General features: G+C 35.5%; 2 protein-coding genes and 2 long non-coding RNA genes across 4 annotated transcripts; all 4 read right to left on the reverse strand.

Annotated features, from left to right (window-relative positions):
• Positions 1-28,850: 28,850 nt before the first annotated feature.
• LOC116403921 lies at positions 28,851-30,572 on the reverse strand. The gene is made up of 4 exons (XM_031885867.1): positions 30,501-30,572; positions 30,027-30,395; positions 29,693-29,813; positions 28,851-29,443 (listed from the first exon to the last, which is right to left on the reverse strand). Exons 1-4 carry the CDS (start codon positions 30,570-30,572, stop codon positions 28,851-28,853), a joined length of 1,155 nt encoding a protein of 384 aa, XP_031741727.1.
• A 6-nt stretch (positions 30,573-30,578) lies between these two features.
• Positions 30,579-31,301, reverse strand: LOC116403922. The gene has a single exon (XM_031885868.1). The coding sequence runs from the start codon at positions 31,299-31,301 to the stop codon at positions 30,579-30,581; it is 723 nt and encodes a 240-aa protein (XP_031741728.1).
• A 22,096-nt stretch (positions 31,302-53,397) lies between these two features.
• On the reverse strand, positions 53,398-54,161 carry LOC116403697. The gene is made up of 2 exons (XR_004216513.1): positions 53,834-54,161; positions 53,398-53,738 (listed from the first exon to the last, which is right to left on the reverse strand). It is a non-coding gene; the product is annotated as an uncharacterized LOC116403697 (long non-coding RNA).
• An 11,735-nt stretch (positions 54,162-65,896) lies between these two features.
• Positions 65,897-67,333, reverse strand: LOC116404116. Its single transcript, XR_004217038.1, has 3 exons — positions 67,284-67,333; positions 67,077-67,122; positions 65,897-66,312 (listed from the first exon to the last, which is right to left on the reverse strand). It is a non-coding gene; the product is annotated as an uncharacterized LOC116404116 (long non-coding RNA).
• Positions 67,334-72,089: the final 4,756 nt, after the last annotated feature.

Raw genomic sequence — 72,089 nt, forward strand, 5'->3', positions numbered from 1 at the left:
GATAACGAACAGGGAGATGACCAATGGAAAAATCCATGTTAGCAGCAAGCCAAGAAGCTTTCGAACTATTAACCCCCACAAGAAAATTTGAGCTTTTAGCAAGATTAGCAAACAGTCCTGAAAGCTCACCAAACCTCTTAATAGTCTCTTTTATGAAACTCATAGAATGATTATCAGCAGTACAAAAGATCATCAGGTCATCTACAAAAGTAAGATGAGTTAATCTGACCTTCTCACAAAACTGGTGGAATTGAAAATTCTGAGGTGGGCTGTTCAACATGCGAGAAAGCACCTCCATGACCATCACAAATAAGAACGGGGATAAAGGGTCACCTTGTCTAAGTCCTTTCCTCCCATGGAAAAAACCTTCCAACGATCCATTAATCATAATGGAGAACATCGGAGAGGTCACACACGCTCGAACCCAACTCACAAATCTTAAAGGCGTACCTATGGCAATCAGCAGGCCAAAGAGGAAATCCCAATTAACAGAATCATAAGCTTTTTGGAGGTCAACCTTCATAGTGCATCGAGGTTTACCTCTGTGCAAATGGTATGCCCCTACAAGCTCCTGACAAAGAAGAATATTGTAAATAATACTCCTCCCAGGGATGAAAGCTGGCTGATTTCCACTAACAAAAGAAGGAAGCCACACACGAAGCCTATCTGCCAATATTCTTGAAATGCACTTATAAATAACGCTGCAACAAGATATAGGGCTGAAATCCTCCAATCGATCAGCACAATTCCTTTTAGGAATAAGTGTAATAGCAGTCGTATTCACCCCTTGAGGGAAGTAATTGGTCTCAAAGAAGTGTAAGACGACATCACAGAAACCCTCTCCAACCACCGTCCAAGCTCCTTTGAAGAAGCCAACTGAATACCCATCAGGGCCTGGAGCCTTTCCACCATCCATGGAGAACAGAACACGTCTCACTTCCTCCCTGCCAATAGGCGACTGGAGGGCCTGGCAACACTCCTCAGTCCATCTAAACTGAACAATCTCCTCAATACAAGTAGAGAGCTCTCTGTAGCTAATATTCTGAGAACCCAGACTATCTTTGAAATAATTAACTACCACCTGAGTCACCTGATCATGGTTAGTCAATCGATTTCCATCTGGGTCAATAACTGATTTCAAAGCATTGCTGCTCTGCCTTGATCGAACAGATCGATGAAAAAAGGCAGTATTCTGGTCATCTAGCTTCAACCATCTGACTCGCGATTTCTGGCACATAGCGGCTTCCTCCACTCTAACCGCTTTCCAAAAGTTTACCCTGGCTAAGCTCGCGTGATTACTCGCCTCCTCCGACAGAGACTTCGTCTCCATCTCTCTTTGAGCTCAGTCCATGGTATCATTGGCAAGATGAGCATCCTCACTGATGGTCCGGATATGCCTACCAAAATGCCTGCGAAGAATCGACTTAAGATTTCTTAAGTTCCTCACAATATTCACAATTGGAGAAACTCTAGTATCTTTGGTCCAAGCAGAGGACACAACATCCATAAAGGACGCTTCTTCAACCCAATGGTTAAAGAAACGAAAAGAGACCACTTGTTTTTATATGTTTCAACCCAACAATCTTCATGGGACCATCTCCGCTCGATCAATTTCCTGTATTTCAGTTTTTATATGTTTCACGATTCACGTAAACCAGTTCGGGTCCACTCATGTCGGACCATTTCTTCCTCACAGAAATTAGGTCAGCCTTTGCAGTCGTCGCCCTTCGGTCGTTCGTCGCCATATCATGTACGCGTTGAAGGCTTGACATCACGCGTTTCTTCACCTCCTCAACGTCACTGGAGAATTTCTTCATCGTTTCATGCTTAGGACATCAACCCAACACCCGTGATGATCTTTTCGGCCCAATCTGGGAACACGAATGAACTCAAAAAGAATTGAAATTCAACCGAGGAGATTCATGTGAGATCCCTCCAGCGAGTGAATTAAATCACGGTCTTCAAACCCAAAACTGATAGCCAATAAATCGATTCGTACCACACGCAATACTTTCAAGATAGTTCAAATCAATTCAGCTTGGAAACCGATTTAAACAATTTCTGGACAGACGTTAATTCTCCCGAATCAAAACGAATATCATTCGTAATGGTTCAATTGATCAATTGTAATAAATTTCGAAATGGATACCAAATGACATTAGTTTTCACATTCAATCTGCCAAAACCGAACGAATTACCTTCGAATTTGATCCCTTGCTGACCGCAACACTCACCAGCCGTTCGCCTCCTTCACCAGCCGAGTGAGAGAACTTGGAAATCCTAGAGAGACACGTGTGAGGGACACGCACCCGAGATGAAATTTTTTCCTTTTTACTCTAATTGAGTTTGATTGAGGGCTTTGAAAAGAGGAGGAATCCTCTTTGATCCACAATAGGGGAAAACGAGGCTTGTTCTCACTTCGAAGGGAGCAGTTAAACTTAGCATTGAGTTTGATTGAGGGGTTTGAAAAGAGGAGGAATCCTCTCTGATCCACAATAGGGGAAAACGAGGCTTGTTGTCACTTCGAAGGGAGTAATCAAACTTTGAAACTAAGTGTAGAACCATAAGGAGATTACCCCACCGGTTCTAGCAAGGCCTATTACCATATTTCATACCAAAGAAAGAAAAAAAAAGGCTTGTAAATGCAAACCATAAAAATGTGAGACAATCAACAACTATAAAAAAAACATATGCAATATGCATTGAAAAAAGCACATAAAAATTAGAGAGTCAAGTCGATTAAGTCAAGTAGAATGTGTTGAGTTCCCTAACTATTAGTGCTTTTGGGGGAAATTTTCACTTTTGGCCTAACCAAAACTAGACCACCTATTCTTAGCGTTCTAAACATAGCATCAAGTTTGATTGAGGGCTTTAAAAAGAGGAGGAATCCTCCCCAAACCACGGAAGGGGGAAAATGAGGGTCGTCACTCTGAAGGAAGCAGTCAAACTTAGCATTGAGTTTGATTGGAGGCTTTGAAAAGAGGAGGAATCTGATAGACCCCCTATATTACATCTGTACAGCGGAAGAGGGACAAAGAAATTAAAAAAAAAATATCACGTGCACATGAATAGCATGTGCTTTCAAAGTGTTTTGGCATAATAGAAGTGAATAACAACTTTCAATTTAGAACTACAATATCAAATTTGAGGTCTCTTGAATTTAGATGCCTACTAGAAGAGTGCAAATGGTTTATTAGGACATCTCGTTATAAGAAGCGCGAGTTGTGGATGCTATGAAAATACATTTATGAACATGACTGTTCATTGAATACTAGTTTTTTGTTATAAGGGAATGTCCTTCAAATGCTTTCGCTTTATGTTTTTTTGTTTTTCCTTTGTACATGAGGTTGTTTAAAAATTTTGTGATGGAACTGAGTTTACGAACTGTTGTTTTGTAAATAGTACTTTTAAAGTTTTGGTTATTTGAAGTAGGGCCCGAACTTAAGTTTGTTTTCTTTGATCGTATGATTTCAAGTGAATTTTACTATATTTTGTGTCAATCACGGTCTCTTTGTCAAAACTAATGACTTCAACTTAGTTAGAAAAGTTGGGTCGTTACGACAAAATTTAAGTATTAATGTAAGAATTATGTACTTCATTATAAAGATCGATAGTTTAAAGTTTTTGACGATAATTTACATGGAATTACACGATCAGTTACCATTATCAATTACACGATAAGAAGAGCGAGTTGTGGATGCTATGAAAATACATTTATGAACATGACTGTTCATTGAATACTAGTTGTCACATGCAAGCTTCTTCAACAGTAATTGACAGTTGCTTGATAGATGAGTTCAGGTTCATGTCTACTGATCGTTTCATTCCAAAAGCAATTGTGCATAAGGCATGTACAAATCTTGGAGTTAATATAAGTTAGCAGAAAGCTTGGAGGGCAAAAGAACACATAGTAAAGATATTAAAAGGTGACACAGTTAAATCATACATGTTGATTCCAAGGTTCTTTGATAAATTGGTTGAATCTATCTCAGGTATAATGAGTTTCATATATAGAATGATGACATCAAATTGTGTAGACAGTGTAAATTTAGTTTTTAAAGATCTTAGAGAACTACCTGTAGCTACCATGCTTAGTTCAATTAGAGATGTATTGCAAAAGTGGTTTGATGAAAGAAGTAAAGCTACTTTTACAATGAAGAGTTGTTTGACTTCTTGGGCTGAGAACGTGTTGCATTTAGAATAACATGAAAAGTCAAGAATTTTATTGGTAAGGTTTTTTTTTTTTTTTTTAATGTTTGTATCTTAGGTAGATATAAATAGACTGCTATTTTTGTCCATCCGATAGAGAAATATAAAAATTTATGTGTGCTTGTTTCAGATAGATAGAGATAGATAGCTATCAATGTCTATTTGTCTCTATTTGTGCATGCTTTTTTTTTTTTAATTTTTCTATATTTGTTTTATGTATTAGGTTGATCCAATTAGTATGACTGAATACAAAATAATGGATGATACAAAATGGTAATGTGATATATTTATATTGGTTCTAATTTGAAATATTCAAATTTACTTTGGAAATTAGTTTAATTAGTATAATATATAGTGATACATTATAATATAAAGTTTATATGTTAATGAAACTTTATTATATAAATTTAATTTTAGATAAAGTTCAAAATTAATTTATGAGATAAAATATTTGAATGAGTTCAAATATTAATTTAATGTGAATTTGTTTCATATTAAAATTATTAATTATGAGATAAAGTTATATTTGAATATGATTCAAATTTAACTTAAGTTAAATATAAAATATTTAATTTAGTTATTAATTAATTGAAGAATTAATTAATAGTTTAGTTTAATATTATAATTAAATTAATATGAAACTATAAGGTATTGGAGAGATATTCATTCAATAAGATTTAAACGAAATATTAATTAAATATGATTTAATTAATTATTAACTAATTGATTAATGGTTAATTAGTTAGTTGATTGGAAACTTCTATTAATTTAATATTTTTTAAGTTAATAGAATCCTATGATTTTCTCCTACCCCGTCTCCTACTCAATGAAAGAAAGAGAGTTATAAATATGTAGAAGAAAAACAGCTTTTCTTAACCAAAATAAAATCGATGATTTTCTTTTCTGCAAAATAGATTGTAACGACCTAATTTTTTTAATTAAGCTGAAGTTATTACTTTAAGACTAGATTCATCCTTTAACCATAAGACTTTATAATTTTAAAAAAAATATATTTTTTAACAACATTAAAGAGTTTTTATTCGGGCTCTATTTCAAATAAAATTTTGAAAGTGTAAAAGTATCGATAATAAAAGTCGTTCAATCATGAAACCCAAAACAGTCTCAATTACTAAAGAAAACCAAAATAAAAAAAATTTAAAGTAGAAGCAATTTGAAGGACATTTCCCTATGGCAGTTTCGCGGAAAAAGATTAAACATAAAAGGGTGAGTATAAACATACCCAGTAAGAGACCCACTACTGATCTTGTTAGAAGAAAAATAAAATTGTTAACTTCCTATTGGAGGTGCCCTGCACTTTAAAAGTCTTGTGATCAATCGACAAAGCTATCAATTTTCCCTTAGTCCGTTATACACATTTAATCAATCCATTCCTAGTATAGTCAAACTACTCCATCATATCATCAATCCAACTTAACACACTTACGTTCAATCTATTCAATCTATCACAAAATTAGTTGATACTATAACAACACACCAGACAGTCAAGATATATATATATACATAACACCTTTCTCAGTTTACAAATACATTATCCATCGTATCTACTTCTATACCAGTCTGGCATAATATACATTTGTCATCATATCGACTTCTACATATATTGGTAAACCATACTAAGTCCAGAGATCCAAACAGTCAACACATTTCAAAACTTTCAAAGAGTCCAGTAATAGAAACCCCTTACTTTAATGTTACTCAAATTTCTCGAACGAAGGAAACCTAATAATAAGAATATGGAACTCAATTACTTTCACAATACTTTCTTTCATTTAATTTCCTCAATGTAAATTCTAGCTTACCAAAGTATTGGCGAATCGAACTCCAACAAATCTACAATTTAGTTGTGAATCCAACGAACTCAAACGCTACCTTCAAGAATCAATTAACAATTTAACTAATTATCCAAAACTACAACCCAAGGATAATTACAGTGTAAAACCACCACACTCACCAATACAACTTACCACAAAAATCCCAAAAATTAGAGTAAAATGGAGGCAACAACTTCGAATAACTGGAATCGACGCGTGTAATAGATCATATCTAATCAATAAATGAAAAGTAAACTTTAGCTTACAACCCATGGCTGGAAGGTGAAGAGTTGCGCGATGACACTTCGGCAGACGCGACGACACTTCGATATACGCGACGGCACTTCGACAGACGCGACGGGCTCAGGTTTGGTCGACGGCTTGGAAGGAGCTACGCGCGAATGAATCACAGCTTGGCTAGAAAACAGAGGTAAGACGCGATGCCGAGAGTTCGAACTCACGACGAATGGTGCTTCGGCTTCAACGGAGACGAAGAATTCGGTGACGGCGTGGCCGGCTGACATCCAAGAGTAATATAAAATGGCTAAGAGAGGCAGGCGGCGGTGGGCACGGGGAAGAGGAAGAGTGAAGGAGAAAGAGATGGAGTTGCACGTGAATCAATAAAGAATTGATATTTTAAATTAATAATAAGATTAATTCTATTATTATTATATATTATTATTATTTAACCTTTAGTATTAGTATATTTTTTCATAAAAGCCCCCTTCACTTCCTGCTAAATCCACACCACAACCAAATTCCTTAAAATCTTAATAAAATTTAAAAAATTTAGCTTAAGAGAAATACCTTGATATTGGGGGTGTTACATAGTTTCTCTCTAAATTTTTTTTCATTCCAATTGTTTTCCACAAACCAATCTCATCTTCGAAGATAGGAAGGTCTCCAACGGGTGGTGTCCCCAATTCGGTGGATTATAGATTCAGAGACGTCAACAAGAGTAAGTTCTATGAATCTTTTAATTTAATAGCATATTTAGTTCTTTATTTAGAACTTTGATTCTAAATATTGTCAATGTACTGATATTTTGGAATTTTCAAATTAAAACTGATGAATGGTTTTGTAAAGTCTTTCACTGCCAAGAGCTTTTATCCCTTTAGGGCACACATACCAATTAAACTAATGCAAGACCTTTGACAGTAGTTAATGGTAGCATCTCACAAAGTGTAAGTGGTTGGCTTACCAACGGAAGATTTTCAATCATTTCTAGCAGTCCCGTTTCTGTTTGAGTATGACCTTCCATATTTTCTGCTATATTACTTATAGTTAATATCAAATGTGCATCTCTGCCATCTATGCTAATATCACTGCCTAACTGCTCTTGATGTTGAGGCGTTGTTCATTTTTGTTCCCTACACATAAAAGAAAAAAATTATTGTTGTTTATTTATAATCTAAGCAATTTTAAACAATATAAAGCGGTAACTAATGAATTAAACACTAACTGTTGAGTTTCTACAGTAGATTCTTGAAGATGTGACTCTTGAACAGATGGATTCTCATGGATGATCACATGTTTGTTATTTTGATGGTCATCATTCTTGTCCAGATTGTGATGACTAGAATCATCACGAAGATCATCATACATGTTGTTAATATCATCAAACAATTGATTCTGATTCTAGTATAGAAAGAAAAAAGGATAATAAAAAAAAATAGTTACAAAATGATCGTGTATCCTTAAGCAAACAATCGTGTAGAATATCTAAACGGTTGTTTTACCAGGGGTGATCGATATTTCAGATGGGATATGCGATCGTTCATATGTGATATGCGATCGTGTAAAGATATATAAAACCTTTGTTCTGTCAGAAGTCGTGCTAAGAAGAGTTGAAAACTTGTAATAAGATCCATCAAAACTGAAAGATTTTACATCAACACGTTCCTGACACAGTAATGCAGTATCAATGAGCATCAAATTACGTGCGATACGTGATAGAAAATATCTAACTGCTCTGTTAATTTTTTATGGACATCAAATCACCTTTTTGTTGGCTTTTTGGCCCTTAATCTCAAATTAATTTATTTTAATTATTCAATTAATTTATGTTTTGATGATAACAAATCTGACTTTTTTTATTGACAATTTTATTAATTTGAATAGACCATATCGTAGAGCTTGGAAAAATGATTCTAACGCCTCTTCAATCACCCAAATCGAAGTTCAAATGAAGAAAATATTGCTAAAAGAAAGTTAACGAAAAAATACACGAGATGGTGACGTGACGACCAAGCATTCAATTTGAACCAATTAGAGAAAGCCACTTGAAGCAATGAAGTTAAAAGAAAATGTGGCTTTTTGTTATGTTTTATTGGCTTTTATAAAGAAAATGAATTTAAAAGAAAAATGATTTTAATATTATTATTTTTTCTTGTGTCTAACGGCTAGTTTTTTTAAAAGAGGGTGAAGTTGCTTTATTGATTTCTTTTTAAACAAAATATTTTGAAAAGACATATTATTATATTATTATTTGTATTGTGTCTAACGGCTAATTAAGTTTAAATCTCAACCATTCATTTTTCTTTTACTTATATCTAATGACCCAAATGATTTTGAATTTATCTTTCCTCTCTTTTTAAATACTTCACATTTACACAAGATCATAATATCTTTACAATCCTCAAGCAAAAAGCCAACATTGTTATTCTCTCTAAAGCTTCCAATTTTTATTCTTTTCATCTTATTCTTGAGAGTTTCTTATTGTATTGTGAGGATTAAATTTGTGAGCTTCAAATTGTATACTCACTCTTTTAGAGAGTTTTCTTTTGTGTGATTTAAAAATTTCAACATATTGTAACGGTTGGATCCTAACCCGTGGAAATGATCGGGTTTGCTCTTGAACCCGAAAAAGGAGCAAGAATCGGTTCGGCTCAAATCCGTGGAAAGAGTCTAAAGAAGATTTTCAATCAAAATCCCAAGAGGTGCTTGGGAAAGTGGATGTAGGTTGAGTTTAACCGAACCACTATAAAATTACGGTGTCTTCTTCTCTAACTCTTTTCTAATTATTTTTTAATTTAATTTTAGTTACATATTCTTATTGGTTAAGTTTGATTGCATATTTCCATTCATATCTTTTTATCAATCTTGTTATTTAACAAAGTTTACAAAGTTCTTTATTTAAATATGAAAAAATATCTAATTAGTTGATTTTACTTTTTATTTGTCTAAAAGTTTATTTAAACCCTATTCACCCCCCTCTAGGGTTGCCATACCGATCCAACACTTTTTTCAAGCTTAAGGAAGGAAATGTCGGCACTATATATGTTTGAGTTGTGCATTGCAATGGAAGTGCCAACACGAGGTGATACATGTGTGTCTTTCTGGGATGTAAATGCCACTCCCCGACTAGGACCAGCATAGTCTTAGAGAGAAAGCATGCTAGGAATTGGAGTTGTGTCCTCAATTTCTTCAAGGACTTGAGTATTTCTTCTTACACTAGAATGTCTCCTGTTTAGAGAGTTTATAGGATTTCTCAAGGCCATTTTTGCATACTTAACAGCTCTTGACAACGGTAGAGAGTCTAAATCTACACTTTCAAGGGGTTCCAACTCCACCACTCGATGAGCCAAAGATAGAGACAAATCATTAGTGATCCAGTAAGCAACATGAAACCTTGTAATTTTGGGGTCAACGGTAGTCCCTCCCAAAGCTCAACACTCAAACGGAGTCTCCTGTATAAAATATAAAATAATACAGACACAAATAGTGAATGAAATCTTATGACGTAACAAATGCAAATTTTATGTATACTGCAATTTGACTAAATATTGAACAAGAAAGGCCAAGGGAATACAAAAAAATCCAACATTTTTAGGGGTCAATTTGAAAAATGGCAAAATTACTTTTTCTTTTCAATTTTAGCAAACAACATTTTTTGCACGTGCATGGTATTTTATAAAATACCAAAATATTCACCTTCCCCAACTATAATTATTTTGTTTTTACGTTATAATTAATTTATGTTATGTATGTATCAACTTTTAATTAATTTTTACTTGAAATAGATACATCAACTCATATCATAACTTTTCTCTTAAAATCTCGGGACTCAACTAATTGATTCAACATTTTAATAACATTATTCAATCTTACTAATTTCAAAATAACCTAATTGAATTTGAATTTCAAAATAACCAAATTGAATTTCAAAATTACAAAATTATTATTTTTTAGAATTTGAGAATCTCAACGATAGATTTTATATTAAAATAACCTTATCTCAAAATAATTTTAATGAATTGAATATCAAGATAATTAAATTATTATTTTAAAATTGGAAGAAAAGCACAAAAAGCTCACACGCCCACTCACGTACACACGCACGCGTGCGTATACGCACACACACCCACACGCACACGCACAAACGCACACACGTGGACACTCACACCCACGCACACGTAGACACACACACCCACACACACGTGGACATGTGCATACGCACACACGTACGCACTCGCGCACACGCATGCACACACGCACATATGCACAAAGATGTATAAATGAATTAAAATTAAAAAATAACTACAATAATTGTGTTTAGAAAGACTTTTAAACCATGTTCATTCGACTTAATAAAATTATAATTTTCTATCAATATTGGTTTAAAAGTGTCGTTAGTGTAATTATTTCAATATAATGCAGTCTTATCCAATTTTACGAACAAAAAACAAGTCGAATATGTACCAGTAGATGCACACTCTTTGTCATAAGAGATATAGCAACATTTTTATGGGTCATTTTGAAAAATGGCAAAACTACTTTTTCTTTTAAATTTTAGCAAATAGAATTTTTTGCACGTGTGCATGATATTTTATAAAATACCAAAATATTCACCTTCTCAAACAGTAATTTTTTCGTTTCTACATTGTAATTAATTTATGTTATGCATTTATTAGCTTTTAATTATTTTTTACCTGAAAAAGATACATCAACCCATATCATAACTTTTTTCTTAATATCTCGGGACTCAACTAATTGATTCAAGATTTTAATTTTATTCAATCTTACTAATTTCAAAATAACCTACTTAAATTTCAATTTCAAAATAACAAAATTATTATTTTTCGAAATTTGAGAATCTCAATGATAGATTTTGTATCAAAATAACTTTAATTGAATTTGAAAATTAAAAAATATCAACTTGTACACTATCTTTATGTCAAAATAACATTAATGGCTTGAATATCAAGTTAATTGAATTATTATTTTAAAATTGGGAGAAATTTTACATTAACAAATATCAACTTGTTCGCACACGCGCACACGTGCACAACGCACGCACACGCACGCACACACACCCATCCACACACGCACACGCACGTGCACATATGCACACACGCACAAAGATGTGTAAATTAATTAACGTTAAAAATCAAATACATTAATTATGTTTAGAAAGAGTTTTAAACCATGTTCATTTGACTTAATAACATTGATTAAATTATAATTTCTATCAATATTGGCTAAAAAGTGTCATTCGTGTAATTATTTCAATATAATGCGGTCTTATCCAATTTTACCAACAAAAAACAAATCGAATATAGATCAATAGATCTACACTCTTTGTCATAAGTGACATAACAACGTTTTTTGGGGTCATTTTGAAAAATGACAAAACTACCTTTTCCTTTGAATTTTAGCAACTAGCATTTTTTGCACGTGCATGGTATTTTATAAAATACCAAAATATCAACATTCTTCAACTGTAGTTATTTCGTTTCTACATTGTAATTAATTTATGTTATGCATTTATCAGCTTTTAATTATCTTTTACTTGAAATAGATACATCAACTCATATCATAATATTTTTCTTAATATCTCGAGGCTCAACTAATTAATTCACATATTAATAACTTTATTCAATCATACTAATTTCAAAATAACCTAATTGAATTTGAATTTCAAAATAACAAAATTATTATTTTTCGGAATTTGAGAGTCTCAACGATAGATTTTGTATTAAAATAACCTTAATTGAATTTCAAAATTAAAAAATATCAACATGTTCACTATCTTTATCTCAAAATAACATTAATGCCTTGAATATCAAGATAACTAAATTATTATTTTAAAATTGGAAGAAACTCAACATTAAAAAATATTAACTTGTTCGCACACAAGCATAGAAGCACTGCGCACACACGTACACATGCACACTTACACACACGCGCACACACGCACATCTACACACAGACACCCACAGACACACGAACGCACGCACATACACATACACACGCGCACGCATGCACACACACACCTATCGACACGCGCACAAGCACACACACATGCACAAACGCACACACGCGTACGCACAAACGCACAGACGTAAACACATACGCACACGCGCACAAACACGCACGCGCGATCACACCCACACACCCAAGCACACACGCAATAGCCTGCGCACACACACACACGCACAAACACATACAAACATGCACACACCCACACATATATGCACACGGACACTCGCACAAACGCACGCACATACACATACGCACACCTACCTACACGCGCACACGTACACACACACATATGCATAAAGATGTATAAATGAGTTAAAATTAAAAAAAAAACTACATTAATTGTGTTTAGAAGGACTTTTAAACCATGTTCATTTGACTTAATAACATTAATTAAACTATAATTTCTATCAATATTGGCTTAAAAGTGTCATTCGTGTAATTATTTCAATATAATGCGATTTTATCCAATTCTATTTGCAACAAACAGGTCGAATATGAACCAGTAGATATACACTATGTCATAAGAGATATAGGAACATTTTTATGGGTCATTTTGAAAAATGGCAAAACTATTTTTTTTTTTAATTTTAGCAAATAACATTTTTTGCACGTGCATAATATTTTATAAAATACCAAAATATCCACATTCTCCAACTAAAATTATTTTGTTTCTATGTTGTAATTAATTTATATTATGCATTTATCAACTTTTAATTATTTTTTACCTGAAAAAGATACATAAACTCATATTATACTTTTTTCTTAATATCTCGGGACTCAAGTAATGGATTCAAGACTTTAACTTTATTTAATCTTACTAATTTCAAAATAACCTAATTGAATTTGAATTTCAAAATAACCAAATTGAATTTCAACATAACAAAATTATTATTTTTCAAAATTTGATAATCTCAGCAATAGATTTTGTATCAAAATAACTTTAATTGAATTTCAAAATTAAAAAATATCAACTTATTCACTATCTTTATCTCACAATAATATTAATGGCTTGAATATCAAGATAATTAAATTATTGTTTTAAAATTGGGAGCAACTCAACATTAAAAAATATCAACTTATTCACACACAATCACACGCGCACACACATACATACACTTGCACGCGCGTGCACCTATACACGCACACACACACACGAACGTAGGCACACACACACAAACGCACACATGCACACGCACACCAAACCGCACGCACACAAATGCACACGCAAACACGTACACATGTATGTGCGCATACACACACCCAAGCACACGTGGACATGCGCACACGCGAGCGCACACACACACGCACACTAATGGTTCAATTTCATCGATTGTACCTATTTTTGCTGACAGTTTTTTTTTTGCCATCGATAGAGGATCTTCCGACAGACCTGCGTGACGGTGTGTGTTGACAGCTTAATTTCGTTGGCAAAAGAAAAGTCGATTAGTTTTTGAAGATTTACTGACGATATTTGTCATCGACAAAGGGTAAATTTCTTGTAGTGCATGTACATCAAACATATCAAATTTGTTAAGTGTACCAATGAAGTATAACAAGTTTATTAGTGGTGTATCAAGTGTATCAAACTTATAAGTGAAGTCTTTAAGTGTATCAAACTAATCAAGTGTATCAAGGCCTCAGAGGTATCAAGTGTATCAAGAAGAATCAAGTGTAACGAGAAGTATTATGTGTATGAAGATGTTTCAGGTGTGTATCAAAAAGTATCGAGTGTATCAATGAGTACCGAGTGCATGAATTGTATCTATCAAATGTATCAAGTGTATCAGTAAGAAGTATCAAGTGTATCAAGGGGTATTAGGTGTATCATACGTGTATAAGGTGTATCAAATGTACTTCAATAACAAGGGCATTTGTGACATTTTACCTCTTGATGTGTGAGTTGGTCTTTGTTTTTGTCATTTTCTCAAATAATAAAGTATGTGTTCTATGGACTTAATTATTATAACTTATTTTGCCATTTTCGCAAGTGTCCCTTAATTGTAATACATGTATATGTGACATAATCTAATCAAACTAACTCATAAATGGACTTAATGTATCAAGAGGTATTAGGTGTATCAGACGTGTATAAGGTGTATCAAATGTACATCAATAACGAGGGCATTTGTGACATTTTACCTCTTGATGTGTGAGCTGGTCTTTGTTTTTGTCACTTTTTCAAATAATAAAGTATGTGTTCTATGGACTTAATTATTATAACTTATTTTGCCATTTTCGCAAGTGTCCCTTAATTGTAATACATGTATATGTGACATAATCTAATCAAACTAACTCATAAATGGACTTAATCGATCTCATGGACCACGAATTCTTCAATTACTTGCAAATTTGGTGAGTTCCTTCCAACGGTGGGTGGAGAGCTTAATTTTGAGAGAGAGGAAAAGTCGTGAAGAGTATTTGCGAGAGAGGGGGAACGTCGCCAGAGAGCATTTGCGAGAGAGCTAAAGACAACGACGATGTGGGATGAAGTAAGGTTTTTTTCGGTTGTTGTTCACAAGTGTGATGAAAGCTTCGAATTATTTGTTTTAAATCAAAAAGCGTATGATTGAAGGAAAACATTGATTTTTTATTAGGGTAATTTTTAATGACACATAATTTATGTCATTAATTAACAATGCGAAAATTTTGTCAAGAAAACTCAATTTGTGTCACGAAATGATAACTTTCGCCTTGTTCCAATAACCTTATTTTGCCTTGCTCCTCTATCTCTTGCAATGTACACATAAAGCTTTGGCAATTTTACCAAAGTGGGAAGCAGCTAAGGGGACGAAGGTATATTCGGAGAGAGATTGTTAAACAATTGTAAAAAGTAAGCCAAGAAGAGAGGTCCAATAAAATTCAGCCACCTCTCACATAGTAATTGAAATAGTCTAGCAACTTCAACCATTTCCCTCACAAAGAAGAAGAAGACCATAGCCACTCGAGGCTTTTGCACAGACAAACACCAAGAAGATGGTGTTCGGTTCCGTATCTGTGCTAAGCGCGTCGTTGTTGACGCCAGTCATCACACCTTGGAAAGGCTCTCTTCCATTATATATAGCCAAAGAACTTCCGAATTATTGAAAATAAATATTTTCAACAGTTTTATATTCTCCTTTAATTTATATTCACTTTTGTTAGAAGCTATTTCTTCTTCATTTTTCTCACGAAAATCACATAATTTATTTACTGTTCTTGTAAATGTGTAATGATTATTTTATCATTTCATGTGAACAATATGATTTTGTTACCATTTACTCTCTTTGCTTTTTACTATTGAAATCTCCCTAACTATAAACTAATTGCACAATTTTGCTCCTAATATACGATCATGTAGCAACCTATAAGCCAAGAGTAAAAACAAGAATCAATTGAAGAGGGAATATATTGATATATATCACCCTGGAAGATGAAATACACATGGAAGAGGGAATAAGTTGATACAAAAACTAATCACCATTCATCATATATGAACAAAATATGTAATGAAATGCTTGGAATGAAACATGATGAAATAATTTTCATTAGAATAAAATAAAGGGTAAGAAAATGTATCCATACCTTCGGATGGTATTCAGAAACAATCACCATAGGCAAATTCTGAGTAACGACACCAAAAAACTGAACTACTTTAGGATGACGGATCTTTTCCAATAATGTCAACTCATATTTGAATGCATTTATGTAGGAAATTCAATAAAATAATTAAGAAACCTTGCAATATGTGAGAGATATACGAACTTCAAACAAATTTTACAAGTTTCAGCAAAAATTTTCAAACAACTTTTAAAGTTTAAGCAAAAAGTAACCGTAGGTAGGAAGGGGAGAAAAAGTGGGGTCTCGAATTAATTCTGAAAAATTAGTAGGCTTTCAAAATTTAGGTTCTAGAAGTAGAATTATTGCAGAAAAATAAATAATTGCATCATTCAAATTGAATCAAACATATCAGGATGTTATATTCTCCACAACGTATAATGGAGTATAAACATAAAGTTTCTATATACAAAGCTATGTATCTCTACCCTTGACTTCTCTTTCTCTCTTTCTACCTTTTTTATCCTTTCTTTCTCCCATTCACTCAATACACTTGCAAGAACCTTCATTTTTTTTTTTATTTAAATTTTCTTGGCACCATCCTTTTTTACTTATCAAGGGTTTGTTATTGTCACATCTCTACCTTGTCAATTTTCGTTTTTCACTCAGCTTTCTTTCTTCTTTTGTCTTCACTACTTTCTTCGCTCCTTCTTCTCAAGCTCTAACTTTTGCTATTATCAACCAGTCTCAAATGACCATTGGAAAACCTATAGCCCACTGAGAGGCAGCCAATATAGTAATGCCTCTAATGATAAACTCCAATGAAATCAAAAGTTCTTCTTTAAGATTTGGAAAAATATATTAGATAAAGCATAATTAGTTGAAAAAGAACCTCAAAATTTTGTGTTAAACGACTACAATTTCATCGTATAATATGCCATATTGACATCATATTTTTCCTACAAAAACATATTAACTAAAATAAGCTCATAAACACAAAAATGCACTAAGTGTTGGTTAACATACACTACCTTGAAATATGACAAAGACTTTATTTCTCCTAACCAGACAGCATAGTCAGGAGGTAGTTTGGGAGCAAACATAATTGACTTAATTTCCACTAGCAATATCCTATAAAAATTTCAAATTCTTGAAATATGGAAACCAATGGAAGTTTTAGGGGAATGAAGTATAACCTCTAAATACAGAAGGATGACATAAAGGGGAATGAAGACTCAAAAGAAGGACGACGTTTTCGTAGAGAAGGACGACAATTTTGAGGGACAACGAATGAGTAATCATGAAGGATTTGGAAACGAATAGAGGTTTAGCGAAAGTGGAATGTGACAGAAGGACGGTGAACGTGTTTACTCGTTTTCGAACAGAGAATGTGTTTACGCATTTCGAACGGTGAACAGACGGACGCAAATCAACGAAGGTGAAGGGAACGCAAAGTAGACGAACGGTGACGGACGATGAACGCAAATGAATGAAGGTGAATGCTGATGAACGCGAAGGGAAGTCTTTTTCGGCAATGAACGCAGATGAATGCACAGATGAACGCGAAGGGAAGGTTAGGTGAACGACGCTTTTGATTTCGGGTGGAGAAGGGACAAAGTCGCGGCGAATTAGGTTTAATTAAGAAAAGGGGAAGTGATCTAATTGAAACGCTGTGTTTTGTAAAAGAATATTAAAACAATAATTTTTAGAAATTTCTTGACGTTTTTAAAACGTCAAAAACAAATTAAAATTTCTTGAAGTTTGTAAAAACATCAATGATCTTTTAGAATTATCTTGACGTTTTAAAAACGTCAAGAATTTTTTTATAAATTTCTTGATGTTTGTAAAAATGTCAAGAACTTTTTAGAATTATCTCGACATTTTAAAAACGTTAAGAATTTTTTATAAATTTCTTGACGTTTTTAAAACATCGAGGAAAACTATATATTATTGACGTTTAAAAAACGTCAAGAAAAAATACATCTTACTTGATGTTTAATTGCACAAAAAACGTCAAGAAAGTTGAAAATTGGCCTTTCATAAAAATTCTTGACGTTTTTTTATTTGAAATCACATCTTTCTTGACGTTTTTTCTCAAAAACGTCAAGAAAGGAAAACTACAACCATCAAGAGAGCCTGTTTTTGTAGTAGTGATTTTGGGGACAAGACTGAGTGTGGAGTTGGGATTATAATTGCACAAAATGGAATTCACTCATTTCCTACTTTAGGGTAAGTAGATGAATGTTAGCTTAAATGGTGTCTCCAAAACTTGAACAAAGGGCCCGTACCCTCTCGATGACATGAGAGGGGTTTTTGTTTATTAGTAGGACCATAAACAAGTTGTTCATTAGAGGAGCACTGGTTTTTAAGGATTAGAGGTAACATAGGGGTAAAGCGGTAAATTGATCCAACTGGTGATACAAACACTCGTGAAGGACTAACTTACTATTATTGGTCTATATCCGTGGACATAGAAATATATTTTTAGTGAGAAGAGTTCAGTTGTGAGTCTTTAGTGGAGTGTACACACAGCTAACGAATATTGATTAATGTGGTTAATGAGTTTAGCCAATTAATCTTAGATCGTTGTAGCTTCTGATCTGTAGGTCCATTAGGTCCTTTTCCTAGCTCGTAAAGGGTAATGAGATTTATTTGTATTGGTTGTAATTTAAAATGTTTAAATTTAACTTGGGAATTAGTATAATGTATAGTGATACATTATAATATAAAGTTTATCAAACTTTACTATATAAATTTAACTTTGGGGATGATTCAAAATTAATTTATGAGAGATAAAATATTTAAATGAGTTCAAATATTAATTTAATGTGAATTGGATTCATATTAAAATTATTGAGAGAAACTTATATTTGAATATGATTCAAATTTAATTTAAGTTAAATATAAGATAAATAATTTAGTGTTATTAGTTAATTGGAGAATTAATTAATAGTTTAGTTTAATATTATTTAATTAAATTCGATTTCATTAATTATTAACTAATTGATTAATGTTTAATTAATCAATAGATTTGAAATATATATTAATTTAATTATTTGTAAATTAATAGAATCTCATGGTTCTCTTCTACTTCATTTTCTATTCCTAGAAGGAAAGAGAGTTATAATATCTAGAACAAAACAATTTTCTTAAAAAAATGAATTAATAAAAAAAGAAAAAATAAGGCTAACGCTATTGCTCTTTGCAAAAAGAAAAGAGTTTCTCTCAAATATCTCTAAACTTTTTCCCATCCCAATTGGTTCCACAAACCAATCTCATCACAGAGGTACTCTTTGCAATTTAAGCTCTCTTTGCAATGGACAGTCTTCAAAGTTTTTTTTAACGATGTTTCCAATGCTTTCCTTTCTCTCTCATGTTTAATAAAACCAACTTCTCTTAAAACTTGTAGGGAGGCTACATCGTATCGAATTTCATACAACTGACGTGTTCATCGAGTTACAACAAGTGCCGCACAATAGTCTGTTCCGTGTTTGAAAAGTTGTGATTGTGACACGCTGCACATGAGGTTAGAACGAGACATGGCAAGGCAAGCCCTACGCGCGCCTGCCAACTTCTGCCACAATATTTTGTACGCAAGCTAATGTCTTTCGGCTGTTTTTGTGGGTTTTGGAAATTTTAAGCAAAGTTTTGATATTTTTATGATCAATGGGAATTAAATGGAATTATTTCCCATTATTTTTCATTATTTTAGATCTGAAGGAGATCGAACAAGTTTATAAGCCAAGGGTCCAAGCTACTCTCTATAAGTGACAAAAATGAGTTTAAAGTTGATTTCTAAACATGAATTTACTATCAAATGTTTCAAGCATGCTTTGATGTTTGAATATTTGAGGATACTGACTTATAAAGTATTTCCAAAGCATGCATTTAGAAACATTTTGGTAAACATGTTTTTATTGATGAATTTACTAATGAAAATTATAAGCAATCATGATTGTGCTAAGTTTTCAAAATGTTTAAGCTTGAAAATAATATTAGCATGTTTTAGTCTATACCTAAAATATTCTAAGATATATAGCAACCCTTCGGGAGAGATTTTCTTGTGCATAGAGGTCATTTGATTTGGATATTCAGTAAATACCTAGCTTTCCATCATTGGTATTAGATAAGAGATGAAGACTTTTAAAGATGCTTAGTTTCCCATCTCAAGGGACGAGACCCTGTACGAATGCCTAGTTTTCCATCTCATTGTAGTTATAACGAGATAGGGCACAATTGATGCCTAGAGTTTCATCTCGTAAGTATCGTATCACGGGATAGGGCTTCTATGCCTAGTTTATTGTTTTTCGTCTCGACGATTCTAGGTATAGCAACTGAAAGGGAAAGTTTGAGATAAGTTGTTTGAATTTGATTTCATTTATGTTAAGAGTTAATTGTTAAATACTTAATATTTCAAAACGATGTTTTATAAAACAATCACTCATTGGGCTATTTAGCTCACTCTTTGGATAAATTTCCCCATATGAATTACGTTGTTTGGAAAATTAAACCGTGCTTTAGTACTTCAAAGAAAACTTCTCTCCCATGTCCTCTCACCTCATGTCTGCCCCATTTGTGTTGATAACATGAAAAATATTTAGCACCTTTTAATTGACTATGTCTTTGTATCGAAATGTTGGTTCCGTCTTCTCCAAACATTCAATATTTGTTGGGATTTTTTGCTCAATCAAGGCTTATTCTTCTTTGTTCTCGACCTGCTACCTATGATTTATGATTTTGTTTTGGACATATTATTTTATCATTTTGTTTGGTTTTATATTTGTGGCTTTTGTTTTGTTTTTTTTTTTTTTTTTTTTTTTGAAAAGGAGACAACCTCTTTATTAATATTAAAATAATAATAATAATTAGACAAAAACTCAGAGTACAAGAGAGTTATACAATGAACATGTAACCATGGATCAGGGGGTGCACCTTGGCATCTCAACTAGGTTGACACCCCCATAGCACCCTCATCATATCCAACCAAGCTAAAACCCATAACAAAGGAGTAATGTCCAAAGGCAAAACAAACACAAAAAAAGCCTTCTATTTGTGGCTTTTGGTTTTGATCTTGTGTTGTCGCTTTTTGGATGTGATGAGGGCGCTAAGGGGGTGTCAACCTAATTGAGATGTCCAGGTGCGTCTGTTGATCCTCTGTCCTATTGCTCTTTGTATAATCCTCATTACATTGAGCTTTGTCTCTTCATTTTTCAATATTAATAATAGTGAGACTCATATCCTCTTTTTTTTTAAAAAAAAATATGGGTTAATTTGATAAAAGTGTTGCTAGCAGAGATTTGGTTTGAGCACAACCAACACATTTTCCATGATAACAAAAGGGATTTGTGTGGTGAAAATAGATCTATTAGATCTCTTGGAGCAATAAAAAAGAAATAAGATCTTTATGTGAAAGCCGAACTTTTTTTTATGGAGCAGTGTGAAGAAAGGCCTTTACTTTTGGGCAACATTGGAATTGGGGCATGGTTGTGCGCTTATTATCAAAAGTTGTCCCCTAACGATCAAACTGGTTCACTGTTGCGAAATGGTGGGTTAGTTGAGGACATGTCATTATTCTCGAACCTTCAGATAAATCTCCTTATCTTAGGGAATTAAAAGTTGTTCAACACAGGCTTGAAACAGACATGTATAGGGCTTCTGTATTTTCCCATAAGGAGCCAATGATTGATTATATATTGGTATGTTTTGCAAAGGGAAAGATTTCCCTAACACGTATTGTAAAAAAATATGTAGTTGGCTAGTAGTGAAAAGTTAGCAAGGCTATTCATGTTTCTCTTGGTGTTCCCTCTCACTCCTCTTGAAGCTTATTGTGGGCATTTTGTCAACTTACTTTGGGTTTCTTTTGTCTTCTGTTTTAATTAATTACTTCGTACTTATTTTACATTTTAGTTTTCATTAGTGCGTTCTGGATAGAGGATTTTGTTTAGCTCGTTGTTATTGTTGATAAAATTAAAATGCCAACGATTACAATTCTTGAGAACGGACTCATCTGTTTCCAATTCAGATGCCCAAAACTTGTTGAATGGATCCTATCTCGTTGATCGCGACATCTTGCTTGCAAAAGTATGCTCCTCCGTAAATGGACTCCAGGTATTGTCCCTAAATCCTTTGTTTTTTTATTATGTTCCTATATGGATTAAACTAGGTAGGATTCCAATGGAGTTATGGACAGATGTCAGATTGACTGTTGTGGCTAGTGCTATAGGAAAACCTCTATCTTTAGATCTAGCTACTAAGGAAAGACGAAGGTTGTCACATGCTTGAGTATGTGTTGAATCAAATGTGGACTCTCCTATGCTTGCTGAATTTACAATTCACCTTAGGGGAGAGGATTTCGTTATGACTGTGAATTATTAGTGGAAGCCTCGAAGGTGTAATTTATGCCGGTCTTTTGGGCATTCTAGTGGTAAGTGTCCTAAGATTGTGGAAAACAAAGTTCATCGAGAGGATGATGTGAGCAAGGTGGTTTCAAACAAAGAGGAGGAATGGACAATTGTGTCTTGTGGATGTGGTGTTAGACTTTAAATAGTTGGAGGAAAGTAAGACTAATAGCTCCCCCATTAGGCATATTAAGGAAAAGGAGGTAGGTAATCGGGATGCAATTACTCGTTATTAGGAAGAAAAGAGAGTTGGTTTATGTTCGAGAGAAGGGTAAATGTGTGGATGTGATTATGCCTAACTCTTTTGGCAGCCTTATGAAGTTAGGAAGACAAGTGGACCTTATCTATAGTGGATGACTCCCCTCCCACCCTACAAGTGGATGATACCGCTATGGTTCTTAGGCGTATGTTATTAATCACCTTAAGATCATTTCAAAATATAAATATATTTTTAGTATAAGTCCTCACGTTCGACTCTAGACTCACCAAGAAACCTTATTTGGATATTACGAATATGACAAAATTAGTGATATTAGATGACTATCAAACGATAATCATAGGGTTATCAACTTTTAAATTTACTACTTTTAAAATTTAGAAAATGTAGTGACATGAGTCATGTGATTATAAATGTTTTTGTTATTTTTGCAGGGTTCCAAAGAAAAAAGAAAAAAGTAAGATGTGATTGATAATATGTGAAAAAAGGAAAAAAATTAAAGAAACATAACTCGATATATCTAATTTGTTTAAAAACGACCCCATTTGTAATTTTTCTTTTCAAAAGTCACACAACATCTTTTTGGAAAGTTTTTTTAGAGAAGCATGCCAATACCTTCATCCTACGTATGTAGATGTATTTATGAATAATTTTTAAAAGTTCAAAACAATTTTTTTTAACATTTCAAAGTTTAAGGTTATTTTTTTACACAAACTACAAAATTCAAAAGAATTTTTTTTTGTAATTTAACTAAATACTGTTGTATGTATATATATATATATATATATAAATTAGTTATCTTTTTTAGTCCTATATTGTAAAAAAATATGATTATCGATTTATCGAAATCTAATTTGTAAATGGCTTAAAACATTTAGTTTGTTGAAAAAAAAATGACAAAACAATGGACCAATGGACAGCTAATACGAGTCAGTGAACCGAATACACAAAATTCTCTAAATCCAATTAAGCAAGATTTCAAAAAAAAAAAATCTAATAAAAACCCTACATGTACAGTCTCTCTCATTTAAAATTTCTTTATCCTCTTCTCTAACGGCCAAGTCTCCCTCTCCTCCCTCTCCTCCCCCATTCTCTCTTGCTCTCTTGTCTTCTTTGGCCTATCTCTCAATTTCCGTTTCTGTAAGGAAGAAACCCTATCATACCCATTTCGCGGATCCATCTCCATCTTCTTCTCTAAGTCGCGGATCCAATCTCCATCTTCTTCTCTTAGTGCGTCCTTTCCATTTCTTCGTACACTCCATTTTTCCTTTCTCTTTTCGAAACCCTAAGGCCTATCTCTCAATTTCCGTTTCTTTAAGGAAGAAACCCTATCATACCCATTTCGCCGATCCATCTCCATCTTCTTCTCTTAGCGCGTCCTTTCCATTTCTTCTTCTTCTTCTTTGTTCGTACACTCCATTTTCCCTTTCTCTTCTCAAACCCTAATTCTCTTTAATTAATTAATTCCCTCTCCTTTCTCTCTCACTTCCTCCCTCTTCCATTAATGGCAGGTTCTCCTTATCTTCCTCCTTTCTCCAGTGTTGATTCCTCCTCTACTTCGATCTGAGATGCTCTTTTCTTCTTCCCTCGCAATTTCGATTCCACCATCGTCACCGATTTTGGTTGCAATTTCTACTCTCTTCAACCTCAACCTTCTAAATTCCCTCACTCTCACCGGATTGACTTCAATGTCCTTGGAACCTCCACTACTACTATTAGTACTCCCCTCATCAAAGAATCCGCTGGATTATCAGACGCTCCTCTTCCTTTCCTTTCTAATCCTTGTGTCTCTTCCAACTCCAGTGGTGAGCCCCCGAACAAATCGCATTACTCCGTGAGTTCCCAATTAATTCCATCTTTATTTAATATTCAATTGTCCTCTTTCCATTTGTTTCAATTATTGAATAGAAAGTTAATTGAATGAACTATGTTCCAATAATTTCATGTGGTTCTAGTAAAGCACAGTGCATCCGGTCGAACTTCCCCCATTATGTAATTTTATGGAGGTAGTTTTGTAAATTGGATTGAAACAGGGGCTATTCAATGTGTATGCATTAAAATATAGGGATTGTTTTTCAATTAAATATAAATCGATTGAGCCTCTGATGTGCTAGTAAGCATCAGATCTCCTCTGTGTATATATAGTTAGGTACTCTTCTTTTTTTTATAGGTTCCGTCATATATATCACGGTCTGAAGTTGTAGCTAAACTTGCTTTCATCTTCAGTTTCTATCACTATTTAAAGGTCAGATTTTGTTCGATTAGAAGAATGTAAATTTGTCAAGGACAATAGCATGCTTAGTTTAATTGTACTCAAATATTGTTACTAAAACAATTGCTTTATTTGCGTTGATACCATTATTTGTGTGGTAGATCTCTTGATTCATTTTGATGTTTGTATTTTGAAGACATACAAAGGTCATAATACTAGTTGCTATTCTTTTTATCTTGGTACGTTTCATTTTTGTTTTAATATTTCACTGTCTCTATAACTGATTGTACAAACATATCTCATCATTCAATCACTTTTCAAGTTTTAGATTCTGAAATTTGTACATATTGGGGTTTTCCTTTTTCTTTATTTTGGATTATTTCAAATCTCCAAAGATCTTTCTTGTAACATTTGCATATTTTAGTTTGTTAAAATCTTCGAAAGTAGAGGAGAAGGCTCCAAAAGCATTCTGTCTCTCATTGCCTTGCCCTAACATTATCATCTGTGTAAGATGTGCCAATGAGTAGACCATTTTCTTTTACTTTTTTTTCCATAGCTTTTGAACCACTTTCCCTTTCTCTCATTCTCTTTCATTCTTCTTTTATGTTAATTGGAAGAAGCTTTGAGGCCTCTCTTGAAAATAATGAGGTTTTGAATGGGATAGAAAGAGAGTGATGGTGGGATCCATCAAAGGTTTGGGATTTCACACAATGTTTGCATCACTCTTTTAAATGTAATTAGAGGTTGAGGAGTTGATCGCCGATCATAGATAAGGAGGGGCTGGTTAGTGGCTTGGAAAAGAATTCAGACAACATTAATTTTTTCTAAAAAATAAAACCAACCTTCCGACGGTTGGTTAACACTCCTCGACAGTTGAGATAGGGTAAGACTTGTATTCTGGTTCTGTTGATACCTATATTTGTGCTTCATCACTTTATAATTGTACTTTTATTTATCCCCTTTGTATATTTCCATGTGTTTCATGTTTGTCTTTTATGTTTCTTCTATTTATATATTTCTTCATGTTCTTCTCCATTCGGGTTTGCTCTTGCGGAGGTTACACATTCATTGTTGTGCTGGTACTTTAGTTAATGATGTCTAATAATTTTTGTTTTGCAAATTTTCTTGTTAGTGCTCAAGTTTGATTTCATACTGCCTTTAGCATAGCTTTACGACTGCAGAATTCAATTGCACATTGCCCTTTTTTATTTTGTTATTACTGATGGACTTATTTGTGATACCTTTAAAGAAGAAAATTTATGGCTATTTGTGTTGAAGTTTATTTGTTGATTATTGGTTGGTTTTTTCCCTCCACTTTTCTTAATATTTTGAAGTGTGTAATAAGGTAAGCAATTTTTTAGTCCCCTAAATTTGTTTTGTTGATGAATTGTTTCCTTTTTTTTCTCGGTTTTGTTTTCAGGTTTTCATCATTATTCATTTGGTGGCTAAATATTACTCATGGGTATTTGTTCGATCTTATTTTGTTGTGATCAATTGATATACATAATATGCACTATAAATTTGTTAAATTGTTGGATTATTTGCTTTTTTAATAAGGTTGGAGGAACCTCAAGGTACGTTTTGTTAAAGCATATTTTATATTGATAAATTTGAAGTTGTCAAGTCTATAACAATGATAATGTTAATACGAGTAAATTTATAGCAAATTTAGTTGACTTAACTTATTTACATGCTGGTTGCTCGGACTCTTGGAAAAACCTTACGTGCATTTTAACCCACGGTAAGAGGACTTAAGGTTGTTATGACTTACATATCAGTTTTTGAGATTTTCCTTTGTAACTTTTTCATAGACCTTATTGTAGTTTTTTGTTCTTCATTTTTGTTTGTAGGACGTTTCTAGAGAATGCAAGACCATGTTTGAGTGAGAAATTGGTCTCGATGAAATTGAGAGTTCAATGAACAGCACATACAATGCAAGTAAATCTACCTACTCAAACCCATCTTCTATTTCTAAAGCAGAAGGGCTTTCGGTGGCTGAAACAAGTGAGTGATTAAGTTTTTTATCACCCGTATTATTTGTTATCACTAGGAAAAGAAAGCTGAGTAGAAAAAGTAGAATGCCAAATGGAAAAAAAAAAGATTAGTAAGCAGCGTTATTATTTTAAAATAGAAAACAAAAATTAACATTATTGTTAAACCGAGCCATTCTAGAGAACATGAAATAGAATTGGATAGCTGCCATGCATCGTGTCTATGAATGTTAAGAATGAAACTATCGGTAGGGTTATAGAATAATCATTCTATCAGCCTCAATTATGATACAGGGTTTATGAAATAGAATTTTCTTATGTATTGTAATAGTAGAAGATTCTTCGTCAGGAAGCAAAGCTTATAGCTTTGAAGAGTATCTAAAGGTTACAGAAGAGCAACCGAAAGCTTACGATCAGCTCCAAACCAATTTTCCAGCACAAAGCCAGAGTGGATCCCAAGTACAACGGGAAGGTTGTTAAAATCAAATCTCTTATGTCTTATTTCATAACTATTTAGTTTTGATCTTAACTACAACAATTTTCATTTTTTTCTAGGTGAACATTGTATGTGCTTAGAAATTAAGTGTTTTGAAAATTAGAGGTGAGCAATCACACTTAGAAACTAAGTGTAGAACCATAGAAATGTTACCCCATCGGTTCTAGCAATGCCTAGTTACCGCAGTTCATAACAAAGAAAGAAAAGAGGCTCGTAAATGCAGACCATAAAAAAGTGAGACAATCAACAATTATAAAAAAAAATATATGCAATATGCATTAAAAAAAGCTCATGAAAAATATAGAGTCAAGTCGGTTAGGTCAAGTAGAACATGTTGAGTTCCCTAGCTATTAGAGCTTTTGGGGGAAAACATCGCTTTTGGCCTAACCAAAACTAGACCATCTATTTTTAGTGTTTTAAACATAACGTCAAGTTTGATTGAGGGATTTGAAAAGAGGAGGAATCCTCCTCGATCCACAATAGGGCGAAAACGAGGCTTGTTGTCACTTCGAAGGGAGCAGTCAAACTTAGCATTGAGTTTGATTTTTTTTTTTTTGAAAAGGTAATGATAATATTATACAACAACAAGGTGGACCTCACAGCCTGTGGTCAAGACAAAAGAGCGAACAACACTCACAGAACAAGTAGTTAGACAAAATAACCCATAAGTACCCAAAACAACCCCACATCTCGGGAACAATAACTAAAACCAAAAGAAACATACTTGTGTTCCAAACATTAAAAGGACAAGAAGAAGAGAGAAAGACAACAAAGTTAATAAAGAGAAGAGAAACCCCACAACTCGGGAACAAGCAAACGAAAAGAACATTAAATAAGACCATGAACACCATCCAACCAAGAAGCAGCACGCGCTTTAATACACGACCGAATGAGCTTGAATACAACCATAGGCTCCCGAATAACACCTCTATGAAGACGATGATTTCTCCTCACACTCTTCCCAATACCCTGATTATAAATCCAAGATAACCCAACCCCCCAATAACCGATTCTATGAGAAGATGACATAAGCAAAAGGATCCTCGACCAAATCTCCCACCCAAAATGACAAGAAAAAAACAAATGATCACGAGACTCATAGTTCCCTCCACAAAGCTAACACGATAAAGGAATCGACCTATCCCACCGACTTAACCTATCTCTAGTACCCAACCTATCCCTGATGGCCAACCAAGCACAAAAGGAGTGCTTAGGAATATTTCCCCCACCCCATAGTAAACCCGACCAGCCAACCCTACTACTATGAGGACGAATAGTCTCCCACGCACTAGTGATCGAAAAACTATCATGACTCCCCGACACCCAAACCCACCTATCCTCAACACTCGGACTCGGCCTCACTCCCTAAACCCTATCCCAAATGTCCATCAAATCCAAAGAAACAAGCGGCCATCTCCAATCACCATCCCGACCCATGAAATCCACCAGCCTCGCATCCCACCGACAACCCACATCATAGATCACCCTCTTCCCAAACTGCCGGATAATCGGCCCACCCTGAATCCATGGAACCAACCATTCTCTACACTTCCTTCCATTGCCCACCTCCATCTTAACATGAGCTTTAAGGATATCCCACTTAGGCAAGATTTCCCTAAAGCACTAAGATCGACCCACCCCAGCATCGATCTCCCACAGCGACTCCCTTTAAGGATATAAGATTCCACCCAAGCAACTCACAAACTACCAGATTTAACAAGTAGCAACCATAATATCTTCAACGTGCTAGCTATATTCCAAGAAGATCCATCACGAATAGCAAGACCTCCTTCATCAAAAGGAAGACAAACCTCATCCCAGACAACTTTAGCGCCACCTCTTCCCTCCTCCTTACCTCTCCACAGATAAGCCCTCAAGATCTTATCAACGTCTCTATGGACTTTCATAGGAAGCATGAACACACTAGCCCAATAAACCTGAAGGCTCCTAAGGACTGAGCGAACAAGCTGAAGTCTACCTGCAAAAGATAACACTCTAGCAGACCAACACCGAATACGACTGGTAATACACTGAATAAGGGGATCACAATCAGAGCTCCGCAATCTTCCAGAGAGGAGAGGAAGCCCAAGATAACTAACAGGGAGATGACCAATGGAAAAACCCATGTTAGCAGCAAGCCGAGAAGCTTTCGAACTATTAACCCCCACAAGAAAAATTGAGCTTTTAGCAAGATTAGCAAACAGTCCTGAAAGCTCACCAAACCTCTTAATAGTTTCTTTTATGAAACTTATAGAATGATTATCAGCAGTACAAAAGATCATCAAGTCATCTATAAAAGTAAGATGAGTTAATCTGACCTTCTCACAAAACTAGTGGAATTGAAAATTCTCAGGTGGGCTGTTCAACATGCGAGAAAGCACCTCCATGACCATCACAAATAAGAACGGGGATAAAGGGTCACCTTGTCTAAGTCCTTTCCTCCCATGGAAAAAACCTTCCAACGATCCATTAATCATAATGGAGAACATCGGAGAGGTCACACACGCTCGAACCCAGCTCACAAATCTTAAAGGCGTACCTATGGCAATCAGCAGGCCAAAGAGGAAATCCCAATTAACAGAATCATAAGCTTTTTGGAGGTCAACCTTCATAGTGGACCGAGGTTTACCTCTGTGCAAATGGTATGCCCTTACAAGCTCCTGACAAAGAAGAATATTGTCAATAATACTTCTCCCAGGGATGAAAGCTGGCTGATTTCCACTAACAAAAGAAGGAAGCCACACACGAAGCCTATCTGCCAATATTCTTGAAATGCACTTATAAATAACGCTACAACAAGATATAGGGCTGAAATCCTCCAATCAATTAACACCATTCCTTTTAGGAATAAGTGTAATAGTAGTCGTATTCACCCCTTGAGGGAAGTAATTGGTCTCAAAGAAGTGTAAGACGACATCACAGAAGCCCTCTCCAACCACTGTCCAAGCTCCTTTGAAGAAGCCAACTGAATACCCATCACGGCCTGGAGCCTTTCCACCATCCATGGAGAACAGAACACGTCTCACTTCCTTCCTGCCAATAGGCGACTGGAGGGCCTGGCAACACTCCTCAGTCCATCTAAACTGAACAATCTCCTCAATACAAGTAGAGAGCTCTCTATAGCTAATATTTTGAGAACCCAGACTATCTTTGAAATAATTCACTACCACCTGAGTCACCTGATCATGGTTAGTCAACCAATTTCCATCTGGGTCAATAACTGATCTCAAAGCATTGCTGCTCTGCCTTGATCGAACATATCGATGAAAAAAGGCAGTATTCTAGTCATCTAGCTTCAACCATCTGATTTGCGACTTCTGGCGCATAGCGGCTTCCTCCACTCTAACCGCTTTCCAAAAGTTTATCGTGGCTAAGCTTGCGTGATTAGTCGCCTCCTCCGACAACGAGTTCGTCTCCATCTCTCTTTAAGCTCGGTCCATGGTATCATTGGCAAGACGAACATCCTCACTGATGGTTCGGATATGCCTACCAAAATGTCTGCGAAGAATCGACTTGAGATTTCTTAAGTTCCTTACACTATTCACAATTGGAGAAACTCTAGTATCTTTGGTCCAAGCAGAGGACACAACATCCATAAAGGACGCTTCTTCAACCCAATGGTTAAAGAAACGAAAAGAGACCACTTGTTGGCTTCGCTGATTACTGGGATAGACAAGTATGGATGAATGATCAGAAATACCCCACGGGAGGACGTTAACCAACATGTTAGGCCATGTACTAAGCCCCTCATCATTCACTAGGATACGATCAAGTCTCCTCATCAAACCCAACCCATGTCTCTTACTAGTCCAAGTAAACCAGTTCCCCTGGACCGCGGGTTCAACAAGGTCCGCCTCTCGAATAGCCATGTCAAACTCCTCCAAATCCTCCACGTTCGGAGCACCTCCGAAGGCTTCAGAGTGGAGTCTGATGGTGTTAAAATCACCAAAGACCATATCCGGTCCTCTCCAACCAGCAGAGATCTCAATTATTCGCCTCCATAAAACATGTCTCTCGATATTACTATTAGAGGCATACACACACAGAACTTCTACCTTCTCCCCAGAGATCAAATCTGTTATTACACCAGAAATAAACTGGTCGACAACCTCGTTAGTCGTGAACACGAATCTGTTACGTTTCCACATAATCCACATCCGACCTACTCCACTATTGTTGTAGTTACTAATGAACCCCTACGAATCACTAAATCTTCTAGATATCGAGACAAAGTTCTCCTCTCGAACTCTAGTATCCAGGATGCAATAGAAACCCACCGTAGACACGGCTAAGAAGTCCTTCACCGCTCTACACTTTACAGGGCTATTAAGGCCCCGCACGTTCCACGTACACCAACTAACCATGAGGTCATATGGGAGCCGCCTCTCCCATAGGAATTACATCACCTGTAGTACTCAAAACGACCATAGAAGAGTCATCTACTCGTAAGGGAGGAGGGGAGCCATCCACTATAGATAAAGGCCATTTATCTCCTTTATCCACCTCCATGAGGTTGTTAAATATATATCACTAACACTATTGTTGCAATGATCGATCATCTCGATGGATTACCCATTTAAGAGTTGTTGACAAGAGTTGACACTCTAGAATCAAAAGTTGTAAGAACTAGATGTTGTAATTTATGTCCTAAAACTCGTTGTAATCATAATCTATTCAATTAAGTCGTTATTGATACTATAATCTTAAAGCCAATAAACTAAGGACCCGAGGTTATTATTAAGTAAACTTGAACTTTATGTAGAGACATAAAAGTTGATCAAGTTTAAGTATAGAGCCTAAATAGTATAGATTGTACGAATACAGTTAGGCACCTTATTCCAGGACACAATGAATGCAGTCTGCTTTGTATTTAGTATAAACGATGTGATCCTAAATCCTAGAGACATGAAAGTATGGACATCCTATGTAAAGAGTTTACAAAAGAATAGAACCATGAAATAGTCACTTTTAAGTTATAACACCGTTAACTTTGAAAAACTTACTATTTCATTGATAGATATCAAATATAACTTAATCTTAATACTGGGCTAACTATAAGCTTTTGTTCTCACCAGCATGCTTGTTTAAGGCGTTGTTTATCTATGGCCACATGCCCAATTACCCCCAAATCACCTTTTCTTTATGTCTTGTATTTAGTTTAGTCTATTGCTTTCCTTTTTATGTCATAGACCTAGGGTGTGAGGTGTCACACATTTTCATTTGCAAACCTGTCAAAGCTCAAAAAGTCTAAACTATACTATAGGAGAGACCCAATAGTTGAATCCCCAACCATGTCTTATCGTATTCTTTATAATTAAATTTTTATTTGCAATTGAAAGTCTTCAACGCATTCTTTAATGATGTTTTTAATGATATTCTCTCTCACATTTTATAAAACAATTTTTTCAAGAACGAGAAGGGAGGTTATATCATATCGTGAGTTTGTTTGTGATTTTCGGATTTTACATGCCTGACTTATTGACTGAGCAAAACAAGTGTTCTACAATTGTCCGTTCCATGTTTGAAAGATTGCGATTGTGGTACGCAGAGTGTCACAAGTGTGCTTGTCCAAGGCATTATTTGCCTATGGTCGTATGCTCGTATATCTTCAAACCACTTTATCTTTATGCTTTGTACTTAGTTTAGTCAACTGCTTTCCTTTTGTTGTCACCGACCTAAGGTGCGTCGTTTCGCAATTTCCATATGCAATGTTGTCAATGCTAAAAAAGTTTAAGATGTATTGTAGGGGAGGCATGGTAGTTGAATCCCCAACTAAGCCCTATTGTGATTTTTGCAAATCTAAGCTTTATTTGTAATTGACAATATTCAATTTTTTCTTGAAGGATGTTATCAATGTTTTTCTTTATCTCTCACGTTTTATAAAACAAATTTCTCTCAAAAGATGAAGCGAGGCTACATCGTACCACAAGTTTGTCCACAACTTTCAAATTTCACAAGGTTGCCTTGTTCATCAATTTAGAACAAGTGTTGCACAATCGCCCATCCCGTATTCGAAAAGTTGCATTTTGTGACAAGTGGTATTAAAGCTTTGTTAGCTCCTTGGCTAAGCGAGATGCAATTATGTCAACAATGAAACAACTATCAAAGTTGCAACTGGAGCGACTGACTGAGATTGAAGAGGAATTCTTGGATATGAAAGAATTGCCAAACGAAGTAAGATTTCTCTAGACCCAACTTGAGATGTTTAAAGAAAAAGTCAGAGAAATAGACGCATTGAATGCCTAAATAGACAAACTACCCATAAATGAATTGGTGCTGAGGGTTGTTTCGTTAGAACATAAAACCACCAAAGTAGGTAGTTTTGAACGTGTAAGTAGCTCTTCAAGTTCTATTGCACAAATGGAAGAGCGTGTCGAAGATTTTCACTTTTGACAAGCTCCAACATAATCAGTTATATTTCAAGAAAGAGAAAAGTGTTTTTGCTAAATAGCGTATCAATTTTCTAGGTCACATCATCGAATGTAGAAAGATTTGAATGGACGAACATAAGTTGTAAGCTATTAAGGAGTGGAGAGCCCCCACTTCCGTGAAAGAGTTACGTTTCATCCTTCAATATATTCTAAAATAGGGTTCACCTACTATCCTCTAGACTCAGTACCAGGAGAAAGAAATAGATGGAAAAAGTAATGGGCTTGGTAATTTTTTTCTATGTAAATAAGAAAAAGAAATCCAATTTGGTACAAGAGCCCAAATTCAATAGCCAGCCCATCAAATGAGGTCAACGACCCTATTTATAAGGATTTTCCATGCAAAATTGCATGTCCATGGAATACTAAAGCCCAACAACTCAAAGCTCTATTTCTAATATGAAATTTGATGGCTATAACACATATACTTGTCAGTTTCTCTCTCTTCTCCCAATTCGAACAATTCGACTTATTCCATCACACTGTTTTAAGTTTATTCCATATGAGCTAGCAAGGGAACCTAATGGACCTATATATCATGGACTCCAATGATCCAAGATTAATTGACAAAATTCTTATAGACTGAGTTAATCAACATTCGTTAACTAACGGGTCATTCATGTATGTACTGGAACGATTCAGAATCACCTCGTTTGTACTAACTACAAAGCGGGCAGCATCCACAATTTCTCTGAAAACATCCGGGTTACTACAACGTCACCACGATGTACAATTTTCCTGATAAGATGGTACTTACGTTCGATATGTTTTCCCCGTTTACGACTTTTAGGTTCTCTTGAATTTGAAACTGCACCACTGTTGTGACAGTATAAAGTGATTGATAGATGCATATTTGGAACGACTTTCAGATCTGTCAAGAATTTTCTTAGCCATAATGCTTCTGTTGTTGCTTCAAAAGTTGCTACGTATTCTCCCTCCATTGTGGAATCAACTATACAAGTTTGTTTTATGCTTCTCCAAACTACTACTCTTCTATTTAGAGTGAATACTAATCCTGATGTAGACTTTCTAGCATCTTTATCAGTTTGAAAATCATAATGAGTGTATCCAGTAAGGATCAAATCTTTTGTACCATACACGAGAATGTAGTGTTTTGTTCTTCAAAGATATTTTAGAACATTCTTAACGGTTGTCTAGTGATCACGTCCAAGATTGGACTGATACCTACTGACCATCCCTACTAAGTAGCAAATGTCAGATCTAGTACACAACATTGCATATATCAAACTTCCAACAGCGGAAGCATAGGAAATTTTTCTCATATCCTCAATTTCTTGAGGTGTCTTAGGACATTGTTCCTTTGACAAATGAATTTCATAGATGTATAATAGCATATCCTTTTTGGAATTCTACATTTTATATCTAGACAACATTTTGTCTATATAAGATGCTTGAGACATGGCTAGTGTTTTGTTCTTGCAGTTCTGTACAATTTGGATCTTAAGAACGTATTGTGCATTTTCCAGAACTTTCATTTGAAATTGCATAGCTAGCCATTTCTTGATATTAGTATGAAATCCTATGTCCTTTTCCAATAAGTAGAATATCATCTACATACAAGACTAAGAATACTACAATGGAATTGACGACCTTTTTTGTAAACATAAGGTTCGTCAACCTTTTGTATCAAAGCCATAAGATTTGATCATAGTATCAAATCTTATATTCCAGGATCTAGATGTTTATTTTAATCCATAAATGGATTTTTGAATCTTACAAACCTTTTGTTCTTGATCTTGATCTATAAACCCCTATAATTGAGTAATATAGATACTCTCTTCAAGATTGTCATTCAAAAAAAGTTGTCTTGACATCCATCTGCCAAATTTCATAATCATAAAACGTGGCGATGCATAAGACTATTCTAATTGACTTTAGCATGGCAACGATAGAGAAAGTTTCTTCATAGTCTATGTTAGAAAGAGACATGCGCAGTGGAAAAATGGAATACAAAATTCCCCTAATTGCACCTATTTAACTTGCAACCCTAAATTAAAAGAATTACGAAATATTATACCTATGTATCTATTCAAATATGAATGTCTATACCTCTCACAAAATTCCAAAAATTTTTTAAACCAAAATGTAACACCTTAAACTTAGGATTTGGAATTCGTATCTCCAGCATTCTCTGCATCCCCTGCCACCTGGCAGCATCATCCTTACTATTCTTAAAAACTTATTAGAATGAAATTCCTCTTCACAAAACAACACGAAATCTTTCAGCATGCTTTTCCTCACTCACATGCATCCTAGGAAAATTTCCAAGAGGTCACCCAACATAGAATTTCTTCAAGCTAAGCACGCTTAACTTTGAAGTCCCTATAATCGAGCCACCGAAAAAAAAAGGTTCACATTGTTGGTATAGGTATTAAGTTTTAATTCTTTTCAGTCTTTCTTAACACGACTTTCATGTCCTCAAGGTGCACCTTGTCGGTATACTTGTCGATTTCTCTCTCTTCTCTCAATTCGGACAATTTGACTTATTCCATCACAGTTCTAAGTTTATTCCATATGAACTAGAAGGGAAACCTAATGGACTTATATATCATGGGCTCCAACGATTCAAGATTAACCATGATCAATAAGTTAATCCTTCACATGTTATTCGTAACCTCGAATGGATCAAATTACTGTTTTATCCTTGAGACTACATCTTATTTCTTAAGTCTCATTGATCCACTATTGAACAATTGGTTTAAGGTCCAACCTATAAACTTAATCCCTCTCGGGCTAACATGAGGGTGGGGCCTCTTGTTCAAGACATGGATTTAGTGCTTAAGAGAACAACCTATCTACTAACCCTAAAACAGGTAGAAGTGAATTTTTTCTTGCATCCTATGTTCCCAGCATTCATCTGATCTTACCCTTGAAATAGGAGGCTTATTGGGAGAACGTTGATGAGATACCCTCACCTATGCAGATGTAACCCTAAAATAAGTAGAAGTGAATTCAGTCTTATGTAAGTACTTTATAGTGTTTAAGAGAACAACCTATCTACTAACCCTAAAACAGGTAGAAGTGAATTATGTCTTGCATCCTATGTTCCCAGCCATTCATCCGATCTTACCCTTGAAATGAGAGGCTTATTGGGAGAACGTTGATGAGATACCCTCACCTATGCAAATGTAAGCATAATCTCATGTGAACAGGAGTTCATAGTTAGCTTAGGATTAAGATTAAGCTACCTAAGTCATCAATAAACGAAATAGTCAGTTCTAAACATTAAACGGTGTTTAACGTAAAAGTGACTATTTCATGGATCAGTCTTATGTAAGTACTTTACATAGGATGCCCCCACTTTAGGATCACCTCATTTGTACTAATTACAAAGCGGGTCACATCTTATCCCACTTTAGGATCACCACTTTAGGATCAGTCTTATCCTACATGAACAATTTAGGATCACCTCGTTTGTACTAATTACAAAGCGGGTCACATCTGTAGTTTCTCTAAATAATCTCATGTGGATCGAACTTTATCCACATTTATGTCTCGACATAAAGTTCAAATGTATTAAAAAATAGCATCAACACTTAGTTTATTGGATTTAAGATTATAATTTTTAATTTTTCAATAATGATTTTATTGAACTGAATATGATAACAAACTACGAGTTTTAGGACATAAAATCCCAACATATGTATTTTTGCCTCTAATAATAATGTTGAAAGATGTTTATTGATGTTGTCTCTTTGATTTGGAGTCGCCATGTAGGAGTTTCTCTGATTGTGAGTTTCGTAAGAAATTTACATAACCACAAGCCTACCCTCCATATACAATTTGGTAAGCACATTCAGAGCCTAAGTGAGGAGGTTCGTATTGCTAAAGAGTCCATGGATAAAGCTCAGAGAAAGGTTGGGCAAAATCCTATGTCTGATGTTTTGAGTCGCCAAGCAGGTCTTGCCATTGAGGCCTTTTGGACGGTTGTTAAATTGGAGGAAGCCTTCATGTGTTAGAAGTCCAAGAGGTTTGTGAGTTTCCTTAGAACTTGTGTTACCTCCTCGATGTTCTCCATTATGATTAATGGCTCTTTCAAGGGTTTTTTAATGGGAAGAAAGGTTTGCGGTAGGGTGATCCTTTATCTCCTTTCCTTTTTATCATGGTGATGGAGGTCCTCTCTCGTATGTTAAATCGGCCTCCTCCGAGCTATCAGTTTCACAGGCATTGTGAGAAGGTTAGCTTAACTCATCTGACCTTTGCTAATGATCTTATGATTTTTTGTGCTGCTGATGATTCCTCTTTGAGTTTTATTAACGAGACTATTCGAAAGTTTGGTGATCTCTCGGGGTTATTTACTAATCTTAGTAAAATTTCTATGTTTGTTGTAGGGGTTAATAGTGATGATGTTTATCGTTTGACTACCAGTTTGGGTTTTGTCCTTAGGCATCTCCCTGTTCGTTATCTTGGGCTTCCTTTACTTTTTGGAAGGTTACGACCTACTGATTGTGCTCTCTTATTCAACGTATTACTAGTCAGATTCATTCTTGGTTTGCTAGAGTTTTATCATTTGCAGGTAGATTGCAACTGGTTCAATATGTGCTTGATAATCTTCAGGTTTACTAGGCTAACGTGTTTGTGCTGCCTGTGAGTGTGCATCATGAGGTTGATAAAATCTTGAGGTCTTATCTTTGGAGGGGTAAGGAGGAAGGTAGAGGAGGTGTTAAGGTGGCGTGGGCTAAGGTGTGTTCCTTTTGAGGAGGGTGGTCTTGCTATTCTTGATGGGTCTTCTTAGAATGTTGTGAGTACTATGAAGAATCTTTGGTTGTTGCTGACTAGTTCGAGTTTTCTATGGGTTCCTTGGGTGGAGGCTTATATTCATAAAGGAAGGTCATTGTGGGAAGTCGATTCTTGTGTTGGTCGGTCTTGGTGTCTTTGCGTTATCATGTGGAAACGAGATAGTCTAAAAGAGCATGTTCAGATGGAGGTTGGGGATGGTAGGCATTGTAAACTGTGCCTGGATCCGTGGTTGCAGGGTGGTCCTCCTTCAACAAGTTGGTGAGAGAGCGCTTTATAATGTAACGAGTAGATAGGAGGCTAGGCTCTCTAAGTTTATTGGTTCGAAAGGGGAGTGGAGGTGGTCGAGGGTGTCTTTGGATTTGATTAATTTATGGGATAGGGTTCAAGTTGTAAGTTCGTGTCCTAATGTTGGTGATAGGTGGGTTTGGGTTCTTGGTCGTCATAGTGGTTTTTTGATTGCTAGTGCATGGGATACTATTCATCCTCGTAGTGTTAAGGTTCGTTGGACAGGTTTCTTGTGGGGTGGGGATTGAGAGTCTCGTTATCATTTGTTTTTTCATGTCCTTTTGGGTGTGATATTTAGTCTCGGGTCCTTCAGGTTATGGCTTCCTCTCACAGGATTGGGTATTGGAGGGTTGAGTTGTTTGGGGTTTGTCATTAGAGTATTGGTAAGGGTGTGAGAAGGAAGTTGTGGTATGTTCTCTGGTGTGCTACGATTTATTTTATGTGAAAGGAGCATAATCATTGTCTCCATGGTGGTCAAGCTCGTGAGCTCATTGTTCTGTTTCAGCTTATTCCATCTTGTATCAGTGCTCGTGTTGTTTATTTGCGTGAGGATGCTCATGGTATTATTTAGTTTGTTTTCTTTTGATTTTTGTTTTATCTGCTTGTTCTCGGGCTGTGGGGTTGTTTGGACTTTTTATGTTTTTGTTGCTCTTAATTTTGTTGGGTTTCTTATTGTTCTTTCTTTTGATACTTTGGATTCTTCCTATTTTTGTGAGCATTGTCCGCTCTTGTGAGGTCATCCTTGTTGTATTATGATATTAACTTTTCAAAAAAAAAAGAAAGATAATGCAATTAAACTTTAGATAAAAACATGATTCGAATTTTCATTTCAAGAAAATACAAGGGAATAGAACTTTTCTTTCACTATTTCAATTACTAGAATCTAAATTTCAATTCTCACTTTTTTGTATTTTGAATTTACAAGCCTCTTTATGGGCACCACCGTTCGGCTTTTGTGGGAAAGAAACTTCGAGATCACTCAGAATCGGACCGACTAGTGGTTAGATGTGAACTTTCGAGGCCTCCGACCCCGTTCTGAGTCCGGTCGTTCTTTTCTAAGCCATTGTGCCTTTCTTCGGCGTTTTGGGATGGAACCAAGAAACCGAGTATGGGGCATCACCGTTCGCCTTTTGTGGGCAAGAAACTTGGAGATCACTCAGAATTGGACCGCCTAGTGGTTAGATGTGAACTTTTGAAGCCTCCTCCCCCGTTCTCAGTCTAGTCGTTCCTTTCTAGGCCATTATGCCTGTCTTCGGCGTTTTGTGACGGAACAAAGAAACCGAGTCTGGGGCATCACCGTTCGGCTTTTGTGGGCAAGAAACTTTGAGATCACTCATAATCGGACCAAACAATGGTTAGATGTGAACTTTCGAGGCCTCCGACCCAGTTCTGAGTCCGGTCGTTCCTTTCTAGGCCATTGTGTATTTCTTCGGCGCTTTGGGACGGAACCGAGAAACCGAGTCTGGGGCAATGTCGTTCGACTTATGTGGGCAAGAAACTTCGAGAACACTCAGAATCGGACCACCCAGTAGCTAGATGTGAACTTTTGAGGCCTCCAACCCCGTTCTAAGTCTGGTCGTTCCTTTCTAGGCCATTGTGCCTTTCTGCGGCGTTTTGCGACGAAACAAAGAAACCGAGTCTGGGGCATCACCGTTCGGCTTTCGTGGGCAAGAAACTTCAAGATCACTCAAAATCGAACCACCCAGTGGTTAGATATGAACTTTCGAGGCCTTCGAACCCGTTCTAAGTCCGGTCGTTCCTTTCTAGGCCATTGTGCCTTTCTTCGGCGTTTCGGGACGGAACTGAGAAATCGAGTCTGGGCATCACCGTTCGGATTTCCTGGGCAAGAAACTTCGAGATCACTCAGAATCGGACCACCTAGTAGCTAGATGTGAACATTTGAGGCCTCCGACCCCGTTCTAATTCCGGTCGTTCCTTTCTAGGCCATTGTGCCTTTCTTCGGCGTTTTGGGACGGAATCGAGAAACCGAGTCTGGGGCATCACCGTTCTGCTTTCTTGGGCAAGAAACTTCGAGATCACTCAGAATCAGATAACCCAGTAGGTAGATGTGAACTTTCGAGGCCTCCGACCCCGTTCAAAGTTCGGTCGTTCCTTTCTAAGCCATTGTGCCTTTGTTCGGCGTTTTGGGACGGAACCGAGAAACCGAGTCTTGGCATCATCGTTCGGCTTTCGTGGGCAAGAAACATCGAGATCACTCCGAATCGGACCACCTAGTAGCTAGATGTGAACTTTCGAGGCCTCCGACCACGTTCTAAGTTCGGTCGTTCCTTTCTAGGCCATTGTGCCTTTCTTCGGTGTTTTCAGACGAAACGGAGAAACCGAGTCTGGGGCATCACCGTTCGACTTTCATGGTCAAGAAACTTCGAGATCATATAGCACCAGACCACCCAGTAGTTAGATGTGAACTTTCGAGGCATCCGACCCTGTTCTAAGTCCGGTCGTTCCTTTCTAGGCCATTGTGCCTTTCTTTCGGCGTTTTGGGACGGAACCGAGAAACCGAGTCTGGGGCACCACCGTTCGTCTTTCGTGGGCAAGAAACTTCGAGATCACTCAGAACCAGACCACCCAGTAGCTAGATGTGAACTTTCGAAGCCTCCGACCCCGTTCTAAGTCTGGTCGTTCCTTTCTAGGCCATTGTGCCTTTCTGCGGCGTTTTTGGATGAAACCGAGAAACCGAGTCTGGGCATCACCGTTCGGCTTTCATGGGAAAGAAACTTCGAGATCACTCAGAATCAGATCATCCAGTAGCTAGATGTGAACTTTCGAGGCCTCCGGCCCCATTCTAAGTCCGGTCGTTCTTTTCTAGGCCATTGTGCCTTTGTTCGCCGTTTTGGGACGGAACCGAGAAACCGAGTCTGGGGCATCACCGTTCGTCTTTCGTGGGCAAGAAACTTCGAGATCACTCAGAACCGGACCACCCAGTAGCTAGATGTGAACTTTCGAAGCCCTTGACCCCGTTCTAAGTCTGGTCGTTCCTTTCTAGGCCATTGTGCCTTTCTGCGGGGTTTTTGGATGAAACCGAGAAACCGAGTCTAGGCATCACCGTTCGGCTTTTGTGGGAAAGAAACTTCGAGATCACTCAGAATCAGATCACCCAGTAGCTAGATGTGAACTTTCGAGGCCTCCGGCCCCGTTCTAAGTGCGGTCGTTCTTTTCTAGGCCATTGTGCCTTTGTTCGGCGTTTTGGGACGGAACCGAGAAACCGAGTCTGGGACATCAACTTTTGGCTTTCGTGGGCAAGAAACTTTGAGATCACTCAGAACCGGACCACCCAGTAGCTAGATGTCAACTTTTGAGGCCTCCGACCCCGTTCTAGGTCCAGTCGTTATTTTCTAGACCATTGTGCCTTTCTTCGGCGTTTTGGGATTGAATCGAGAAACCGAGTCTGGGGCATCCCCGTTCGGCTTTCATGGGCAAGAAACTTCGAGATCACTCAGAATCGGACCACCTAGTAGCTAGATGTGAACTTTCGAGGCCTCCGACCCCGTTCTAAATCTGGTCGTTCCTTTCTAGGCCATTATGCCTTTCTTCGGCGTTTTGGGACCAAACCGAGAAACCGAGTCTGGGCATCACCGTTCGGCTTTCGTGGGCAAGAAACTTCGAGATAACTCAGAATCGAACCACCCAGTAGCTAGATGTGATTTTTTGAGGCCTCCGAGCCCGTTCTAAGTCCGGTCGTTCCTTTCTAGGCCATCGTGCCTTTGTTTGGCGTTTTGGGACGGAACCGAGAAATCGAGTCTGGGGCATCACCGTTCGGCTTTCGTGGGCAAGAAACTTCGTGATCACTCAGAAACAGACCATCCAGTAGCTGGATGTGCACTTTCGAGGCCTGCGACCCCGTTCTATGTCCCGTCGTTCCTTTCTAGGCCATTCTGCCTTTCTTCGGCGTTTTGGGATGGAACGGAGAAACCGAGTCTGGGGCATCACCATTCGGCTTTCGTGGGCAAGAAACTTCGAGATCACTTAGAATTGGAGCACCCAGTAGCTAGATGTGAACTTTCGAGGCGTCCGACCCCGTTTTAAGCCCGATCGTTCCTTTCTAGGCCATTATGCCTTTCTTCGGCGGTTCGGGACGGAACCGAGAAACCGAGTCTGGGGCATCACCCTTCGGCTTTCGTGGGAAAGAAACTTCGAGATCACTCAGAATCGGACCACCCAGTTGCTAGATGTGAACTTTCGAGGCCTCCGACCCCGTTCTAAGTCTGGTCGTTCCTTTCTAGGCCATTGTGCCTTTGTTCAGCGTTTTGGGAAGGAACCGAGAAACCAAGTCTGGGGCATCACTTTTCGGCTTTCATGGGCAATAAACTTTGAGAACACTCAGAATCGGACCACCCAGTAGCTAGATGTGAACTTTCGAGGCCTCCGAACCCGTTCTAAGTCTGGTCGTTCCTTTCTAGGCCATTCAGGAGACCAAAAGAGAAGAGATTGCCAGTTGTATTGTAAAGGCACTATGGAGTTCAAAAGGAATTGGCTGAGTCTTTGTTTGAAGCTAGTGGCAGATTAAGAGTTTTGCTGATTATGTGGATAAATACAAGTTGTCGATTATTGAAGTTTGGTCAAGAGAAGGAAGGTCATTACAGTGTGGCTTATAAGTTGTTTCAACATTAATTTATAAGTTGTTTGGAAAGGTTCTCGCAGAAAGATTAAAGAAAGTCAGGCCAGGTATTACTTTGTAAGACCTCCTATTATCTATACCTATAAAAGGAAGGGTAGAAAGGGAAATTCCTTAGCAACCAATGATGAGAGAATAATGGGAGAGGATCGTGCAGGTGGGGCCTGTCAGGAGGGATGAGAGAGAGAGGTATAAATATGTAATGTTGGGGTCGGGGAGGATAGGTCTTTTTTGGTTATTTCAAGGAGAGTAAAGGCTGCTGTAGCCTGAGGGTATCCAGCCCCGTATAAAGGAGCTGGGTAAGTTTTCTATGTTGTTCTTCCTTTATTTTTCATATCTACTACTGTTGAATGTGTTTTGGCTTTTACATAAGTAAAGAATTATAGAGTGTTGCCTCTGTTTAGCCATTTGGTTAGGATATTTTGTGTTTTATTGTTAGAATCCTAACATACTTCTCCATTACAATTATATATCACCGACACTCTCCTCACTTGTGGGCTTGAAATATTTGAAAGGCCCAACAACTGGAAATGGATTTTAATTGGGGAGGAAACGACAATGCGAGGCTTGAACACAAGACCTTCTTGGACCACTTGCTCGGATACCATATTGAAAGGGAGACAAACAAACACACAACTTTACGTGGAAACCTGTGTACCAGGAAAAAACCACTATATTTTTCTTCTTATTATTTTTGATTAAAAATATAATAGGTACAAGGGAGAATAAATAGAATATACAGAGGAATAAAAAAGGAAAATATTTAGGAATTAAGAAAAATATTCCCATAAACTTTTCATAAATATTCTAAGATTCTAACAATAAAAAGTTCTATTTATTCCAAATTGTGACTGCTCTAATGTGCAGTTGTTTTCTGATTCAGATGATTGAGGAGCTTGGTGGTTCTCTCACTGCTGATGGGAGTACAAGCACTGATGTCATTACAGGAAAAGTGCGGAAAACTCTAAATTTTTGTATTGCTCTCTTTTCAGGGTTAGTCTTGCAATCTTAGACGAACACTCTTCTATGTGTCCTTTTGGCCTTTGAATACCGATAATCGTCTCATTTGCACCAAAGTTAGCGATTCCATGCACACAAGGCCTTTGCCGTTATTCTTCCATTGCCTCGTAGTTGTGTTTAGGCTGGAAATTGTTGTGAACCTTCTAGATCTAAAAGGGCATAGTTTCTTATTCTACTGCCTGTTTACTTTTAGTTAAACATCAAAATCAATTCTTATGTTTGAGTTGGATTGTATCATGCTCTTCCTTTTCAGTTGTTTCTATCGTGATGGTGGGTAGTGGTTGTTAAGACAACCATTAGGCTACTTTGGGTTTCAGGCTTACTTTTCCCATTTTACGTGTAAAATGGCTCAAGCTCACTAATGAAAGATATTTGTTGGCTAGCTAGTGTTTTTATCCTCGATTTCCTTCTTCCGCTAATACATTATGTTATGGAATTTGTTAGATACCTAGATTAGTATAGGGTTGGGTATAAGAGTAATTAGATATTTAGGAAGTTACTAGTAGTTATTGTGTAAGTGTGGTTACTAGTAGTTATTATGTAAGTGTGGTAACTAGGGTGGTTACATGTTATTATAAATGGAGGGAGGGTAAGTGGGGAGAATTCTGGGGAGTGATATAAGGCTTGGGTGAGAGTACTCAAGAGGGAGGGTTCCAAGTGCTTTATACTTGGTTTTATCTTGTATTTTCTTATAGTTACATTATAATAAATTCAGATCTTGTTATTGTTAGGAAGTATATGTCTCCAATATTATTTAAATACAGTAGAAGAATTAAAAAGGGTAATATTGACCCACACGAGAATATAGGAGAGATTATAGGAGGAGAGAATATCGGAGGAGATCTTTCCCATTAGTTTGTTAGTAAAGCAAAATAAAAGGGAGGAAAGAAGAGGGAGAAAGGGGACAAAATATTCCAAAGAAGTAGAGGCTGCCGTCTTTCGTGCTTGGGAGAAGTAGAGGGTCCAAGTCAAGTTCTTTTTATTATTTGTTTTGGTCATTTTCATGGTTGCGGTTTGTTCTTAGTTTTTCTTGTTCTTTGTTGTGATCCTCACTGGAGTGTGCCTTTAGGAAGTAGATGTGAGTAATTTTTTATTCTCTATACTATAATTCATTGAGGTAATTCAATAAAGTAAGATACACTTGCCGTATATTTACAGTATCTTAACAATTTAGTATCAGAGCGTTTGTACTTGGGAGAACGATAGAGCAGCACAAAAACGGATCGAAGAGAAGTTGGAGACCTATGATAAGGAAATCTCGGGGATACAAGTGGAGTTACACAAGTTGTTGGCAATTGAAGAAAACTTGTCATGCTTGCCAAAAAGCATCGAAAGACTGGTCATCTAGTTGGAAAAACAAGAACGTTGCTAAATGCATCGAAGGAATAGCAGAAGGATAATTCGACAATCTCCAGAAGAATGGAAGGATCGTCGAGCAAAGGATCAACGATTGAGAGTATCATCGAAGGTGGAAGTAAGACATTGAAGGAAATCAAAGTAGAAGGTAAAACAAACAAGTTTGAAAGGGATGAAAACTCGAACGATCATAGCAAATTCAAGAAGGTTGAAATGCCTGTGTTCAGTGGCACTGATCTGGATTGTGTTTATTTAGAACGGATTGGAATCTTCAGGTCCATAAATCGATGGATTCCAAGAAGTTGCTGAATCCATAGAAGAATCGAGGAAAACGCGATTGCAACGGGTATACAACGAAGGTGAAGAGGATGGCAAAGAGTGACCAAGAAGAAACTATAGAGGAAGGTCGACGAGGATTACCTGTGAGGCTCGAAATGAAGACTCGAGTGAAGAAAAACTTGTTGCTCAAAGAAACACAAAATGACTGGTTGCAATGGAGAAAGAAGAAGCCGACAGTTACCGGTCTATAGAGGCTCGAGAAGGTGGTCTGGAATAGGGGTGAATCACGTGACGAGGAAGAAGTTGCTGCACACCTGATGGTGCCAATCACGTGGTAGAAATTTGTAGGAAAGAGGATTAGGACAAAAGGAACAATCTTGGGTTTTACTATTTCAAGTGGGCTTCAACTTACTCTAAATGAGCTTCAACTTATTCTAAATAAAACATTGGGGGCACATCATTTTGTAGATGAAGTGGATGGAGAGTTCCAAAAATAGGAGGGAAGAAAAACGTGTATGTAGGTGGGTCCTAGGAATGAAACTGGCGACAGTATGATTTTGGTCTTGACGCAACACTTTGATTATGGCCTAGCCCACTAGAGATGAAGAGTTTGAAAATTAAACACTTGTTGGTGATATGCAAAGGGTTAACTAAGACAATGTGTTTTGGAAAAGGAAAATTCAAGTACATTGGGCTGCTTTGTGGGCTGAAGTCAATGGACCTTATTGGAATCGAGAGTTTTTCAAAGCCGAAGGGGAGGATTTCTTTTTCAACATTGAAGAGCAGAATGTTGGGGATTGTTTGCAATTAAAAAGAGAAAAAAAGAAAAGGGGGCCTTGATCATGTTTGTAAGCTCACCTTGAGGACAAGGTGTTTTGAAGGATCGGGTAATGTTAGATACCTAGATTAGTATAAGGTTAGGGTATAAGGGTAATTAGATATTTAGAAAGTTACTAGTAGTTATTATGTAAGTGTAGTTACATCTTATTATAAATGGAGGGAGGGTAAGTAAGGGGAGAATTATGGGGAGTGATTTAGGGCTTGGGTGAGAGTACTCAAGAGGGAGGTTCCAAGTGCCTTATACTTGGTTTATCTTGTATTTTCTTATAGTTCATTATAATAAATTAAGATCTTGTTCTTGTTAGGAAGTATCCTAACAGAATTCCTCTAGAAGGTCTCATGTTAGCGAATGATAATCTGCGTTAAGTGTGTATTTGTAGGAGTTCTTCTTAAGTCTTTAATATTTATGTTTGTTTTGATCCTAGGAATTGAGCATGTAATGTAAAAAGTCTATGCACAAGGGGTCATATGGCCATCTCCGTGTTTCTTTAATTATCAAATTTGTTCAAGTTTTTAATTGTCTCTAGATCGAAATCTGGAGTTATTTTTTGTGATTTGGTGTACAAATACATACATCCATGTTTATAATTATGATTAGATTGTTTTCTGGTCGCAACATTTTATTGTTTAGCTTGTCTTTGATCTTGAACTTACTATTATGTTGATTTAAATTCCATTTTAGCCTTAGAACTTTCAAAAACATCCATTTTAGTCATCAAGCTTCAAAAACGTAGCCAACTAACGGTTTTAGTATTTTATAAATTATTTTATAAATTAATATTCATTTATCCAATACTCATCGGTCATTTCTGCTATATGGATTGGAATATATCTCATAGGAAGCATTTTGAAAGTTGGAAAAAGATGGAAAATTTTAGGGACTAGAACAAGAATTTGTTTAATATTTTTTGATAGGGTGAATTCTTGCAATTTCCTTGTAGTATATACATAATTTTTTTTCTCTCACTTGGCAAAATTCATTATGCTTTGAAAATTTAGGTGATTCATGAGCTAGATAAAGTAAAAACAACGTATGGAAGACGATCTTTGTGGCTTGTGAGGAAGACGTGGAGGAAGCCTTGGTGGCCCGTAGAAAAAGGGATATGGACTTTCAACGTTGAATGGCTAATGGCATGTATAATGAGACAAGAAGTAGACCTGGAGGCCCCTCAAATTTGCTGAGTCCCTATGAGAAACAAGGTCACCCTAACTTTCAGTTTTGAACAAGCAGCAGCCAGCCATTTCGTCCTTGTGTAAATCCACTCTTTTCTCAACTCACTCTAATTTGTACATAAACAAACTCTGATCGCTCCATCTCTATATTCATCAGTACATAAAAGACGATAAGTTATTCATGGAGAAAGTTGGATGTAAGTATGTTTTAGGAATGGTCCTTCATTTAGTAACTTTGGGAATTGTAAAAAATGAGGTAATGAAGTTCTATCAAGTTGAATGTTCTTGTTTATGTTAGATGAGACTGATTCTTGGATACCAGAATTAACATGAAGTACGTGTTTGAGTTCCATTGGAGTGATTAGAGAAAAAATGTTCCTTTAAAAAGGGTAATTTTTTATGTAGACTTTCTTTTTATTAAAATTGCTTAAAATACAATTTGAGAGTAATTCAATAGCTTTCAAAGGGTTGTCAAACACTTGTAGTTTTTTAAAAATAACATATTTTCAAAATTAATTACTGTAATAGTTAAACAAAAGATTCTTCCCTTAGAACTTTTAAAGTTTGTCTAGTTACCTCTTAAACCTTTCAATTGTTTAATAGGTCTTTCAATTTTATGTTTTAAGTGTATATAAATTTGATTTTTTTTATTTGTTAGATATAAATCTGAAGAAATGAATAAAGTAGATTTGTAAGTTCAAAATAGTTTAAAAGTTGAGAAACTAAATTTGTAGTTGAAAAAGTTGGAGTAAATAGTTTGTGTTAAGTCGAGTTGTGATATTTTATTTATTTATTTTAATAATAGAAGAGAGGGAGACGAAAATTGCAAACTGAAGGGAGAAGAAGCGGTGGCTGACTTTGTATATTTCTCCTTTCTTTTCAATTTGAGAAAATTTCTTTGCAATTCACTTCGAAAAGGAAATGACTATATAGTTTGATTGACTGATGTATTGATATGTTACTGGCGGACATTGGGCTAAAGTGAGATAGGTTGACTATTAGGGTGTTAAGTGAAAGGATTATATGTTGAAGTAGCTGGACTGTACTATGAATGAGTGTTAAGATGTTTAGAATGGATTGAGGGAAAATTGTTAGATTTCTATTGGGTAGTTACATTGCAGGTGTCCTACGGATCACCACCTGATATATGCATCCTTCGATAGCACTAGACTGATATGTGCATCCTTCGGGAGCATTATACTGATATGTGTTTCTGCGGAACACTATACTGATTTATGCGTCCTTTGAGGCATTAGACTGATTATGTGTATCCTACGGGATCACAAGACTGTGACTGTGCAGGGTACCCCAATAGGAAGTTAACAGTTTCTTTTTCCCTAATGGGACCAATAGCGAGTCTCTTATTGGGTATGTTTATACTCATCCTTTCATGTTTAACTATTTCAGGCAAAGGTAACAAAGGAGGTAGACCGACAAGGGACAAGAAGGAGACGTGATTGCCATAAGGGAATGTCCTTCAAATGCTTCCGCTTTATGTTTTCTTGTTTTTCCTTTGTACATGAGGTTGTTTAAAATTTTTGTGATGGAACTGAGTTTACGAACTGTTGTTTTGTAAATAGTACTTTTAAAGTTTTGGTTATTTGAAACAAGACCCGAACTTAAGTTTGTTTTCTTTGATCGTATGATTTCAAGTGAATTTTACTATATTTTGTGTCAATCAAGGTCTCTTTGTCAAAATTAATGACTTCAACTTAGTTAGAAAAGTTGGGTCGTTACAACAAATTTTAAGTATTAATGTAAGAATTATGTACTTCATTATAAAGATCGATAGTTTAAAGTTTTTTATGATAGTTTACATGGAATTACATGATCAGTTACCACTATCAATAGAATCAGTTACAAATATTAACACGATCGTGTACCGATAACAAGACGATTGTTTACACTATTCAATACGATCACCAATATCATATGATCGTGTACCCATGTCAACACGATAATTTATTTTAATCAATATTATCATTTACCGTTGTTAAATGGTCGTTTATCACGGTTAATAGAATCGTTTAATGTATATTATTTCATTGCACGATCGTTTACTTATTCTTGCATTGTGTTTAGTATTATCATTTTGTACATTTTATTCTTTTATTCAGTAATAAATGTATATCTATGTCTATCTATTTCTTTCTATCACAATTAAATACTTAATTTTATTTTATTTATTTTTTTTACAGATTATAATGTCTTTTCCTATGTTGTTTTTTATGGAGGTCAATGGAATGGATGTAATATTTATGAGAATTACTTAGTTGCTGAAATTTTGGTAGATGTCCGAGTCAGCTTTAATTCTCTAATTGATTTAATATGTGAACAGATTCAATTGGATGGATAAGTAGAATTATCTGTTTTACTTGATTTTGGTAAAAGCAAGGTCCAACTGTGGTGCCAGTAAAGAAAGACAATGATGTGGCTTGGTATTTATCTTTTGCTAAAGATGCAACTAATATACATCCATTAGTTGCTCATGTAACTGTTGATTTTTTTAGAAGGTCTTCTTCTTCTTAGAGAACTACCTGTAGCTACCATGCTTAGTTCAATTAGAGATGTATTGCAAAAGTCGTTTGATGAAAGAAGTAAAGCTACTTTTACAATGAAGAGTTGTTTGACTTCTTGGGCTGAGAACGTGTTGCATTTAGAATAACATGAAAAGTCAAGAATTTTATTGGTAAGGTTTTTTTTTTTGTTTGAATGTTTGTATCTCAAGTAGATATAAATAGACTGCTATTTTTGTCCATCCGATAGAGAAATATAACAATTTATGTGTGCTTGTTTCATATAGATAGAGATAGATAACTATCAATGTCTATTTGTCTCTATTTGTGCATGCTTTTTTTTTTTAATTTTTCTATATTTGTTTTATGTATTAGGTTGATCCAATTAGTATGACTGAATAGAAAGTAATGGATGATACAAAATGATAATGTGATTTATTTATATTGGTTCTAATTTGAAATATTCAAATTTATCTTGGAAATTAGTATAATTAGTATAATATATAGTGATACATTATAATATAAAGTTTATATGTTAATGAAACTTTATTATATAAATTTAATTTTAGATAAAGTTCAAAATTAATTTATGAGAGATAAAATATTTGAATGAGTTCAATATTAATTTAATGTGGATTTGTTTGATATTAAAATTATTAATTATGAGATAAAGTTATATTTGAATATGATTCAAATTTAACTTAAGTTAAATATAAAATATTTAATTTAGTTATTAATTAATTAATAGTTTAGTTTAATATTATTTAATTAAATTTGATTTAATTAAATTAATATAAAACTATAAGGTATGGAGAGATATTCATTCAATAAGATTTAATGATATTAATTAAATATGATTTAATTAATTATTAACTAATTGATTAATGGTTAATTAGTTAGTTGATTTGAAACTTCTATTAATTTAATATTTTTTAAGTTAATAGAATCCTATGATTTTTCTCCTACCCCGTCTCCTACTCAATGAAAGAAAGAGAGTTATAAATATGTAGAAGAAAAACAGCTTTTCTTAACCAAAATAAAATCGATGATTTTCTTTTCTGCAAAATAGATTGTAACGACCTAATTTTTCGAATTAAGCTGAAGTTATTACTTTAAGACTAGATTCGTCCTTTAACCATAAGACTTTATAATTTAAAAAAATATATTTTTTAACAACATTAAAGAGTTTTTATTCGGGCTCTATTTCAAATAAAATTTTGAAAGTGTAAAAGTATCGATAATAAAGAAAGTTCAAGAACATAAAAATCGTTCAATCATGAAACCCAAAACAGTCTCAATTACTAAAGAAAACCAAAATAAAAAAAATATAAAGTAGAAGCAATTTGAAGGACATTTCCCTATGGCAGTTTCGCGGAAAAAGATTAAACATAAAAAGGGTGAGTATAAAATACCCAGTAAGAGACCCACTACTGATCCTGTTAGAAGAAAAATAAAATTGTTAACTTCCTATTGGAGGTGCCCTGCACTTTAAAAGTCTTGTGATCATGTAGAAATACACATAATCAGTCCAATGCCCTAAAGGACACAAATATTAGTCTAGTGCTCTTCAGAAAGCACATGTAAGTCTAGTGCTTTCGAAGAATGCACATGTCAGTCTATTGCTCTCGAAGAATGCACATGTCATTCTAGTGCTCTCGAAGAATGCACAACAGGTGGTGATCCCGTAGGACACCTGCAAGGCACACTACCCAATCGACAAAGCTAACAATTTTCCCTTAGTCCGTTATAAACATTTAATCAATCCATTCCTAGTATAGTCAAACTACTCCATCATATCATCAATCCAACTTAACACACTTACGTTCAATCTATTCAATCTATCACAAAATCAGTTGATACTATAACAACACACCAGACAGTCAAGATATATATATATACATAACAACTTTCTCAGTTTACAAATACATTATCCATCGTATCTACTTCTATACCAGTCTGGCATAATATACATGTAACGACCCAACTTTTCTAGGTAAGTCGAAGTCATTAATTTCAAATAAAGACCTGAGTTTACTCAAAATCTCAATCTCAAACAATTTCAAAGTCTCAGAGAAAACAAAAATTTATATCTGGGCCCTGTTTAAAATAACCAACACTTTCAAGAAAAATTTACTAATTCGTGAATACAGTTCAACTATAAAATTTTCTAAACAATCTCAAGTACTAAAACAAAACACGTGAAACAAAACATTTAGCATAAGCAATTTAAAATAACCCCTATGGCAATCACGCTTCCTTCCTGCCCCTCGCCCGGTTTGCCGTCTTTATTACCTTTGCCTGAAAATTAAACATAAGGAGGGTGAGTATAAAAATACCCAGTAAGAGACCCTCTACTAGTCCCGTCAGGGGAAAATAAATTGTTAACATTCTATTGGGACACCCTGTACAGTCGCAGTCTTGTGATCCCGTAGGATGCACATTTCAGTCTAACGCCCAAGGGACGTACATTTCAGTCTAGTGTTCTGCAGAAACACATATCAGTCTAATGCTCCCGAAGGTGCAGAATAATTGGTGATCCCGTGGGACACCTACAAGGCACACATCCAATAAAAGCTAACAATTTTTCCCCTCAGTCCATTCTAAACATCTTAACAGTCATTCACAAATCAGTTAAACATTCTCATCACGTAAACTCCTTATTTAACCTCAACCAGTCGTCTTACTCTAATTTAGCCCAAGGTCAGTAAAAAGCATATCATTACATCAGTTAACAAGCTAAACAATCATAACCTCCTCCTCAGTCACCAAGGGCACAACCACGACGTTTCTTCCGTTCACAAGCACACAACATAACAGTAGATATTATAAATTCAGTCTAGACAACAATCAATCTACTAATCAAATCCACACTTTATATAAGCAACATCTACGAGATTCAGTCGTTTCCACATCCTTATCCTTGTACACATACATAACAGACAGTCACAACATATACTCAACCACAGTCCACATCAACCCATGCACATATATGTATTAATTTCTCCCAGTCAAACACAGCAAACATTAAACTTTAAGTCAATGTCCAAACATACATCATAACAGTCATCTCTACTCAGTTCAAATAATATAATACGGTCCATACAGTCAATACATCTTAATTAGTCATTATATCTTAATTTTGTTGTTGAGTCCAGTAGAAAATCCCTTACCTCAAGGTTGCTCAATTTCTTAAACAAACTATATCCCACGAAAGATACGAAGTATTGGCGAGCCAAACTCCAAAATTCACAATTTCGGTTATGAACACGAGGGACCCAATGTCACTTCCAACACCTTCAAGAACAGTATTAACCAAACGTTTCATTTGATATTTTATCTTAACAATCCATCAAACAGAAACTATCAATTTTACTTATAAGAGAACTCACAACAAAAACGGCGGCAGCGACGATCGAACCTAACAACAAAGATCGTACAAACAGATTAGAGTGTACGTCGGTTGTGAATTGCGGCTGGAAGAAGAACACGCTGCTGGAAGAAGAGGAAACGCGCGCTGGAAGGAGACGTGCGCGCTGCCTCAAAATCGATCGACGATCTGACGCGGCGACCGGGCTTCACGAACGGAGAGGAAAGGAATGGGCGGCGGCTGGGCTTGGCTTCGACGGAGACAGAGGCGATTAGGACGGGGCACGGCGACGCAGATCTGGACGACAACTGCAAGGCGACGCGTACGGCTTGCTTCGCGAACAGAGATGGCGACGACGGTTGCAGCGGCGGCTGGGTATGGTAGAAAAGAAAGAGAAATGGAAGAAGAATAGGGCGGCGGCCGTGGATCGGAGAAGAAAAGAAGGAGGAGAGCGATGGTGGTCGTTGGAGGGTGCGGCTGGAGGTAGGGCACGGTGAAGGAGAAAAATAGAAAAGAAAATGAAGGGGAAAGAGGGGTTGCGCGCGGGAGGAAGAAGAAAGGAAAATTTTCTTCTTTTCTTTTATTTAAATTAAATAATAAAACTAAAATATAAATAAATATATAATATAATTATATTATCACATTTTCAAATCTTCTTTTTCCCCCTTCAACATATTTCTTCAAAAATAAATCTTGTACAAATTGAATAATTTTCTTAAAATAAATTACCTTCGAGTTTGGGGCGTTACAATACATTTGTCATCATATCTACTTCTACATATATTAGTAAACCATACTAAGTCCAGAGATCCAAACAGTCAACACATTTCAAAACTTTCAAAGAGTCCAGTAATAGAAACCCCTTACTTTAATGTTACTCAAATTTCTCAAACGAAGGAAACCTAATACTAAGAATATGGAACTCAATTACTTTCACAATACTTTCTTTCATTTAATTTCCTCAATGTAAATTCTAGCTTATCAAAGTATTGGCGAATCGAACTCCAACAAATCTACAATTTAGTTGTGAATCCAAAGAACTCAAACGCTAACTTCAAGAATCAATTAACAATTTAACTAATTATCCAAAACTACAACCCAAGGATAATTACAATGTAAAACCAACACACTCACCAATACAACTTACCAAAAAATCCCAAAAATTAGAGTAAAATGGGGGCAACAACTTCGAATAACTAGAATCGACGCGTGTAATAGATCAGATCTAATCAACAAACGAAAAACAAACTTCAGCTTACAACCCATGGCTGGAGGTGAAGAGCCGCGCGACGGCACTTCGACAGACGCGACGGCTCAGGTCTGCTCAACGACTGCTTCAACTAAGTAACAACGCGGTGAGATGATAGGTCAATCGGTAACGTTCCTCGTCACCTGAAGCATAATGTGGTGGCGCGAACGTCGAAGGAGCTACGCGCGAATGAATCACAGCTTGGCTGGAAAACAGAGGTGAGACGCGATGCCGAGAGTTCGAACTCACGACGAACGGTGTTTTGGCTTCAATGGAGACGAAAGCGATCGGTGACGGCGTGGTCGGCTGACGTCCAAGAGTAATATAAAATGGCTAAGGAGGCAGGCGGCGGTGGGCACGGGGAAGAGGAAGAGTGAAGGAGAAAGAGATGGGGTTGCACGTGAATCAATAAAGAATTGATATTTTAAATTAATAATAACATTAATTCATTATTATTTATATTATTATTATTTAACATTTAGTATTCGAAGATAGGAAGGTCTCCAACGGGTGGTGTCCCCAATTCGGTGGATTATAGATTCAGAGACGTCAACAAGAGTAAGTTCTATGTATCTTTTAATTTAAAAGCATATTTAGTTCTTTATTTTAGAACTTTGATTCTAAATATTGTCAATGTACTGGTATTTTGGAATTTTCAAATTAAAATTGATGAATGGTTTTGTAAAGTCTTTCACTGCCAAGAGCTTTTATCCCTTTAGGGCACACATACCAATTAAACTAATGCAAGACCTTTGACAGTAGTTAACGGTAGCATCTCACAAAGTGGAAGTGGTTGGCTTACCAACGAAAGATTTTCAATCATTTCTAGCAGTCCCTTTTCTGTTTGAGTATGACCTTCCATATTTTCTGCTATATTACTTATAGTTAATATCAAATGTGCATCTCTGCCATCTATGCTAATATCACTGCCTGACTGCTCTTGATGTTGAGGCGTTGTTCATTTTTGTTCCCTACACAGAAAAGAAAAAAAAATTATTGTTGTTTATTTATAATCTAAGCAATTTTAACAATATAAAGCAGTAACTAATGAATTAAACACTAACTGTTGAGTCTCTACAGTAGATTCTTGAAGAGTAATGGATTCTCATGGATGATCACATGTTTGTTATTTGATGGTCATCATTCTTGTCCAGATTGTGATGACTAGAATCATCACGAAGATCATCATACATGTTGTTAATATCATCAAACAATTGATTCTGATTCTAGTATAGAAAGAAAAATGGATAATAAAAAAAATAGTTACAAAATGATCGTGTATCCTTAAGCAAACAATCGTGTAGAATATCTAAACGGTTGTTTTACGAAGGGTGATCGATATTTCAAATGGGATATGCGATCGTTCATATGTGATATGCGATCGTGTAAAGATATATCAAACCTTTGTTCTGTCAGAAGTCGTGCTAAGAAGAGTTGAAAGCTTGTAATAAGATCCATCAAAGCTGAAAGATTTTACATCAACACGTTCCTGACACAGTAATGCAGTATCAATGAGCATCAAATTACGTGAGATACGTATTAGAAAATATCTAACTGCTCAGTTAATTTTTATGGACATCAAATCACCTTTTTTCAAGCTTAAGGAAGGAAATGTCAGCACTATATATGTCAGAGTTGTGCATTGCAATGGAAGTGCCAACACGAGGTGATACATGTGTGTCTTTCTGGATGTAAATGCCACTCCCGCTAGGACCAGCATAGTCTTAGGGAGAAAGCATGCTAGAATTGGAGTTGTGTCCTCAATTTCTTCAAGGACTTGAGCATTTCATCTTACACTAGAATGTCTCCTGTTCAGAGAGTTTATAGGATTTCTCAAGGCCATTTTGCATACTTAACAGCTCTTGACAACGGTAGAGAGTTTAAATCTACACTTTCAGGGGGTTCCAACTCCACCACTCGATGAGCCAAAGATAGAGACGAATCATTAATGATCAGTAAGCAACATGAAACCTTGTAATTTTGTCAGTAACGTAGTCCCTCCCATTACTAGCTCAACACTCAAACGGAGTCTCCTGTATAAAATATAAAATAATACACACAAATAGTGAATGAAATCTTTGACGTAACAAACACAAATTTTATGTATACTGCAATTTGACTAAATATTGAACAAGAAAGCCCAAGGGAATACACAAAAATCCAACGTTTTTAGGGGTCAATTTGAAAAATGGCACAAAAACTACTTTTTCTTTTCAATTTTAGCAAACAACATTTTTTGCACGTGCATGGTATTTTATAAAATACCAAAATATTCACCTTCTCCAACTATAATTATTTTGTTTTTACGTTATAATTAATTTATGTTATGTATTATCAACTTTTAATTAATTTTTACTTGAAATAGATACATCAACTCATATCATAACTTTTCTCTTAAAATCTCGGGACTCAACTAATTGATTCAACATTTTAATAACATTATTCAATCTTACTAATTTCAAAATAACCTAATTGAATTTGAATTTCAAAATAACCAAATTGAATTTCAAAAGTACAAAATTATTATTTTTTAGAATTTGAGAATCTCAACGATAGATTTTATATTAAAATAACCTTATCTCAAAATAATTTTAATGACTTGAATATCAAGATAATTAAATTATTATTTTAAAATTGGAAGAAAAACACAAAAAGCGCACACGGCCTACTCACGTACACACGCAACGCGCGCGTATACGCACACACACCCACACGCACACGCACAAACGCGCACATGTGGACACTACACCCACGCACACGTAGACACACACACCCACGCACACGTGGACACGGCATACGCAGTCGCGCACACGCACGCACACACGCACATATGCACAAAGAAGTGTAAATGAATTAAAGTTAAAAAATAAATACAATAATTATGTTTAGAAAGAGTTTTAAACCATGTTCATTTGACTTAATAACATTGATTAAATTATAATTTCTATCAATATTGGCTTAAAAGTGTCATTCGTGTAATTATTTCAATATAATGCGGTCTTATCCAATTTTACCAACAAAAAACAAATCGAATATGGATCAGTAGATCTACACTCTTTGTCATAAGAGACATAACAACGTTTTTAGGGGTCATTTTGAAAAATGACAAAACTACTTTTTCCTTTGAATTTTAGCAACTAGCATTTTTTGCACGTGCATGGTATTTTATAAAATACCAAAATATCAACATTCTTCAACTGTAATTATTTCGCTTCTACATTGTAATTAATTTATGTTATGCATTTATCAACTTTTAATTATCATTTACTTGAAATAGATACATCAACTCATATCATAATATTTTTCTTAATATCTCGAGACTCAACTAATTAATTCAACATATTAATAACTTTATTCAATCATACTAATTTCAAAATAACCTAATTAAATTTGAATTTCAAAAATAAAAATTGAATTTCAAAATAACAAAATTATTATTTTTCGGAATTTGAGAGTCTCAACGATAGATTTTGTATTAAAATAACCTTAATTGAATTTCAAAATTAAAAAATATCAACCTGTTCACTATCTTTATCTCAAAATAACATTAATGCCTTGAATATCATGATAATTAAATTATTATTTTAAAATTGGAAGAAACTCAACATTAAAAAATATTAACTTGTTCGCACACAAGCACAGAAGCACTGTGCACACACGTACACATGCACACTTACACACACTACACACAGACACCCACATAGACCCACAGACGCACGAACGCACGCACACACACATGCACACGCGCACGCATGCACACACACACCTATCCACACGCGCACAAGCACACACACATGCACAAACGCACACACGCGTAGACACATACGCACACACGTAAACACATACGCACACGTGCACAAACACGCACGCGCGAGCACACCCACACACCCAAGCACACACGCACGCACAAACACATACAAACATGCACACACCCACACACACATGCACACGACACTCGCACGAACGCACGCACATACACAAATGCACACCTACCTACACGCGCACACGTACACACGCACATGCATGCATAAAGATGTATAAATGAGTTAAAATTAAAAAACAACTACATTAATTGTGTTTAGAAGGACTTTTAAACAATGTTCATTTGACTTAATAACATTAAATGAACTATAATTTCTATCAATATTGGCTTAAAAGTGTCATTCGTGTAATTATTTCAATATAATGCGATTTTATCCAATTATATTAGCAACAAACAGGTCGAATATGAACCAGTAGATATACACTCTGTCATAAGAGATATAGCAACATTTTTATGGGTCATTTTGAAAAAAGGCAAAACTATTTTTTTTTAATTTTAGCAAATAACATTTTTTGCACGTGCATAATATTTTATAAAATACCAAAATATCCACATTCTCCAACTAAAATTATTTTGTTTCTATGTTGTAATTAATTTATATTATGCATTTATCAGCTTTTAATTATTTTTTACCTGAAAAAGATACATCAACTCATATCATACTTTTTTCTTAATATCTCGGGACTCAACTAATGGATTCAAGACTTTAACTTTATTTAATCTTACTAATTTCAAAATAACCTAATTGAATTTGAATTTCAAAATAACCAAATTGAATTTCAACATAACAAAATTATTATTTTTCAGAATTTGATAATCTCAACAATAGATTTTGTATCAAAATAACTTTAATTGAATTTCAAAATTTAAAAATATCAACTTATTCACTCTCTTTATCTCACAATAATATTAATGGCTTGAATATCAAGATAATTAAATTATTGTTTTAAAATTGGGAGAAACTCAACATTAAAAAATATCAACTTATTCACACACAATCACACGCGCACACACATACATACACTTGCACGCGCGTGCACCCATACACGCACACACACACGCGTGTACACACGCACACACACACAAACGTAGGCACACACACACAAACGCACACATGCACACGTACACCAAACTGCACGCACACAAATGCACATGCAAACACGCACACACCTACTCACGTACACATGTATGTGCGCATACACACACCCAAGCACATGTGGACATGCGCACACGCGGCGCACACACACACGCACACTGATGGTTCAATTTCATTGATAGTTCCTATTTTTGCTGACAGTTTATTTTTTGCCATCGATAGAGGATCTTCGGACAGACCTACGTGACGGTGTGTGTTGACAGCTTAATTTCGTTGGCAAAAGAAAAGTCGATGAGTTTTTGAAGATTTACTGACGATATTTGTCATCGAGAAAGGGTAAATTTCTTGTAGTGCATGTACATCAAACATATCAAATTTGTTAAGTGTACCAATGAAGTATAAGAAGTTTATTAGTGGTGTATCAAGCGTATCAAACTTATAAGTGAAGTCTTTAAGTGTATCAAACTAATCAAGTGTATCAAGGCCTCAGGGGTATCAAGTGTATCAAGAAGAATCAAGTGTAACGAGAAGTATTATGTGTATGAAGATGTTTCAGGTGTGTATCAAAAAGTATCGAGTGTATCAATGAATACCGAGTGCATGAATTATAACTATCAAATGTATCAAGTGTATCAGCAAGAAGTATCAAGTGTATCAAGGGGTATTAGGTGTATCAAACGTGTATAAGGTGTATCAAATGTACATCAATAACGAGGGCATTTGTGACATTTTACCTCTTGATGTGTGAGCTGGTCTTTGTTCTTGTCACTTTCTCAAATAATAAAGTATGTGTTCGATGGACTTAATTATTATAACTTATTTTGCCATTTTCGCAAGTGTCCCTTAATTGTAATACATGTATATGTGACATAATCTAATCAAACTAACTCATAAATGGACTTAATCGATCTCATGGACCACAAATTCTTCAATTACTTGCAAATTTGGTGAGTTCCTTCAAACGGTGGGCGGAGAGCTTAATTTTGAGAGAGAGGAAAAGTCGTGAAGAGTAATTGATAGAGAGGGGGAACGTCGCCAGAGAGCATTTGCGAAAGAGAAAGACAACGACGATGTGGGATGAAAACTCAATTTGTGTCACGAAAAATTTTGTATTTTTATTTTTAACGACACATTTTATTCCCTCATATCCCTTTTTCTTGATTTCAAGTGTCATTAAAACTTATATTTCTAAATAAATTTATTCGACGAAAGTGGCTAGATTGGTGGGTTCGACGGCGAAGGCTTGTTGTGGCAGCAACGACAACAGTGGTTGGAGTGTGGAATCGACGACGGCAAGTGGCAAAAAATTGGAAGGCAAGGGTTCTTCATAACGACTCGGTAGCCCACTTCGTTCGACGAGAATTTTTTTGCATTTTTGGTAGAGTGAGAAAAAAATTGCATTAAGACTTCATTCGACGACATCGTTTTTGCTTAAGAGAAAATTTGAGGTTTTTACTTTGTTGTAATTGCGTGAGAGAGGGAAATTATAAAATTTTGAAATTTGAGGTTTTTTCATTTGAAAATGTTTTTAATGACAAAAAAATTGTCGTTAATTAATGACGCAAAAATTGTGTTGAAATAAATTAAATTGTATCAATAGAATTGTTTTAAGAAATAATCCATATTTTTATTTTCAACAACACAATGTACCTCATCCCACCTCTTTTTTCTTTTATTTTCAACGACACAATGTCTTGATTAAAATCCATTTTTCTAGTAGTGACTGAAAAAAAAACTGGACAAAATCATAATATCTTTGATAATTAAATCACCAGTTGGTTTGAACATATATAATCTTGGATCTATTCTATTATGATATGACCATGGTACATCATGAACATACATTGACTAAAAAACTTAAATTGATGAGTGAATGTAATAAATTTAATATTAATTATATGATCAATACTTTACACATGTATATTGGTATATCAGTCAATAACAGTAGTAAGACAAATTATAAAATATAAGGGATAAAATTAAAGTCCTACACATGCATGTATGGTATACTATCTTGATAGCAAAAAGGAGATCAATATTCAGTAAAAATACATAACAGAAACTGGAGAGGAAAAAAGCTAAAATAGAATATGCCGGGGAAGGCTAGCTAGGAAATGCATACATAGCAGACAATATGGTTTGAAGGAGGGTGAGAAGAATGAGGAAAGTTGCAGCTAGCAATGATAACTTTCGCCTTGTTCCAATAACCTTATTTTGCCTTGCTCCTCTGTCTCTTGCAATGTACACATAAAGCTTTGGCGATTTTACCAAAGTGGAAAGCAGCTAAGGGGACGAAGGTATATTCGGAGAGAGATTGTTAAACAATTGTAAAAAGTAAGCCCAAGAAGAGAGGTCCAATAAAATTCAGCCACCTCTCACATAGTAATTGAAATAGTCTAGCAACTTCAACCATTTCCCTCACAGAGAAGAAGAAGACCATAGCCACTCGAGGCTTTTGCACAGACAAACACCAAGAAGATGGTGTCCGGTTCCGTATCTGTGCTAAGCGCGTCATTGTTGACGCCAGGCATCACACCTTGGAAAGGCTCTCTTTCATTATATATAGCCAAAGAACTTCCAAATTATTGAAAATAAATATTTTCAACAATTTTATATTCTCCTTTAATTTATATTCACTTTTGTTAGAAGTTATTTCTTCTTCATTTTTCTCACGAAAATCACATAATTTATTTATTGTTCTTGTAAATGTGTAATGATTATTTTATCATTTCATGTGAACAATATGATTTTGTTACCATTTACTCTCTTTGCTTTTTACTATTGAAATCTCCCTAACTATAAACTAATTGCACAATTTTGCTCCTAATATACGATCATGTAGCAACCTATAAGCCAAGAGTAAAAACAAGAATCAATTGAAGAGGGAATAAATTGATATATATCACCCTGGAAGATGAAATATACATGAAAGAGGGAATAAGTTGATACAAAAACTAATCACCATTCATCATATATGAACAAAATATGTAATGAAATGCTTGGAATGAAACATGATGAAATAATTTTCATTAGAATAAAATAAAGGGTAAGAAAATATATCCATACCTTCGGATGGTATTCAGAAACAATCATCATAGGCAAATTCTGGGTAACGACACCAAAAAACTGAACTACATTAGGGTGACGAATCTTTTCCAATAATGTCAACTCATGTTTGAATGCATTTCTAGAGGAAATTCAATAAAATAATTAAGAAACCTTGCAATATGTGAGAGATATACGAACTTCAAACAAATTTTACAAGTTTCAGCAAAAATTTTCAAACAACTTTTAAAGTTTAAGCAAAAAGTAACCGTAGGTAGGAAGGGGAGCAAAAGTGGGGTCTCGAATTAATTCTGCAAAATTAGTAGGCTTTCAAAATTTAGTTTCTAAAAGTAGAATTATTGGAGAAAAATAAATAATTGCATCATTCAAATTGAATCAAACATATAAGGATGTTATATTCTCCACAACGTATAATGGAGTATAAACATAAAATTTCTATATACAAAGCTATGTATCTCTACCCTTGACTTCTCTTTCTCTCTTTCTACCTTTTTTATCCATTCTTTCTCCCATTCACTCAATACACTTGCAAGAACCTTCATTTTTTTTGTATTTAAATTTTCTTGGCACCATCCTTTTTTTAATTATCAAGGCTTTGTCATTGTGTACCAGTATTGTGTCGTGCCTCCTTCACTTCTCATCATCATTTTCATGTCACATCTCTACCTTGTCAATTTTCGTTTTTCACTCAGCTTTCTTTCTTCTTTTGTCTTCACTACTTTCTTCGCTCCTTCTTCTTAAGCTCTAACTTTTGCTATTATCAATCAGTCTCAAATGACCATTGGAAAACCTATAGCCCACTGAGAGGCAGCCAATATAGTAATGCCTCTAATGATAAACTCCAATGAAATCAAAAGTTCTTTTTTAAGATTTGGAAAAATATATTAGATAAAGCATAATTAGTTGAAAAAGAACCTCAAAATTTTGTGTTAAACGACTACAATTTCATCGTATAATATGCCATATTGACATCATATTTTTCCTACAAAAACATATTAACTAAAATAAGCTCATAAACACGAAAATGCACTAAGTGTTGGTTAACATACACTACCTTAAAATATGACAAAGACTTTATTTCTCCCAACCAGACAGCATAATCAGGAGGTAGTTGGGAGCAAACAGAATTGACTTAATTTCCACTAGCAATATCCTATAAAAATTTCAAATTCTTGAAATATGGAAACCAATGGAAGTTTTAGGGGAATGAAGTATAACCTCTAAATACAGAAGGACGACATAAAGGGGAATGAAGACTCGAAAGAAGGACGACATTTTCGTAGAGAAGGACGACAACTTTGAGGGACAACGGACGACGATTTCAGAGTATTAGAGATGGCAGATGGCGGAAGTCTTAGGGATCTCGTACTCAGTGGATGGTGAACGACTGAAAGCGAAGGATCTAGTACGCATTTTCGGAGAGGGCGTGGTGAACGCGGACGGACGGACGGTGAACACGGCAGAAGTGAGAGATCCTCTGAGAGAACTTGGCATTTTCGAATGCGGTAGAGACAAGTCTAGGGCTTCGAAGGATTCAACCCAATATTTTCTTTTATATATATATATATATATATATATAAATATATAGTAATAACACTTGACGTTTTTAAAACGTCAAGAAAAACGATCTTACTTGACGTCTAAAAAACATCAAGATATTTAAAAAATAACTCTTCTCCGGCTTTTTATAAAAATTCTTGACGTTTTAAAACATAAAGAATTTTTAAGATATTTCTTGACGTTTTTAAAATCTCAAGTAAAAGTACATATTACTTGACGTTTGAAAATTTTGAAGAATGTTGAATATATAAACATTCTTGACGTTTTTCAAATTGAGTTAAAGTTACAAGGTTGAAGGCTAGAGGGAAGCCCGGAACAACCTAATCTAACAAAGCTTAAAGTTAAGAGTTGGTAGTAATTAACATCATATTGGTTACAAGATGAATGACGCCTAGACCAAACTCCGATCAAGTTACATATGTCTTCCCACAAGTTAACAATAAACCTTGATTTATCCTTAAAAATTCTATTGTTTCTTTCTATCCAAACAGTCCAAAGTAAGCCAGTTATGGAGGGAGGAATACACATTAGAGAGCTCAGTTATGGATGGAGGAATACACAACTTTTTCTCATGGTCATTTTCCTCGTGGGCATTCTCTTCATGTTTCTTCTTATTCCGACTAAAATACAAGCACAAATTATTCTTCGCCTTCGTATAGGTTTGTTTGAAGAAGATTAAAAAAGTCCTTAATTTATCTCGACACTTCCAAAACCATAATATAATACCCGTGCTACATAAATCCCTCTTTCCAAATAGTCGAACATGAATTATCCATGCATATCTTGGAATAAACAAGAGAAACCCTAACTAAACCCAAATAGAAAATACGCTGCAATCTAAAATATACTTAAAGAAACAAAAAGAAGTTTTAATGCTGTGGGTTTTTTACCGATCTTCTTCAACAACAAAATAACTCAACGCCACAGTTCAATTTTTCCTTCCACGAATTGGGCTTTTAAAGAGTTTTCACCACGAATTTATCTTTTTTGGTTCGACAAGTAACAACATGTGAATCCCCAAATGCAAGGTTTTATTAAAAATTTAAAATATAATTTTTTTAAAAAAATTATAATACCTAAAAATATATTTTTTATATAGTTATAACCTAATTTTCTGTCATTGCATACTTGAGAGAAATATATTTTTCAATTAGCATAATAACCTTTATATAGTAAATTAAATTTGTAGAATGAGAAAAGACCTTAGATCCAAAAAAGTTATTTATTTATTATTGGAGTGAATTGTCTAATTAATGTAGTTAATGGATGGTTTTGTAACCATAAAAAAATAATGAAAATAATTTTCTAAAAGAATGAATGAAAATTTGGAAAGTTAAAAGGTTTTAGGAATTAAAAAAAAGGGTGTAACATTATAAAAGACTACCAAATATACTGTAAGAGACATGCATTAAAGGAGCTGAGGCATGCATACTACCAAATATACTATAAATAAACCAGAATTCTTTTTTAAGAAATTAAACAACTAATTAAATATAAAGAAGAAAGATTAGAAAATGAATGATCAAACAAACTATGACTCATTTATTTTTGACAGGTTCGGCCAGTATCACCTGACAATTCATTTTCACCAAGAGAATAAACATGAGTAGCCTTGGAATCAAGTTCCTCCGATAAAAGCCACGGAGTTGATGGGTTAGAGACAGAACCAGAATTTGAGTTCAACGATGTGGATGGAAAATTCTGAAACTAGGAGCAACAGGAAGTTAAGACAACGAATTATTTTCAATATAGAAAGGCTAATTGTAAGAAGTTGTTAATGAAATGTCCAAATGCATTATGGTAATATTGGGTGCAGAATGTTTGGAAGTTTTATCCGTGTGCTGTGAAGCACCACAGAGTTGAAGCATATGAAACCAGTGTTTATCTGACAAAAAATAGTGTCATGATCATTGCCTTTCCATTCCATAAATTTATGGATAGCAGAAGAAAGAGAACTCTCAACACTTGAATCACCATATAGCACTCTACATCCAGGTGGTGCCTTGATTTTTGAAGATTTAGTTAAAAGCAGTGATAAAATTGGTACAGAAATTACAGTGCATTTCTCGATATGCAACAACATTAAGAGCAACTTAAAGACAACAATCATCAAGAAATCTAGTATTTAAAATGTACAAAGAGCAGTAGTAAACATATGTATTTTATGGCTGACTTTATCCATAATAAATGTTGGATTAAATCATCAAAATAAAACACAAACAGATAATTATCGAGTTTTTCAATGGAGGATAGAGAGGAAGACATGCATGCACAACTACTAGATCTATATGGTGCCAGACTGCCAGTAAAAATTTAAAGACACACATGACAACATTATTTTGGATGAAGTTCTAATATTGCAACCATGGAGGAAAAATTAGCAAATCTTAAATAGATGTAGTAGTCCAATGATAAAAGTTTGTCTCAAGATAATATTTCAGTAACTGCAGATGCATTGTGCTGAACCTAACCTCTTGTGTTTCACGGTAATAAACAAGGACAATGTGTTCAAAGGTCCTGAACAAAAAGCAGAAGCAAGTCATAAATTATATAAGTAGAACACGATATACTTCCACTGTTTAATTTCATTTTTCTTTGCTTGTGGCATGATGGGGATAGACCCCACTGAAACAACTGGTAGCAAGAAATTTAACAATTTTCTTTCAACCATAACATACTTATCTAGGAGCCAATAACATCGGCGAACAAAGGTTGGGCTATCTAGTCCATGGGCATAGTATACATGTATCCTTTCTACATTACCAACCTGCCGAAGAGAAAGAAAAGATTATCAAAGCACACCTTTTCTTGGTTATTAAGGCTGTAAAAGAATGAAAATTACCATAAATCTAAACACAGTTAATATTAGACCATTGAACAACCTATAGATTCAAAAGGAAAGACTCAAACCACCAATAGACTGGTTAATCATTTAAAATGATCTCCAACAACATGATACGCAGTATATCGTGCTAGATCCATAATTACCACATGTGGACTCCTATGGTAATTTCATTGATGATACGCAGCTAGTAGGCAAGATTATGAAATGAAGACAGTATGTGAGAAGATTGAAAAGATCCACATGATAAAATTATAGGGATTTGAATTTATATCTTAAGAACACCAGAGTCAAATGCTTAAGCTGATTAACTGTGTTAAATTTAACTCTATAATATATTTTAAATCTGAACAGTTATTAAACAACTACATTTTGAATAAGCTTTAGAGAATATTAGCAAAAGCAGTAGAAATTACTTCAAATTTGTAGAGAGAACATATAAATTATAATCTAGAGAAAGAGCATCTGAATTATATTCTACAGAAACACGAGCCCATAGCATGTCTACTGAGTAGCAATGACAGTGAAAAAGGGAATAGTAAGTAACTAATCTCATAAACCCCTTTCTCACATCTAACCAAGTTCTTTCATAACATGCAAAAGCATCAAAATATTTAAGAAAACTTCCAATATTGCATTTGGAACTCATTGATTGACTTCAACGTTTAAGAGTCATAAAAGACACAGCTTACTTTCTCACCTGTCACCACTAAGCCTACGGCAACATCTTTTTATAAGATATTCAGCTAATCTTTAGATTGTTTACCGAATAATCGTCTATTGTTTTGTAATTGATCCCACCAAGCGCTTGCGCCACCTTAAAGTTTGAGAGCAACTAATCGAACCTTCTTGTGTTTGGGTGTATTGGCATAGTCGAAAAAATTTTCTACGTTCTTGATCCAATCAAGAAACTTCTCCACGTCAATTCGACCATTGAAGGTAGGGAGATCCACTTTCATACGTATTTCTTGATCTTCTTGAAAGTATGGTCGAAGTCCAAGCCTTTGTTGAGGTTCTTGATGAATGTTCAGCAAGTTGTCTTCATCGGAAGAGTCAGAATCGCTTAAGAAATTTCCAGGTACGTTGTTTCCATACAATCGATTATTGTGGATGTGAATAGGTTGATTTCTTAGTAGTTCTTGGTTTACAACAGAGTTTATTGGTCTTTCTTGTCTTTCTTGGTTTCCTGCAATTGGGTTTCTTGGGGGCTAAATTGCTTCTTCTAAAGGTTGGACATGAAATCGGGTAAAAAGGTTTGTTAATTCTACTAACGATTGTTGTATATCCGACTGCCCTTTTCGAAGTTCTTCAATAGCTTGTTCTACCAACTGCAAGCGTTGGTTGAAGGAGGCTTCCGCGTCCATGGATAAGAGTGGTAGGATCCAAGTTTTTTTAGGGAAGAGTGAGCTAGGATCATGCTCTGATACCAATTGATGCAGTAATTGCAAAGCTAGAAATCTTTATGTATAATGCCTCTTTTTTTTTATGTCTTATTAATGAAAATGAGAAGCTTTTTTATAGGCTGGAGATTACAAGAGTTGTTAAACTAACTTGGGGTTGAGTTAGTTTAACTTGGAGTTGAGTTAGTTATAACTAACTCAAGATACAAAATTGGTAATTCAAATAACTAATCCTAAACTACAAAAATGGTAATTCAAACCCCTCCTCTAGGATAAAACTCAAGAAACATCAAGAAGGGAGATGTTCTACATCAAAGTGTAGAGAACAATTCAAAATCTTTGGTGAAAGGAATGAATGTTAACTAATGTGTGTTTATGTGAAATTGTTATGTTATGAGTATGTTAAGGATAAAGAAAGGTTTATGCGAGATAAAATTATTTGATGTTGTTTATGCGAAATGATGTTTATGAAAAGGTATTGCGAAAAGGATTTCATAAAACCTTAGTCTTTTAGACATTCTTTCAAAAATTCATCTTCCAAGATGAGGTGTTTAGGCCAAGTAGAGAAGAAGGTTGAAGGATTTGCAGCGAGATGACCAGACGTTTTGAAAATAGTTAAGCATTGGTTGTTTGGTCAAAGTGTTGTAATTATGTATCAAACACATGTTATTAATAAACATCTTGGTCATCGACCCTAAAGCTCTTGCAATCCGACCCTTAACTCTCTCATCGCCTCCTCCAAAATCCAAATCCTTCAATTCCAGTCCTCATCCAAAAATTGAACCTCCCCCTCATCAATCTTACCCAAGTCCTCTCGCATGTCTATTATCCTCTCACCACCAAATCCCCCATCATTATAACAACATCCTTCACCTCACGACCTGACCGAACAAGCCCTTACCCGATCAAAAGGGCATTGTTAGCGAAGAAAAATTCCTTAGGGTTGAGGAGGAAGACCTGCATCACATTCCTCTCCCTCCGCACACTACTATACGTAATTCCAAGGAGGAAGACTTACATCTCGCGTGTAAACCCCGATACTCAATAATCCTTAATTCATCTAAAGAACTCAATAGGACATTAGGGGTTGATGTTAGGAGAAAGATGGTTTAAGATTAAATAGTTTAGTTGAAGTGTTATGGAAGATGTGTTAATATTTTTAAGATGACAAAAGAAAAGTGTCATCGTAACAAAGAAAGGCCTAAAGGGTGTTTGAAATATGGCTAAGTGTTGGCTAGGGCATGTTGCATACTCTAGGCGGCCAAAAGTGTCAAGCGAACCTCTAAAGAGACATGTTGGGTGGCCAAAGGTTGAGATGTGGTATGGCCGAAAGGTGTCAAGACAACCTCTATAAGACAAGGCTATATGACCAAGGGTATGCGCTAGGCAAGGAAGCTAAGCATCTAAGAAATGTCAAGAAACTCTAAAGAAGTTAGAACGTGGATAAGGAATGTCATGCAACAAAGAGGTGGGCTATGTGGACATAGGCCATGCGGCCAATGGGGCAATTCAACCAAATGCTAGTCAGGATGGCATGGTTTGTTGAAGGCATTGAGGGATGTTTGGGAGATTAGGCGAGAAAAAAAAGTCTTAGGCAATCTTGGCAGTAAGAATTTACTAAAGAACCCTCATAGAAAAAGGGATATGCGTCCAAGGATGACTTAAGCAATATGAGGTAAGATGTGCGGTAGAGTACAAGTGGACAACATACAAGATACCTAAGTTTTGCCAAATAAGTGTCTTGCATGAGGTGGAAAGTGGCAAGTATAGGCGTAAGAGGTGAGAATAAAAGTGTCAACCAAAGAGCATGCAAGGATCACTATATGTACAACTTTGGATGAATTATGTTAACAATCAACTTGTGTTAATTGGGTAACTCTACTTCAAAAATCTCCTAAATTGAGTGTAGTATCAGGAGAAAGGCTACCAGGAAGAAAGGCATTGAAGTGAAGAAAGACTCAAAGGTCATTTTCAGAAAAAAAAAAAAAAAAAACTTGAACAATGTAGAGTATTTTGGAGCTACATAACTCAATACTTGGAATTTGGTAGTGACACTTTGTGGTAAGCTAGTGAAGACATTCTAAGTAAGTTTGTAGAAGGAATCTTATTGATTTAAGCTTCAAAGTCGAGTTAAGTTTCTGGTAGAAAAATCATATTTCTAGGCAAGGCCAAGGGTGGGTTGATTGCCAGAATGACAAGGTGAGATGAGCGTGTGTTTTGAGCGAAAGAGGTTATTTAGGCTTGGGACATGCAAGAAGCATGTCCTGGCATGATCAAGCAGCCTGAGCCACGCATCATTACACACTCTATTATGAAAGTTGAGTATATTGCTACTTGTGAAGCAGCAAAAGAAGCAGTTTTGCTAAGGAAGTTCTTGCATAATTTGGAAGTTGTTCCAAACATGAACATGCCCCATCACTTTATATTGTGATAATAGTGGGGCATATTACTAATCCATTTACAAAGACTCTCATGGCTAAAGTGTTCGAGGGTCTTCTAGAAAGTCTAGATCTGCGAGTTATGTACATTTGGTAATCTAGGAAAAGTGGCAGATGTGTAATGGGTATGAGGATGCCCTAGTTTATTGTATTTGTATATACACATTTTATGTAATACACTTGTACATTTTACCATTTTCAATGTTAGAGGATTACTTTATTATGAACATCCCAAAGAGACTAGAGTTTTAGTCCAAGTGGGAGTTTGTTGGAATTTATGTCCTAAAACTCGTAGATTGTAAATATAATCCATTGACCATTGTTAATAAAGTGTTATTATTGTAATATTTGTTATTGATTATATTATTAGTTTTGTCTTAATAACTCAAATCCAATAAACTAACATCCTAAACTGTTTAATAAGTATTGAATAGTATGTAGAGACATACAGGGATCAATGTTCGAGATCAGCTTAAAGGGTCTATAGTATAGGGATAAGACTGGGTACCTTTATCATGGTAACATTATGAATACGACTCACTTTGTATTTGATACAAATACAATGATCCAATGTGTTCATGTAGTTGACATGCGAGTGAAGGTATCCTATGCAATGAGATTGCAATAGACCAGATCGTGAAATAGTAACCACTTGGTGTTACTACATTAACTAGTTAGGTTTCTATTTCACTAGGATGACCTAGATAACTTAGTCTTAATCTTGAGTGTATTATGAACTCTTGTTCACGAGAGATTGTCCTTTGATTTGTACGAGTGAGAGTGGCTAGATCGCCGACTCAATAA

The sequence above is a fragment of the Cucumis sativus genome, chromosome 5 (assembly GCF_000004075.3).
Source record: "Cucumis sativus cultivar 9930 chromosome 5, Cucumber_9930_V3, whole genome shotgun sequence".
Taxonomy (NCBI): Eukaryota; Viridiplantae; Streptophyta; class Magnoliopsida; order Cucurbitales; family Cucurbitaceae; genus Cucumis; species Cucumis sativus.

Coding starts and splice junctions, on each gene's coding strand:
- LOC116403922 (XM_031885868.1), bottom strand. CDS start 31,301: ATGTGGAAACGTAACAGATTCGTGTTCACGACTAACGAGGTTGTCGAC.
- LOC116403921 (XM_031885867.1), bottom strand. CDS start 30,572: ATGGAGACGAACTCGTTGTCGGAGGAGGCGACTAATCACGCAAGCTTA. Junction 29,814..30,026: donor CCAATTACTTCCCTCAAGGG/GTGAATACGACT, acceptor CTTCTTTGTCAG/GAGCTTGTAAGGGCATACCA. Junction 29,444..29,692: donor TGGCCTGCTGATTGCCATAG/GTACGCCTTTAA, acceptor TTACTTTTATAG/ATGACTTGATGATCTTTTGT.